Genomic DNA, 60,948 nt, shown 5'->3' with positions numbered 1-60,948 from the left:
CCATCACCTTGGGTGTAATTGATCAGCCTAATGTTCTTACCGAGCGACCAAATATCAGAGAGATCCGCCCAACGGCAGCGACGCCCCCGCCTCTCACCTTCGGTAGTGACCGTACCCACTTTCCTTACCGCAAAGGCCAGAAGATTTTTGAAGCACCATGTGCCTCTACCACAGATTACTGTCCTGTAGTTCCCGTTCCGAAAGCACACCAAATCAATCACAACCACTGGATCCCATTTATACGGTATTGATTAACCTCTTAACAATAGAAATTACCAATTAATTATTTTTGCCGATTACCAGATCGATTCCCCCGTTGACGGCAGCGAACGGGACGAGAAATAAAGCGAAGCGGAGCAAAGCCCCCCTCGTTATATATTTCTTTTCCCAGATCCGCTTCACCACACCCCCCCCCCTCTCTCTCTCTCTCGTCCACGCGCCTCCTCCTCTCCTCCCTCTCGGAAGGGGTTCCGCCGCCTCAGATCCAAGGGAGTCTGTGTAGATCTCCTTCGGCTCCTCTCGCGCCGCCGGAGCCCCAACCAAGAACCCCAGGGGAGGCCCCGATCCAGTCGCCATGGCCGCGGCCAACGCCCCGATCGCCATGCGGGAGGCCTTGACGGTGAGCCCCATCCCTTCCTCTGCCCTCTTTCTTCATCTCTCTCGCTCTTTAATCATTTCTTGGATTCCAATCCGTTTCGGGGAGTAGAGCTAGGGTTTTGAACTGTTGTGGCACGATCTGGTTTCTTGAGTAGTATTGATCTCGAAATCTTGCTTCTTTCGTGGGGAATTCTTGGATGGATCTCGGATCTGCTCCGATCTGTGGGGGGAGATCGCGATCTGGTTCGATATGATCGCAGCTTTCTGACATTTCGGTTACTGGTTTAGTGTATAGATTTCTTCGTGAGCTGTCGGTGGGATCGAAGTGTCTTTCCTTGTTTTTCTTTGTTTATGATGGTTCGTGGATTGATTCCTTTTTTTTTGATCTCAGCTTCCGAGTCTTGGCATTAATCCGCAATTCATCACGTTTACGCATGTAACGATGGAATCGGAGAAGTATATATGTGTCAGGGAGACGTCTCCGCAGAACAGTGTGGTTATCATCGACATGAACATGCCGATGCAGCCGTTGAGGCGACCTATTACTGCGGACTCGGCTTTGATGAATCCTAACAGCAGGATTCTTGCTCTTAAAGGTTTCAACTGTTCTTCTCTGATTATTTAAAGCTGTCAAATTTACTATGAGGGATTGCATTTAATTACTGTGAATCGTGTAGCGCCGTATAGTATATATTCTATTTTTTTTAAATCTTTTTGCTTTCTGTTGGGACTGTAGAGGTGATAGAATTCATATAGTGTCTTGATCTATCTGTTTTGTGATTTCCTCTCCTGGATACGCATAATGCACAAAATTAATGCTTCTCCTCCTTTACTGTTTCACTTTGTTAAATTTCTTCTCCAATTATATGCTAACGATTCTGACTGAAGAAGAAATGGAACGATTCATATGTTATGTCTTACCTCTTTATCCCGTTGGTTGCTTATGCCACTACCTGTGGATAAACATGATTTACTAGCGCAACTATTTTAGTTGTCAGATAGCATTCTATTCAAGACTAATTTTTGTGATTTTAGATGCTATACTTGCAGTTTTTTGAAGTTGCATCGCATTGTTTTAAAATGTGATGCATAAGGCTGCACATGCGGCCACATATGCATAAAGGATACCCTGATTGCATTGCATATCCAAAATGTGGCTAATACATGTGGTCAAGTTGCATGAGGGCCAAAAATATGGGTTGCTTAGCATTTTGCAGACACATGCAGTAAGGTCAGTGTTGTGCGGCCTTATATGTAGTCTACTTATTAGTGTGTGACTGTATGTGTGGCTTGTTTAGGATTATATGACCATATATGCGGCCACCCTTTTTTTTTTGTATCTTGGCTGCTCACACTGATCTCGCATGAGCACAACCAGCTACATCACTAGCAAACGGCCACCTCTTTCACCAGACAATGTGAATAAGGCATGCTTATGCTAATGGTTATGTTGGATGTGGTTTTTATATGTTAATAATGTTAACATGCTAATTTGGCTATTATTATTGCTAATGAGAATCAAGTACTAAGCACTAATTGCTAGATGTCATTGTTTTTAATATTGCTATTATTTGTGAAAAATACTATCATATTGTTTATCATATATTGTGTTTATTTTTAAACTTTTAAAATACTAACCATTTACATACCTGCATACATAGCATGCATCATGCATATGCGCTATGCGGTCCCTTGATTGCCTGTACGATGTTGTTGTAGAGCTTAGTTGCTAGAATCGAGAGCAGGCTTGGGAATGTTTGCGAGTGCATGCATGGTAAGTGGATATTTTAGAAATATTTGAGGCAAGGAACCATCAAGGAAGCGGGTGCAAGCTCAAGGGTCCAGGAAGATTTAGGAGCAGGCGCATTACCTTAGATGGAAGAACCCAATTGCTAAGTCTTATAGTGGGTTGGATTTGATTGGATCACAAATCATAAGATTTTTACTCATTTCTTTATATAATATAAAAATATAAAATAAATTAGAAAATTGAAATATGATTTAAATATGGAGAGTATATTAATAAAAAATAGAGATCCATACATGGCTGTAATTGAAAAAATGCCATGTAGGAAATCTTGTTTCCACAAATATAAGACCATATATAGCATGTCTAATGAAAGAAAATTTGTTTCTAGTGATCCAAGATATTTATATATTACTTATTAATACAATATTAATTAGTTAATGTTTTAGAGAAGGGGGGTAAGATTTGAATGATTGGTTTTGATAACACAAAATTTGCCTCCTTTTTACCCCATAAACGCCAATAGAAAGGTTACTAATTTTACAATGCAAGTCCTAAAAGTTAAAGAAAATTGCATAACCAAGTTGGATCTTATGATCGAAGTTCGAATATAGTCAAATAAGTTAAAGAAAATGAATTTGCACATGATTTAGAATCTAAATTGCATAACCGAGTTGGATCTTATGACCCAAGAGACTGTAAAATTAATAATACGGGTCTAGGTCCTATTATTCCTAATTGATCCCGAACCAAAGATGAGATCCATATCATATAGGACCATTTTGATCTGGACCGTGAATGGGAAGATTTTAACAGCAATGCACCCGCATACCACAGCTGTCTTTTAAAAAAATGTTGTGTTGCACCGTTCATTATGAAATAGTAATATAATTAATGATTAAGATAGTTTTGAATGTCATTGTATATGGCGGTATGTCATCTAATATGCTATCATACAAATGATAATGGATTGAGAAATTGGTGAATATTGGAGAGTGAGAACTCGGAAATGGAACACCTGAAAGGCAGTTCCTTCTTGTTCTACCTTAATTAGAAGTCTTAAGTTCTCAAAGTGATACTAGAAAATAGATATACCTGAGATATACGAATGGTTGTCCTTTAGTCAAATAAACTTCACTAGATCAAATGTTAACTGGTTGTTTGAAAGATCTTTCTGAATAAGATCCTGATTAGGTGGGGAAATTTTAAACTCAACCACTTACTTTCATAGCTTGCATCTTCGACTCCTACCACTTAAAGATTCTTAGTGCGGCCTGGGCTAAGTTGGTATTATCTGAAACAGCAGGCTTCTGAATTTAATTTTGAAATACTGATGGCCAATATGACCTAACAATAAAGGACCTTTAGTAGTTTCCATGGAAGTTCAAGGTGCATGCAATTGTCCAAATACAAACTCCAGTCAAGCCTTATGCTATGTAAAGAATTAATTTACTTTTTAAAGGTTAGGTATGTTATAATCCTTGCTAACACCAGCACTCTTTATTTTAGTTTTTATGCTGGCACTCATGTTTATTGTGCCATGTGAGAACGTCATGTGTGCTTTTGGCAAAATATAATGTATTAATTTATCTTGATATATTTAGTGTCAAAATTTAGTTTAATGAAAAAAATGTATTTAATTAAATTTTTTTCGCATGTGCAACTCGAATGTAGGAAATCAAGAATGTGTCTATCTAAACAGTTTTTCGGTGATTAGATGTGGTCTGCTTTCTTTTTAAGGTTCCCAAATTTTCATCTAGTTTGACCATGATTTTCTTTGTGAAATTATAGCTCAAATACAAGGAACTACTCAGGATCACCTTCAAGTATTCAATATCGAGATGAAGACTAAAATGAAATCACACCAGATGCCTGAACTGGTAAACAATGCAAATGATTTAGAACAAATGGTTTTCTACTCCGGCTGTCATTGCTTTCATTCTTTACACTCGACTAGCTCAAATCAATATTTTCGATGTGTTTAGGTTGTCTTTTGGAAGTGGATCACCCCAAAGATGCTGGGGCTGGTTACTCAATCCTCGGTTTACCATTGGTCGATAGAAGGTAATTCACCAATTGTCGCACAAGAGGTGTTTATGTTTCTAGATATTGTATTTTTGTGTGTCAATGTTTATTTTATGTCTCTGAATTACACTATGTAAAATTTATGCCAAATGCAGGTGATTCGGAGCCTGTTAAGATGTTTGACAGGGCAGCTAATTTGACAAACAATCAGATCATTAATTACCGGTGTGACCCCTCAGAGAAGTGGCTAGTTCTGATTGGAATTGCACCTGGTGCCCCTGAGGTATGCTGTTTTAAGATGCACTTCTGTCGAATGTGATTCCACTTTGTCAGTAACACCATTATATTATGAATGATGGTTTATGGAGTTCATAAATTTGTAATTGATTTACTGAAATTGAATGATACTTACATATAGTATGTTCTTAGGTAAGTTCCATCCATCATAAATAAGCCATTACAATATCAGTTTAGTGATGATTTTTAGTATAAGTATATAAAGACACATGTGTGCATGTATGTATGCATACATGGATGTGTTTTCTGCAATGCTGTGAATGCCTTTTCATCAGATTGTATGGTGTTAGAAGAAAAGAATGGAATATATGAAAATATGGTTATTCATAAATTTTGTAAAATCTGAGAAGAATATATGGCCAGAAGAAGAGAACAACCACTGTTAAGGTATTAATCAGCAATTGCATATTTGTGTCATATCATATGGATTGAAGTATGCATGCTTAAATGCAATGAATGGTGCGGTGGCAGTCATAAAGCCAAAACACAAAAGATAGAGCAAATCTAATTATCGCCTACTGTGTAGTGATTGGATTAGAAATAGCAACTAAAATGGGTAAACCACATTATATGCGTTAAGAGCAGTGATGACATACTTTGGAAGATGATGAGAGTAATTGAAGATGCAATATATATTCAAAAGAGGAGTCCATGTAGAATTGAGATTTAAAACCTAGAAATTTCAGATTTAGGCCCCTGTTTGGAATGGATTTTGGAGTTCCAGAAGCTTTTTTTAGATGATTTTGAGGTGTTTGGTAGAAAATTTGAAATAGCTTTCTAGCTCCTCCAAAACCTAGAAAAGGTCTACTAGAAAAAGTTCCTATTTGGAGCTTTTGGGCAAAAGCCCTATTTGAGATGTGTTGGGAAGTTGTTTTTCGGACAAAAGCTCATTTGAGAGGCTTGGATTTGCGTCACGGCAACGGATTTTTTAAAAAATTAATCTAAAAATACTTTTTATTGCCATAATCATTTAAGTTGGTGTCTTTTTTTATTGTCATAACCTTATGGTGATGAGGATGATCTATTCCCTCCTAATTGTGGATATATGAACAATTTTCTTACCATTTTGTATTTGGGTGAACAAAGTCAAACATCGATGTTGCTATTAGATTCAACAACTACCTAGTTTGCTATTATTGATATTCTTTTTTACTTGATAATCACCCTAAAAATAATTACATTAATTTTATATTATTTAGATTAAAATATAGAAATAATTTATAAATTAAAGATACTTTATAGTAATGATTTTTGATAGTACAATATATTAATAATATAATGTAATAATTATAATATATTATATATTAATGTAATAATTATAATATATTATATATTAATTACAATATAATAATATTGTTACTATAATAATATTATATTATGATAAGAAGATCATATTTTTATATTATAATATTATATTATTAGTAATATATTATTATAATATAAAAGCTAAAGTTATGGGTAGACAGTTGTGATGTGTGCTCTAGATTAGCATTATGAAAATTCCCTTTTTCAAAAAAAAATTCTGGTTGTTTGAATGATAATGGTAGAGAAGGTGATACATTATAAAGAGAAAACATAGCGATGAGAAGGCCACAGATAGATGATTGTGTTGGGATATAACACATTAGTTTGATGTTATGAGGAATATCTAATTGGTTTGTTTACTATATGCTCCTTGTTGCGTCGGAACATGTAAACATGCCAAATGTTTGGATGTGTTCTAATTATCAGAAATTGCTCTTGTATAACTCATCTTTACACTAGTCACAGATGAATTTACTACTGATGTCTATAAGATGTATTGTTTTGTATTTTCTCTACACTTGTAACTGATGAGAATGTCTTGGTAAAATGCTAAAGTAGTATTATGGAGGTAAATTTTAAAGGACAATAGTCATGATCTCTATAAGGTGAATAAATATGTGTGCAGTGCATTTTTAATGGAAATATATATTGATAATGAAGCATCAATTGAACAAGATGAAGAACGAAGAGACGGATGGAGATACATATGAGAGAGATGAACATAGGTGGATAAAGCGGAAAGGTGCTCTGATGCTTCCCATGGTGACTTGACAGAAATTTTATTTTATGATGACAGGGCTTGCTATATTGTCAGGTTCGAAAGTGTCACACAATAATGACGATCAAAGCAATTAAGATGTGGTTGGCACATATGAGAATGTTGACATGGATGTTTTGTAGAACTAAAAATTAGAAAAGAGAATTGTTATACTAGAGTACATGTAGGACACTAGGAGTTTTACTATTTGAGTATTAATTAATAAAGAACTGATTGAGATGTTATGTGAGCCTGCAAAACAACAATTTGGTAAGGAAAAGTGCTCAAAAGTTAAAAATCTATGTCAAAGGATCTATAAGGAGGAGGGCAAGCTAGCGTGGAAGTTGCAAGATAGGTATGGAAAAGCTTGCAGTAACAATTTTTGGCAGCCACCAAGTGGAAACTAGCAAACAAGGATTCACAAAGTGGAGCCCTAATAGGTTGGTTAAGTTTATTTATAAAGATGCTATGTATCTTCGAAGACAAGTTTGCCTTCATACTTACGTTAGCGTTATCTAATGTATTTAAAAATTATTCAATGGGCTCTGTTGAAGCAATCAGGCAATGTCGAAACACAACCTTATTAATTTAAAAGAATTGCAGAAGTGATAGGCTAGAATCGATATTACTTGTGATTATGTGGTCTAGTTTGTAATTATGTCTTTCAGATGAAATTGGTTCATTTGCATCTAGTACTGGCCAATGCATGTAAGGCCCACTTTAGCATCCAATTTTTCTTGTGGCAAAAAATCCAAAATTGTTATTCTTTAGGTAAAATGTTTTGAACGAAGTTTGAAACCGTGTTCTAAGTGGTCAAATTCTTCTCAATATTTGGCGAATGAGGTAATGACTAGCCATTGTATGGGCAAACTTTAAAACAACTCATGAGATCCCTGGCCGACCCTGAATTGTTGGTTTATGCACCTTGCTGATTTCTTACGTTTGGAAAGGGCTCCCAGTCGTACTGACAAGTGGTTGTTCATGCCTATATTCAACGAGTAGAAATTGGAGCAGTTATAAGATGTTGGAAATGGGAGGTGGCAATCTTTGGAAAATGATGTGGAGTGTGCATCTAAGATGGTCGAGAATTCAAGATAAAGTTTCAATGTTAGAGGGTCTTGCGGTGAAGCCCGAGATCATCTTGCAAAAGGGAGAGTCCACTGGCCAAGTTCTGTCAGCTACCTTTTCTAGCTTTAGCAGTACTATATTTAATGAGATGTGCCTACCTGAAGTTTGATGCTCCTCTTTTGCTTTGATGCCCTTTTCACCTTCATGTTCTGCCTTTTGTTCTTTTTTGTGTTCTGTTCTTTGCATCACTTTTTTCTACTTTCTCTGGTTATTAAGCTCTTTAATGTATTAAAATTTGTCAGCTAGTCACATTGGCTTGGTGAAGTTATCTAAAAGAAACTTATGAATTTACATCTCACTTCATGCAATGTTGGTTGCAGAGACCACAACTGGTCAAAGGAAATATGCAGCTTTTTTCTGTGGATCAGCAACGCAGTCAGGCCCTTGAAGCACATGCTGCATCCTTTGCATCATTTAAGGTAAGACTATTATATCTTTTGCTGTTTGTTTGTGACTCATATGCTTGCATTTTTGGCATTTTTCTTGTGCTGTCATTATTGACTTTTACTTGCTGCTTACCTAGGTTGCTGGCAACGAAAACCCTTCCATTCTTATTTGTTTTGCTACAAAGACTACTAATGCTGGACAGATTACATCAAAGCTGCATGTTATTGAACTTGGTGCCCAGCCAGGTTTGCCTGCATATCCTTGCATTTTTATTATGGGTTTAGGCTTTTCATTTATTAAACAGTTAGAATCAAGCTTATCAGATAAGTATTTTGCAATCAGTTTTTGAATCTCTCTCTCTCTCTCTTGTTTTTTGTTGTTGTTGGAATCTAAATGGGAACTTTTGGGACCTTCATGGATTTTTCTTCTTTCTATGATATGACTTCAGTCGTGAAAAGTCAACAACTTCATACAACCATACCTTTTGATTTCTGCCGAAGAATATATTCTATTAAATTTGTACTCTTTTCAACCTTTGTTTGTTTTCTTTATTCTCAGGGAAGCCTGGGTTTACAAAGAAACAAGCAGATCTGTTCTTCCCACCTGATTTTGGTGATGACTTCCCTGTGGCAATGCAGGTAGAATATTTAGGTTATTTAGTTAGAATTTCAAGATATATCCAATCTTTCATCAAAATGGTGATCAAATGAATTTTTTGTCTGGCAGATCTCACAGAAGTACAGTTTGATATATGTGATCACAAAGCTTGGTCTTCTATTTGTGTATGATTTGGAGACAGCGACAGCAGTCTATAGAAATCGAATTAGCCCAGATCCTATATTTCTGACAACAGAGGCTTCATCTTTTGGTGGGTTTTATGCTGTTAATAGGCGGGGACAGGTTCTGCTTGCTACTGTTAATGAGGCAACTATCGTGCCCTTCGTCAGTGGTCAAGTATGTTTACATTGTTGAATTTCTTTGCTGAATTATTATGTAAGCATAAACATCAGATTGACAACTGTTATTCGGTAACTTTACAGCTGAACAATTTGGAGCTAGCTGTTAATCTCGCCAAACGAGGAAACCTTCCAGGGGCAGAGAATCTGGTACTTGATGAATTGATGTTTTTCTATCATGTTATTATTTTATAGCTTTGGAGAGGTAGCAAAGCATTAATTGTGGATGTAACCTTGCTGCATTTTTCTGCAACTCACTAATTTCTGCAACTCTTGTTCTCAATCATTTTAATCATGCACGTTAAGATGAAGAATAATCTCACATATTGCTAAATAAGTTATGTTTACTAATCTCTGGGTGCTGTTCGAAGCACTTTTTCCCTGTTTTATATTTTCCGAATGTTGCTTCTCCTGTCATATCCAGAATTCTTTTGCTTAGTTTTATTGATCTGAACATCTTTAATCTATCACCTTTTTGATTCTTTGGATTGATTTTCTTGACCAAATTTTGGTAAAGAACAAAAGCATTGGTATGCGTGTGCCTTCTAGTGTATGGGAAATGTTTAGAGAATAGAAAGAAGGATTTTTTTAAATTTATGCAATTTTGAAGGAAATATTTATCTTAGAGAGAGCATGATTTTTTACCCTTATTTCGTTTTTCCTTCATACAAATGACTGAATCAAAAGAGAAATGTCAAATGTATGGGAATAAAGTTTTTCATGGCATTTCTTCTCTTGTTCTGCGCCCATTCTTTTTTTTTTTTTAATTGATACAGGGAAGACTTATTTTAATTTTTTTTCCTTACTCCGTCCATTTCCTGCATTGTACTTTCTTGTATTGCATTTACATTCACATAATCTTACTCCTCCATCCCTCCTTTTTTTTTTTTGTGTGTGTGTGTGTTTGTGTGCGACCAGGTTGTGCAGAGGTTCCAGGAACTATTCTCTCAGACAAAATACAAGGAAGCTGCTGAACTTGCTGCAGAATCTCCACAAGGCATTCTGAGAACTCCTGAGACTGTTGCAAAATTTCAGGTATCGAGCTCCTTGTCTTCCAATTGTTCCACTTTTAACATAATTACAGCTCGTGTAGCATAACTATTTTTTTTCTGGAAATTATGATTTTTCTGAGAATAAAAAAGAAGTTTTATTTTCTCTTTTCAATTTTTTGTAATGCCCTTCAATTTTGAGGACTCATAAATTTTTACTTCCAAACTTGTGCATTTATACAGAGTGTTCCTGTACAAGCTGGGCAAACACCACCACTATTGCAGTATTTTGGAACATTGCTAACTAGAGGAAAACTCAATGCCTTTGAGTCTTTGGAATTGTCTCGCCTAGTTGTGAATCAGAACAAAAAGAATCTATTAGAAAATTGGTTGGCTGAGGACAAGCTTGAGTGTAGTGAAGAACTTGGGGATCTTGTGAAGGTAAGATTGTCACTTCACTTGTTACTTTTTTGGGCATCTTCTGTATACTAATGGTATTAAAATTTGGGAATCATTGTTATTTATCAATGTCATTGTGCCTAGACTAGTTATCTTTTTGTTGTCGAGAGTCTAATTCCTGTTTTTACTGTAGACTGTGGACAATGATCTTGCACTGAAAATATATATAAAAGCAAGGGCTACTCCAAAAGTTGTTGCTGCTTTTGCAGAACGAAGGGAGTTTGACAAGATTCTCATATACTCCAAGCAGGTAATTGTTGCAGCATATTTGATATGAAAGTATTTTTTTCTGACCATTGGTGATCATAGTTTTGGCAGGATTGTGTCATACATATTAACACAAAACTAGAATATACCTGGAATTCTGGGCTTTTAAGATGATAGTTATTGTTCTTGGATACAGGTTGGATACACACCAGATTATCTTTTCCTTCTGCAGACAATTCTACGGTCAGATCCTCAGGTGGGTTTTAGTTTATTGACGTTATGTAATGGTTTAAATAGATTGCATATGCATGATGTGAATTTTTTGATATTTTGATTGCTATGTATCTACCATGTCACTCTAGAGCTTACACAGATTTTAGGTGAGCCTCTGGATTGTGAGTTTTATTTTGTCATTGCTTTTGGTAAAGTAGTGTAATTTCTTGGGTCTTCTTTTAGAATTATTTGTTTAACATAAAGTTTTCATGACAGGGAGCTGTTAATTTTGCTCTTATGATGTCACAAATGGAGGGTGGCTGTCCAGTGGACTATAATACGATCACAGATCTATTCCTTCAGGTTCAGTCACTCTTTCTATTCTATCATTATGTGTGCATATATAAAGGTAGATATTTGAAACAAGCCCCTGTTTTAGTTGTCAAGAAAATGCAACGGCAAGTATTCAATATTTTATGTTCTCTTTTCCCCTCTTTCAGAGTTTTCTATTTGTTCTAGATGAAATTGTGGTTTTCTCTTGCTTATGATATTATTTATTGCAGAGGAACATGATCCGAGAGGCAACAGCTTTTCTGTTAGATGTTTTAAAGCCAAATCTACCGGAGCATGCTTTCCTTCAAACCAAGGTAGTATTTTCTCTTTGAATAAGCTTGCTGTATATTTTTCAGCCCTATTATAGATAATTCTCTAACCTTTTATGACTTATGCAGGTCTTGGAGATCAATCTGGTGACATATCCGAATGTTGCAGATGCTATATTAGCTAATGGAATGTTCAGTCATTACGATCGCCCTCGGATAGCTCAACTATGTGAGAAGGCTGGGTTGTATATGAGAGCCCTTCAGGTTTAATGCTTTTCATAAATTATGTGCAAATAATTTTTTTGGTTTTTGTGGCAACTTATTTACTCAAATACATTTTTACTTTGCAGCACTATACGGAATTACCTGATATTAAGCGTGTTATTGTGAATACTCATGCCATCGAACCACAGGTTTGTTATCTTGGGCTATGATGTTTGTTCTGATTAACTGTTTTGGTACTAAATTAGGTCACCATCCTTTCCAGGCACTAGTGGAATTCTTCGGTACACTTTCGAAAGAGTGGGCATTAGAGTGCATGAAGGATCTTTTGCTGGTCAATCTGAGAGGAAATCTTCAGATAATTGTGCAGGTAATTTTTCTTTCCCCCTGTTCGAATAATTCTGTAAGTTCAGTTGTTGGAGGTATATAACAATCATATATTTGCAGGTTGCTAAGGAATATTCTGAGCAGTTAGGTTTGGAAGCATGCATAAAAATATTTGAGCAATTTAAGTCCTACGAAGGTCTTTACTTCTTTTTGGGTTCATATCTGAGTTCCAGGTAGTTATTTAAATACTAAGCATTCCATGTGGGCACTGGCAAAGATGACACTACTGCTGATGCTTTGCTTTCTTTTCTTTTTTTTATTTCTTTCTTTTTATGTGGAACAGTGAAGATCCAGATATACACTTCAAATATATTGAGGCAGCAGCCAGAACTGGCCAAATTAAGGAAGTTGAACGTGTAACAAGAGAATCTAACTTCTACGATCCTGAGAAAACAAAGAATTTCCTAATGGATGCTAAACTTCCAGATGCACGGCCCCTGATAAATGTTTGTGACCGTTTTGGATTTGTCCCTGATTTGACTCACTACTTGTATACAAACAACATGCTTCGATATATTGAAGGCTATGTTCAGAAAGTAAGATTCTCTTTTGAATATAATACTGCTTTTTCCTGCTGAACATATGACACTGAATTTTTTTATATTAAATGTGCGGTTAAGGCAGGATGGCTATAGATAATTCATTGATCTTAATGGTGGCTAACTTGGAGTTGTTTGTATTACTGTATGATAGGTGAACCCAGGCAATGCTCCTTTGGTGGTCGGACAACTTCTAGATGATGAGTGCCCTGAAGATTTCATTAAAGGCCTAATTCTTTCTGTTCGATCCCTGCTTCCGGTTGAGCCTCTTGTCGCTGAATGTGAGAAGAGGTATGTTTCCCCTTTCTATATCTCCAAAACAACCTCGTCCCCTCTTTCCTGACATGTTTCTTGTTTGCTGCCTCGTGTAAAATAGGAATCGTTTGCGGTTGCTCACACAATTTTTGGAACATCTTGTGAGCGAGGGAAGCCAAGACGTGCATGTTCACAATGCTCTGGGAAAGATCATCATAGACAGCAATAATAATCCCGAGCATTTTCTCACTACTAATCCGTATTATGATTCACGTGTTGTGGGTAAATACTGTGAAAAACGGGATCCCACCCTTGCTGTTGTTGCATATAGACGAGGACAATGTGATGATGAGCTTATAAATGTTACAAATAAAAACTCTCTTTTCAAATTGCAGGCCAGGTATGTGTTTTTTTTAATTAAATCTTCTGCTAATCGTCTGAAAAGTGGTTCTCTTGTTTGTCTTTCAACTTTCTTAGTGCATTGAGTTGATGATATTATACTGTTGACAACAGATATGTCGTGGAAAGGATGGATGCTGATCTATGGGAGAAAGTTCTTCAACCTGAGAATGAATATAGAAGACAACTTATTGACCAAGTTGTTTCTACGGCATTGCCTGAAAGCAAGAGTCCAGAACAAGTTTCTGCAGCTGTTAAAGCTTTCATGACTGCTGATCTTCCACATGAACTGATTGAACTGCTTGAAAAGATTGTGCTTCAAAATTCTGCATTCAGTGGGAACTTCAATTTGCAAAACCTGCTTATCTTAACAGCCATTAAAGCAGATGCATCCAGGGTAATGGATTATATTAATAGGTTGGACAACTTTGATGGACCTGCGGTTGGAGAAGTAGCAGTTGAAGCACAACTATATGAGGAAGCCTTTGCCATCTTTAAGAAATTCAATTTAAATGTACAAGCAGTTAATGTTCTCTTGGATAACATCCAAAGCATAGAGCGGGCTGTAGAATTTGCATACCGTGTTGAGGAAGATGCTGTTTGGAGCCAGGTTGCTAAGGCTCAGTTAAGGGAAGGGTTAGTAAGTGATGCTATTGAATCATTCATCCGTGCAGATGATGCAACCCAATTCCTAGATGTTATTAGTGCTGCTGAACAGGCTAATGTCTATCATGACTTGGTGAAGTACTTACTGATGGTGAGGCAAAAGGCCAAAGAGCCAAAGGTGGATGGTGAACTTATTTATGCATACGCGAAGATAGATAGGCTAGGTGAAATAGAAGAATTCATTCTTATGCCAAATGTTGCTAATCTCCAAAATGTTGGTGATCGTTTGTTTGATGCTGCGCTTTATGAAGCTGCTAAGATAATATTTGCCTTCATTTCCAACTGGGCTAAACTGGCAAGTACACTAGTCAAGCTGAAGCAGTTCCAAGGTGCGGTTGATGCTGCTCGCAAAGCAAACAGCTCAAAGACATGGAAGGAGGTTTGTTTTGCTTGTGTGGATGCTGAGGAGTTCCGCCTGGCACAAATTTGTGGTCTGAATATCATTATACAGGTAATTATCCTTCTTAAGGAAACATAATCTCCTCCTTGTATTTTAGAATGTCACTGGTCAATCATTTTAGAAGCTTTATATTCTAGGTGAAGTTCATCGTGATCTATTGATTTTGATGGTACAGGTGGATGACTTGGAAGAAGTCAGTGAATATTACCAAAACAGAGGATGCTTCAATGAGCTTATTTCACTCATGGAGAGTGGCCTTGGATTGGAACGTGCACATATGGGTATTTTTACAGAGTTGGGAGTGCTGTATGCTAGATATAGGCCAGAAAAACTTATGGAGCACATTAAACTTTTCTCTACCCGTCTCAACATTCCCAAGCTTATCCGTGTATGTGATGAGCAACAGCACTGGAAAGAACTCACCTATCTGTATATACAGTATGATGAATTTGACAATGCTGCAACCACTATAATGAACCACTCTCCAGATGCTTGGGATCACATGCAGTTCAAGGATGTTGCGGTCAAAGTTGCGAATGTTGAGCTTTATTACAAGGCAGTGCACTTCTACCTGCAGGAACATCCTGACCTCATTAATGATCTCCTCAATGTACTTGCCCTTCGGGTGGATCACACCCGTGTAGTGGACATAATGCGGAAGGTATGTATAGCAACTTCACCATCTCTTTCCCTTTCTGGTTTGTTCTGTGACATGTAGAAAAGTTTGAAAGGTCTTGTTGGTGCGAGATGGCAGCTACTTTGAATGATAAGTCATTCTCATTTTTGACTTCTTTTACCTTGTTTCAGGCTGGCCATTTGCATCTTGTGAAGCCATACATGGTTGCAGTTCAAAGTAACAATGTAGCTGCTGTTAATGAAGCATTAAATGAAATCTATATTGAAGAGGAGGATTATGACAGATTACGGGAATCAGTTGATATGCACGACAACTTTGATCAGATTGGCCTTGCACAGAAGGTAAAATTGCTTCATTTTTTAGATTTGAAGCATGTGTTTATGGAGTATTCTCCTGATGCATGTCGTGTCATTCACTAGATTGAGAAGCATGAGCTTCTGGAGATGAGACGGGTTGCTGCATACATCTATAAGAAAGCAGGGAGGTGGAAGCAGTCGATTGCTCTGTCCAAGAAGGACAACCTGTACAAAGATGCCATGGAGACATGCTCACAATCTGGTGATCGTGACCTTGCAGAGGAGTTGGTTGTTTATTTCATTGAGCAGGTGATGGGCTTGTTAACTCAAAAGCTTACCTATCTACTGTTTGATATGTTGCACCATTGTTTATTTCAGTTTGTTCCACTATCAATATGGCAGCTGTGCTTTTCACCAGTTAAAAGAAATGCTCAAAACTCACTCATCAGATTATCATTCATTATTTATTATATGAATTTCTTGGTAGGATTTTCATTGTTTGGCTGATATTCTGTTATTTTCCTTGCTTGAGAACATCCTGTGTAATGATGGTGTCACACTTGTTTTTTAAACTTGGAAGGTGGTATATTCAACTGTTTTAGGTTAACTTGCCTTCAGGAATTTGAATTTTTACTGTACACTGCCCTGGCAAATGTAGTTTACCATTTTAGACATGCTGCCGAATATCTCCTAACTGCTGATGAAAGTAATGGTCCTGTTCCTTTTGTTTTGATGCCAATTCCATGATTTTTTCTATGCATTTTCTTGTCAGAAGCATGGGAAGATATTCCTGTTCAGATATGGAAGGATAATCCGAGATAGCATTTCAGGAAAAAGTACAAAAAAGGGCAATCTTGTACACAAGGCTCCTGCTATTGCAGGGTCTGGTCTGAGATCGGTCAGATGTATGCAGCCTTACCTTCTTATGCGGAAAGGCTGTTTCCGTGTTTCGAACCTGTAACCTTTGAGCCATAAGAAGTACAATTTTTTATGGTAAATTAAAACTTATGGAGATGGTAAATAACAATGTTGACATACTGTAGCATTAATACGAGAATCGATCTTTGAGATAATTTGCACATGTAATTAACACAAGCTATGGAAATTTTTGAATATTCAGAAAAGGTTTTTGCTTGTAATAGTTGATAGATCCTTTTCCAATAAAGTTATTATTAAATATATTATTAGTAACATTTATTGCACACAGATTCTTATGATACTATATATATGCATATCTTGAATGCAATACATGGATTTGTTAATCAATAATCATACTATGTAACAAAATTTTAGATGCTGTAATCATGTAAAGCAACTTATGACTTGTTATTAAATTTATTGGTATCTTCATTTTATGATTGTACAATTCCTTTAAGTACTTAATACACTGCTGCATTGTATATATAGTTTTAGTGAAGGAAAATTTGTTACCTTTTGTAGCCATATGGCTGTTCTCGATCCTTGGTGTAATATGCGATTGTTAATAAGCTGTACCATTTATTCTGTGTATTGAAGAGGCGTATAGTGTTTGGAGTGAGATGAGCAATAGCTAGATTTTTTATGTTTGAAGATTTTAGAATCTCCTCATTTAAATAAGAATCTTTTGATCATCAGTTATTAAAAACACACGTGATAATATTTATGCTTAATTGTTTAACAAGTGATATGTTGACTATCCCTTGTTCGTTGGCTTGTTATATGATCGCAATCTAGAAAATATCTGATGTGTTGTTTCGTGTTGCAGGGAAAGAAGGAATGCTTTGCTTCATGTCTCTTCATATGTTATGATTTGATTCGGCCTGACATTGCCGTTGAGCTTGCCTGGATGAACAACATGATTGACTTTGCTTTCCCATACCTCTTGCAGGTGATCTTTTACCGCCAGTGGTTGTACTAGTGAAGTTAACCATTATATTGTTCTTATATCTTTTCATAATCTTAATCCATCATTATGACAAGCATCTGGTATCTGTGCAGTTTATTCGTGAGTACACTGGCAAAGTAGATGAACTCATAAAAGATAAAATTGAAGCACAAATTGAAGTCAAAGCTAAAGAGAAGGAAGAAAAGGATATGGTCTCCCAGCAGGTGCTTGCGATGCCTTCATAATTGCAGTTGGTTATGTTTCTTGGCATTCTTGTTTTGCCCATTAATTGTGAAAATTGGCATGTTATTTGCAGAATATGTATGCACAGTTGCTGCCACTTGCATTGCCAGCTCCACCGATGCCAGGCATGGGGGGAGGACCCGGCGTGGGCGGACCATTTTCAGCCCCACCACCAATGGGTGGGATGGGTATGCCTCCAATGCCCCCATTTGGCATGCCCCCTATGGGAAGCTATTGATAGTCAGGTTGATGCAATTATTGAAGGTCCGAGATATTTTATTTTATTTTTTTCTCGTGGTGCGGTGGGTTGTAGCAGCAGTAGCCACTTTGGCATCATTAATGTAGCTCAGACCAGTTGTGCGCTTGTTATTCTTTGGTAGCAGGCCGGTTTTTTGCGGTTGTTGAGGCTAAGCTGAGGATTCTGTATGGTGATTAAATTTTACATAATTAGAAAATGGTGTGGTTAGGTTTGGGATGAACAATTACTGCGTGCCATGTGTATAGGTTCGCTTGATATATTCAATAGACCATTAGGTTTTCTTTCCTTTCTTCCCCTCTCTGAGGCACCCTCAGTTGTATCCTTTTGCAGTATTGCTGCTTTTCATTTCCCAGTGTGTATTTGCTAGATTGATTTTGTATCTTATTTTACAAATTATTCTTGTTCCCACTTAAGTTGGATGTGTGCCATGCATTAAATTTTTAAATTTACTGGCTGTTTTCCTGTGAGTAATTTGTAGTGCGGTGAAGGTAAGCCTTCATAGTTCATCTTTGAAGTAATGGGCTCGGTTTTTTCCTTTTTTCATAGACGGGGATATAGAAATTTCGCTGTTGGTGATGATTTATGGGTGCAACATTTAGAGTGTGATTAGGATACCGGAGAAGAAAAAATATGAGTATCAATTTTTGTAACCAATACCCATCATTTATTTGTGAAAAAGGTGTGGCCTGTGTTCTGGGGAGAGTGCTTCATTACGTCAGACGCCTGGTATCTTTCCATTATTTAAGTATTGGATCAACGGATTGGACCAGTGGACTGGCTGATTTTGACCAGAGGATTATTTGGAAAGCATAACTGGCACCAGATTGAATAGATGTGCTTGGGTTGGTGATTTTACTGGGAAGCATCTCTAGTTCAAGTTCACCCAAGTTTGGCGGAACTGGTATTGGGCATCGGATTGGTTTTTTGGCGGCACGAGCTGGTACGGATCGTGTTGAGCTTGTACCAACAGAGGAGAGGGCATGGTACTGTGGGAGAGGAAAAGAGAGAGAAGGGAAGAGAGGGAGGGAGGAGGAACACCGACGAAGGCAAAATTAAAAATTTCGGTTTATCGACTTCACTTAAAAATTATAGAATATTTTAAGTTGCGGCTGGACTTCTGACAAGAGAACCGACTAAGGCCTCGCCTTCCACGGTCTCTACTGGTGTTCTGTCCTCTTTTTCTCTTCTGCTCGCTCTTTTTTTCTTCTCTGGCTCCCGCAACAAGCTTCGTTTCCATTGCCGAAATCATACCGGTAAGGCTCGGAATGGTCGGAATCGTCCGAATCGGGACGGATCTACCAACTCTGAGCATGCTGGTTTTGAAAATGTATCGTGCGTTGGTACGATATCGAATCGAAACCGTACCGACTCCTCTGCCACTAGCACGAGTTCCGGTACCGGTTCAGTGGACCTTGCTTTTTAGTGAAAGCGACCATTTTCTATCAAGAATTGCAATGTGTATCATTGGGCTTACGATATTGAATTTATATTTTATGTATTTTGCTTCCTGGATTCTGATTTTTTATGTCCTCAGAGAAAGTAATATTTCTTCATATTTTCTGACTAGAGGTTGTAAATGCCTGATCATTTAATGGATATCCTCAAGTCACAATTGTCTGCATGTTACAACATTGTCTTTTTTCTTTAATGCTTAGACCATTCACCTCCAACAACATTTACAACCACGCTGAAGGTGATGACAGTCGAAATTGAACTCTGCCTGGATGTTGCGGCCAAAGAAACTCATCTAGAGTTATTCAAGAGGAAGAAGAGGTTTTATCTCGTCAATTTCATACTTAAGATAGTCGAAGGCCATGGTTTGCTTATCATTTTGATTGAATGTGCTTGAACCTGACATTTTGTTTTCTTAGCCTCTATTCTAATTATTAAATGGTAGCTCTCCATATTTTGTTACTACTGCAGCTTTATCTTCTGGAAGCAATTTGTGTAATGCAGTAAAGCATGAGGTTTTTGTTCTGTAGTTTGTGGACTTGCACGTGGATGATCGTCATTTGCCATGTAATAGTCATCCTGTTTAACTTCAAACTTTAGATTCCTACTGTACCCATGCAACATCCTGTTTTCTCCATTTGCCTTTCCTGTTGCCAATGTTCAACTATTCAACATGATTCCTTTCTTCAGGACTTAAAGATTTACTAACTTCAATTGAATATGGAAACAAAGATCCAAGTATATTTCTTGCTGAAAGTTGATTATTTGAGATGATGTTTTTTTTAAGAATACTCAGATGCTACTCAGATGCACAAAGTTCAATGTAGAAAACATGCCCCTGTGGATCTTTTGTTCCATCAAGGATTTAAGCACCGGGTTTTACCAAGGAGGTACTAGTACTGGTATGCTTCCCATACTGGCACCATATTGATATGGTATTTGTACTCTGCTGGCACCTTGAGATGTATCTTAGTGTTGGTATGTATCTTACCATGCTGTTAAGGCATCGGTATGGGTATTGGTACTGATATTCAATCCTTGAGTTCCATAATATCTTTTTCTAGCTATTATGCATGTTGGTAAATGAGGTTTAATAATGACCGATTCATTGCAATCCTTGTATGTAAGTTGAGTAACCTTTGAGGCCTCATGCTATAGAAGACCATTGTCTCCTTATGGTTCTGCATTTTCGCCTTGCAGTTTGGCATTTGCCAGTGTGTCCCCATTTCCATTGAAATGAACTGCAACTGAAACCACAATATGCTGGCTGACATTTACTAACTTTGCTTTCTTGTTCATCTTCAAAATTTCATATCGTGTCATGGATTTGATGCTCATACATAAACATTGTTGCACTGAACTCACAAAGCTAAAGCTGATTCTGAAAAATTAGGCAACTTTATCAAGATGGACCATTTTCTTTCCTCTTTTTGGAGTCGCCTACATCATCATTGACTACGTGTATATTTGGAACAGAATTTGCTTTTCCTTTTGACTTCTGAAATTTCAAACATCATTCCATAGCCAACATTTAATACCCTACCCTGATAGATACTTTATATATTTGTCATTGATTTTTATGATCAATAGATCACGTCCCATTTCTAAATCTATATAGACCCTATCAGTTCTTTGTATTTTTCAACCTTGATTTTTGCTGAATGAAATTCTGCCACGCTGCAACTGGAACAATTGTACAGATTGATATTAGTGAAAAAAGGGTGGCCTAATGCATAAGGCTCTCGCCATTGCAAGGTCTAAGGAGGATCATATATGCATAGCTTTACTCCCACATATGGAGAGGCTGTTTTGAATTCGTGACCTTAGGTCAAAATGGAGCAACCTTATGTTGCACCAAAGCTCACCCTCTAAAGATTGCTAATAGTAATTTGCACACATAGGTGCGTTGGCAACTGATTCAAGTTTTTTTTTTTTCCTTTTTCGTGAGAATGCCTTGAAAATTGATGTCCACTCTTTCTGGTCTCTTGTAGAAGATTTACCCCCTGCATTTTTTCCATGTCATTTTAAGGATTTAGTACCGCATGTCAAGTTGGGCACTTGAAATTGAATAGTAATATAATTGACATCATGATTTATGAATTTTATCTTAAATAAAGTTGTTCCAATGTAGTTCATCCAACTTTCCGTGAATCTGAGTAATTATCTTAAATAGATCTTTAGTGCTTTGTTTCCACTGCTTGTGAATCCTCTTGTTCTCATGCAATTCTTTGACTAGTCTACTCATTTCAATTGCTTCCATGATTATTTTTGTGGCAGAATAAGGATGTCACAGAAGCTATTCAGAGGGCAACGGCTGCCTATGATTGCAAAATTGTTGAAGGGGTTCTTAGTCATCAGCTCAAACAGTTTGTGATTGATGGAAACAAAGTCATATTTAGTGTAAGCAACGCTGAGACCAGAGTTGATGAAGCAGAATTCGAGGAAAATGAAGTATATGCAGCTGATATAGTCACCAGGACAGGTGAAGGCAAGATAAGGAGACTTATTTGAAAGTTCTTCCAATTCCAGATCTCTAACTGGATTCCATAATAATGCTCCCTTGTGTTGTATGTTTTTTATCCGAGTCATAGATGCAGCCGAGAAATCCCTTCACTTGCAGCCTAAACTCTTGGATGAGAAGCAAACTACTACTACAAGAGAGCTGTGGACAAAAACTATCACCTCAAAATGAAGTCATCAAGATTCATTTTTAGTTAAATAAACCAGAAACTTCCAATCGTGCCATTTACTGCAAGGTACCCCATTCTTCATTCATTTTGTTAAACTTATCTAGTCTTGGGTTCTATATATCATGATTCTTTTTTCTTTTTTCTTCAGGGTGTGTGTATCTGTGCATGTATTTTCAGGGCTTTGGAAGAGAAAAGAGCTCGGCTTGGTCTTAGTAGAATGTGTAAATCGTGAGCTTTTGCAACCGTACCCTGTTTTGCATTAGAAGCCCGGCAAGTAACTATCTGCTCAAGAAAAATATTGCAGCTCGGTGTTTTTTTTTTTCATTCTTTTCCAACTTTTGATGAAGTAATACCTCATTACGTGTTGGATTTGCTCAATAATTAAACAAACTCTTTAAGTTATCTAGTCTGCATGTCTGTAAACTTCTTTGCTCACTTCAAGTTCACTTTGTAGCTATAATGCCAAATGGGTCAGACAATATTACATCCCATCCGTTGCAGCACTTGTAGCCTACAAAAACCATTGATAATGATTTTGAAACTAAGGCATGGCGAGCTTTGGGAACAAAGACAAAAAAGAAGAGTGGAGGAAAGAAGAAGAAAGGTATACCAAGTGCATAATGTCCTTTTGATCATGCATGATTCTCGCTAGTTTCTATCTGTATTGCTATGCGAACAGTTAACCTAGATTCCATGAATAATTTAGCAGTTATAGTATATTACTGCTCTGTGTGATCTCATCAGAAGTTGTGCTCCAAATAGATGGAGTTATGGATTTTCTATAGGGATTATATGATAAACTACGAAGATTCAACACCTGGGGAAAATTCTGTGCCTAACCTGGCCTCAATGTTTTTACTGGCTGGAACTACAATTTAGTGAAGAACCATGGAGAAGCATGATGGTGCCAACTCCCAACATCAAACGATGAGAAGTTGAAGTCTTGGTGTTGTCTTCTGCATTTGCTGCTAGTGGTTCAGATTTCATGCAATTCATGTCTGGCAAAGCAAAAGTGCACAGAATTCTTATAAGGAAAATCTTTATAGTTTTCAAATTGGGTAAAGCTTTTGCAAGATGATATGAAGGCAAGCAAATAAGTTCTTCAAGTTGCTAAAACTTGGAGCATTTGAATATGTTGGGGATGGGGGGACACCTTTAGTGCCATATTGCTTGTGTGACGAAGAGTGCTGTGCCTTAAATGGGGGCTTCCCTCTTTCTCTTCAGAGGCGCCTTTTATGGGACAAAACTGTGAGGGGTGGAGGACCTACGCTCGAGCTCGCATGGCCTGCCCCAGAGGGGGTGGAGGACCTCTGGAGAGAAATGCAGTTACTTTTAGTCCACAACAGAATGTGTTGGGATGGAAGAGCTTATTTAAATGCAAATCAAATTTTATCCATGCTTGAAGGAATTGGTATGTATTTGTTGATTTTTTTTTTTTTGGGCCACATTATCTTCCCAAATTTTATATTCGAATCTATATCCCCTTTTCCAGGTCAAATGGGCTTGTTCTATGTAACATATTGCAATCGACAAACAAGTTTTATAAAATGAAAGTATGGGGATAAATACTTTGTACAATAAATTTAGTTGGAAAAGGTGAACCGAGTTATTAAACAATGAAAAGTTTAGTAATGTGAAGATCATCATTTTAATTTTTATGGCACTGATTTATTGTACAATTATTAAAATTCATATTTGGGATTGCAAAACAGATTGAAAAATCTCAATATGTATATCTATTGATACTGTATTGACTAAAACACCGAAATTCATTAATTTATATAAGCCGAAGTGATTAATAATTTTTTAACTTTTTGAGATAATTGGAGTTTTTTTTAGGAGGGATTGGAATGGTTAACAAATTTATAGTCTTTATCTACTATTTCCTAGCAGCCAATTTGTAAAGATAAACTGATTGTAAATATTAAAGTCAAATTAAATATTATATTTTCATGTATTTTTGGGTTTAATCCAGAAAAAGTCAACCAGAAAAGTCAATCATTCATTTTTTTTTTTTTTGATTTTCTGTGTTGAATTTTGGGAAATAATATTACAAGTAATTAATGGATAGGAAACCGACCATGTGTTTTCTTTTAAGTTTCCCTTTTTCCCCGTATAGTGAGTGTCCAAAGGTTCGGCCTTAATTAGCTCGACAGCTGTCGCTAGCCTAGTAAAAGCTTGTATCACGTGCCCAACACGTGACGGTCTCATGCTTGGGCCGGACTCCTCGCTCCTGCTAAGCTGGATGTCAGGCCCGGCCCCACCGTCTCATTTCCCCCGGCAACCCAACTTTGCTTACATGCCCCGTAAAATCTATATGCGCACGCCATATCATCCGTCAGTATTATCTACGTAAACGCATCTCATCCGTTCATAGTAGCGTAGCATCCAAGCATCAACTCTTATCCGCATAGAACCTTTATGCTTGCGTTTGGGACATAGTGTTGTCCTTTCCCTTCCGCCGCTACTCTCCCACTATTATATTAAAATAAAAGGTTAAACCCTATCACCGTTTCCCCTCCCCCACCCTATAAATCCCACGGTCCGACTATAACCTCCTCCTCCTCCTTCCTCTCTCTCTCTCTCTCTCTCTCTCTCTCTCTCACACACACGCACGCACGCACACGCACATTTGATCTCTCGATCGTTTCGTGATCCCGGCAATGGCGAGTGCCGATCCCGAGCGCCGGGACGAGGTGGAGGCTGGCGAGGTCGCCGGCGGCGAGGAGGAGGACACCGGAGCCCAGATCGCCCCCATCATTCGCCTCGAGGAGGTTGCCGTAACCACCGGCGAGGAGGAGGAGGACGTCCTTCTCGACCTGTAAGCCCTCCTGATCTCCCATCTGACCTATGGTTTTTGATCAAGATCCCGGTGTTTTATGTTCCCGGTGGGTTTTTTTTTCTTGATTCTTTCTTTGTTCTTTGTTTTGGTGCTGTTAGAAAGGCGAAGCTCTACCGGTTCGACAAGGAGGGAAAACAGTGGAAGGAGAGGGGGACTGGGAACGTGAAGCTCCTCAAGCACAAGGAGTCCGGCAAGGTCCGGCTGGTCATGCGGCAAGCCAAGACCCTCAAGATCTGCGCCAACCATCTAGGTTGGGCTATCTCGATTTCTCCTTCTTGTTTTTTTGTTTACCATTGGTTTTGATTTTAAAGTATATGGAAGGGAATAGCGGGGTAACTTTTTCTCCTTTTCTTGTTGCTGTTTAGTTCTTCCGTCGATCAAGATGCAGGAACACGTGGGGAATGATAAGTCGTGTGTTTGGCATGCGGTGGATTTTTCTGAAGGGGAATTGAAAGAGGAGATGTTCTGCATTCGGTTGGGCTCTGTTGAGAGTGAGTGTCTTTCTTGTTCTTTCTTTTTAGTGCTTTCTTTGAAGTTTCTCTTCTTGATTTCTTTCTTGTTTTCTGGTTTATTGATCGTTCTTGGCGATCTCAAGCTCTTATTTTGCGTGATGATCTTTTATGTTGAAAAGTTTTTTTCCTCTCAACAATATGCTGGTAGGAATGCAGTGCTGCCATTGTTTGCGAACAGAAAGATTTATACTTCATTAACGATTTACCCTGTTGGGAAGGAGCGGTTGATATGTTTATGAATGTGAATGGTGTGAGCAAATCTTTTGCAGATCATAGTAACCGCATTATATGGTATACTTGCTTTATTTTTTGTGTGACTCGTTCCATGTATTCAAATACTATCTGTTACTGGGGAATGCTATTATCTCAGCCTTGGTACTAGGCTACTAGCACAGTACATGTCATACTGAATGTGGTGTTGCATCCTTGAATCTTGTTTGCAAATTGATGAGAACTTAATGTTGTAGTGGTTGGTGGTAGGTAGGGTATGCCCAAAAAGTGTTTTTGCATATTGAATTTCTCTTACACAGTCATAAACAATTAGAGGGTTGTATCACACACAGGTCTTTGAGCTAAACAAGGGTCCACAATTGTCACTAATGGGCAGAATGACCAAGTGGATGGTTGTTATTCCACTTGGAATATTTGATCATTCTGGACACGTTGTTCATAGCTGCTGGTGAGGTTGGATATCACACTCATATAGATGCCACTGTGTATAGTGTCTAATAGCAAATTGGAATGACTATTTTGTTATAGTTATCGAAGTAGTTAGCTTTGCACTGATATCGTGGATATGTTCATAATGAATTGTCAATGATACGAGCCCATCTTTTAGAAATCATTGTTGAAGTTGGTGATGTTGATTTTGTATATACAACATGCAAGTGATCTCCTGATACGAGGAAATGACTACCTATTGTTATTTTTGTTGAATAAATTTGGAGTTAAATCCATGTACCAAAATGATAGCTTGGATTTTATCCTTGAGAGGAAGTTAACCAGTTTATTGTTCCTTATAAGGAGGAGGGGTAAGGTTCATCCTATCATGGAATCTATCTATGATGTTTTATATAAGTGTTTTAATTGAGTCAATTCCATATTTTAATTATTACTTATTTTGAATAAACAAATTGTTATTCCAAATTCTGCACGAGCATCAGTTTTCTATTGTGCCTGTCACGTGATCTAGGGTTTTGATGTGACATGGAATCAATTGTCTAAGGGTTTGGCAATGTTAATATTTTTTCCAACAGTCAATCGAGGACAAAGGAGTTGGAACTGAAATGTAGGAATAGTTATTGCGCATGAATGGAGACCTGTTTATCCATTCTATCTACTAGGGGTTAGCGTGATTATACATTTTTATGAATAGGAAGGTTGGTCTACCTTGCTTTATTATGATTATGATACATTCGTGGATTAAGAGAGGATGTGGTATATTAGAAAACCAAATTGGCCTTGGAGTCCCCATATCTGTCTGCTACCCTTTACCTTTTGTATTCATCTTTTCTGAATTCTTACCAAACTTAGGCTCATTCTAATTGAGCAGGTGAATCAAATCCTTGGTACAGGAATTGGTCTATGTGGACTGGCATAGTCATTGGGCTGGTGTTATGGATTGGACTGCACTCAACCCTGGATTAGGGTTTCCATGTTGCTAGCTCTTAGGCTAAGGTAGGTGGTTGACGACATAGTGAGACCATAGGAAAGGTAGCCACATGCCTTGTGTTTTCTAGGTGGCCGCCACATGACAGGGTTCAGACCTAGTGGGCCTCCAACACTTAGTGTCTCCTAGGCTTATGCCACAAAAGCCTAAGGCTTCCACCCTAGTGCTAAGTTTGCTCTTATAAATAGGAAGGAAAGACACAAGGTTTGAGTTGGAGGGATAGTTTTTTCATATCAAAGACCTCTCTAGTGCCTCCCACAAAGAGAGAGGTAGAGAGAGGAGGAAAGAAAGAAAGAGATGAGGAGGAGGAGGCTATTGACTAATTCTTGGAGGATCTGCCGAGTGCGAGTACTCTATGTGGTATCTAGAGGAGTCTTAATCCATCTTTTTCCATCTTCTTGTATTCTCTATTCATATTTGTAGGTATTAATCGATCTTGTTATGCATATAATCTATACTTTATTGCTAATTCATCAAAAAGAAGCTATTAGATTTCTATTCATTTGATTCATCATGATATGTGCATTGGTGTGCATCAACACACACACACACACATACATATCAATTGTTGGTAGTGAACTCTCATCTATGGTTTTGTGATATATAACTAGCTTCTTATATGGAAGTCTAATATGATTCCACCGATATTTGCACTGAACCCAATCATGTGTAGATTTTGTTGCTCCTTTCATCTGATTATTACCCAATTTGTATAGTAATATTACTTTGTATTGGCCATCATTTACGAGATCAATGGAAGGCTACATACCTATGTCTGAATTCAATTGACTAGCCTTTCTCATCATAAAATGTTGAAAAGGATGATTTTACAAAGATAAAGACATGATGTAAAGCCTGGAAGACTCCCTACTGATGATGCATGGCCCCTAAATTACTTCTGGAAGGTGGAATTGGTGAATTCTTTGAACTGATTGAAATTTTATTTCAACATGTAAAAATAATATGTGGCTGATAGGCATGGGAAACAGGAGTTTACATTATAAGTTTTTATTACTATTTTCTTTTGCTAACGAGGATAGATGGAAGACTGGCTGAAGTAAGTTTTCATTGCTCCTTTTCTTTTTCCTCTTTTTGATAATGAGGATAGATGGAAGACTGTCTGGAAATCAGGGTGAGACTATAGGTGATAGATACAAGGACAAACATTAAACATACATACATACATATATACAAAGAGTGAAAGAGAGAGATAGCTTCAGGCCACCCTTTTTTGTGGCCATAGCATCCTCCAGCACAACCTTTTGTTGACAGTCTCAATTATGCCTGCCACCTTGTACAAGGAGGGATCTGAAATAGAAAATCGTGATTTTAGTTCTAACTTAAGAAAAAAAGGACAATGAGCATAACCTAACTTCAGAAGAGAGAGATGCGTTAGGAAAGGGTAAGGATGAAGTAAAGGATTGGTTTGTCCTGGCAGGGCATGGTTGGGGGGATGACTTATGATGGGATGGGCAATTGGTTAAGGGTGGAAGGCTGGGGTTGTTGGTGATTTGATGTGAAGGAGGGAAGGCGGCAGGGTGAAGGAGGGCAGGTCATATGAAGCAGCAAGAATTGCCATATTGTGTGGCAAAAATATTTGTTCAATATTATTCTAGATAATTGGTGCTATGGTTTATATTATTACCCGACTAGGGTTGTACCTGAATGTCTGTTTAGTAGTTGGGTTATCCTAGGTTATCCAATATCTGGTTTATATTTACCAGAGATGTCTAATTGGATTCTATCTTGGTTAGGGTCGTTTGACATCTGGCAACATACTCAGTGCAACCTAGTACAGTCCTAGAATGTTTTTATTAGCCTAGTTACCATCGGCCAAGTTCAAGTCAATCAAATCTACAATTTTCAGTAGGCATGATTTGATGGCTGGTCTGAAAACAGTAGAAAAGTAGGCCCATAAATAAGCCTGTAGATAACCCTGGGTATGGAGACAACATATTGTAACAATGTCTACTTGTGTTACATGAAATTATTGTTATTATTATTATAAATATGTTGCTTGTCATCTGAAGATTTTGTAATATAAAACAATTTATTTTGAGTTAGGTGGTTGGGTTTTTTTCTTAAAAAACAACTGTACATGTATTGAAGGATGGAAAGTATGATATCTTGTGTGTTATATTGATATATGTCAGATATAATAAATGTGAACCTAAAGGTGTATTTAAATGAATAATTATATATTTCAATACTAGATATACTACCCAACCAGCATATTTTTCACTTTGTGGTACTATTTTCTATGTGTACTGCTTTTTGAAGATTGTTATGATACGTGTGGCTTTTTAGTTGCTATTGTTTGTTGTATGTTGTGATTGGTATATTGTGAAAGTGATTTTATAGGAATTGGTAATTGGATAGTCATGTGTTGTAGTGATATATGGTACATGGAAATGTGTTACTGGCTTAGAATTAGGCTTGGGAATTAACAAATAGGCTAATAAGATGCTCTTTTTCATAGGAAGCTTCTACACATAAATGTTTTTCCCCCCTTTCCTACAGAGGTGGGGACGTGCCACAAGGATTGGGTATGGGGTGGAGAATTGTAATTTAAGCAAAGCTTGAACCTCAGTGATCTATATGTGATGATATCTAAGTGTGATGGTTCACCATGTATTTATATAAAGATTTCTAGCTGGCTGAATATTTATTGTTAGTTCTTTTCTGAGGATGCTGCAATTTAAGCAAAGGTGAGCTTAGTTTGTTTCTTTTGTGTCTGTTTGATAGTAGATACCTTTGAGAGAGAAGGATTGTACTTAATGACACAGGCATTTTAACTGTCAACTTATTGTGCTAACTAATACCTGTGTATGAGTCCTGCTACTAACATTGTGGGCAATCTTGAGGTATTTGAAAACTGCTGTTGTTTTATATTTCTGTAACTATGTCATGACCTAATGCTATGTAATCAAGTATGGCTATCACTTCATCATGTTCATATCGTTTCGGAAATTAGGTAACAATTGGATTCCATTTCGATCTGGATCAAAGAAATATGCATGTGTGTAGGTTTATACTTCATGATATGACATGGGATGGATGTTCACTTTAAACCTTGATGTAGATAAGACTTGTTCAGTAACTGTCATATGAAAGAATGAGTGATGGGAGGTATGTGTTTCTGTGCCTTTCATGAGGGCAGGAAGAAGTTTTGAGGATTACTTGATGATCTAGTTATTCAAGAATAGATTATAATTAACAAAAGCTGACGAATTCTTGCTAAGCCACTGACACAAGCGAACATGCAAACTTTCATCAATTGCTTGTCCTTTCATTATTGTACCTAATGTTTTTGCAAGCTACTTACTATTTATGCCAAGGTCAGAAAAACCGGTATCAGGCACCGTACCGATTTTCCGACGGGATGACTTGGTATGGATTGTGCTGGGCCTGTACCGAGAGAGGGCACGACATTGTGGGAGGGCCGGAGGAGGGTGGCGGACACTGGCGGAGGCCGCAGCCTCGCATGCTGTCTCTCTTTCCCCTCCTCCGCTCGCTCTCTCTTTCCTTCTTCTTCTCCTTCTTGAGCTTTGGCAATAAATCTCGTTTTCGTTGCCGGAACCATACCGGTGAGCCACCAGTACGGCTCAGATCAGCCAGAACCGCCCGGTTCAGGATGGTTCCGCCGACCTTAATTTATGCTCATGAGAATCAGTGTTCTTAAAGTTTCACAGAGATGACTTTTAAGAAATCTTTGATAGTTCTAAATGATGTAATCAAGGTTTCATTCCGTTGCAAAAGAGGTTCTTGGATATTACTATTTGGAGGCTAGCAAAGGGAGGTCAATGTTGTCTTCTTTTTTTAAAAAAAGTTTACTCCATGACCGAACAACTTTTGGTGTAGTAGCAGAGAACTGAGTTCTTCACTTTTTCATACGGGAACAATGTAGAGCTACCTTCAAGAGTTGTCGAGTTCATAAATGATTTATTTAGTATTTGTTAGTGTACGCAAAGCAGTTAAATTGGAAATGTCATACTTGTATGGTGGTATATAAATTCAGAAGAAAATAAATATACAGTTGTGACTTTTGCACATAAAATATGTTTGGTTCACATACTATATGGCTTTATTTATTTTTATAATATTTTATGCAGCATCCGTTATTGATTGTGCTTCCAGTATATTTATCATGATATAATGTCCCATCATTTTGTTCACTAATCATCTGAGAACCAGCCTATAGTTGTTTAACGGGTGTAAGCACAGTAGGTGACACCCTATATATTTCAGTATATATATTCAGACCTGTTAGAGATCCATTATGAGATGTTCGTTTATCTAAAGCCTTGAGTTTCCCTTTGTCTTTGTTCCAAGACTGCAAGAAGTTCAAGGAGAAGGTTGAAGGTGTTGCCGAATCTCTTGGAAAGAATGAAGAGAGAGAGAGCAAGGATGTCTCAGCTACTGCTGGACTCGTGGAGAAATTGAGTGTTGGTGAAAGCACAAGCGAGGTCACAAACAGTGCATCTGCTCCTGCTGAGACAGCAGAACCTGCTTCTACTGCAGATGTGAAGAAAGATGAAACAGAAGCTTAAGGAACGTACAGATTCACAAGCCTCATGGAAATGTCTCCCATAGTTAATATGAAATCTGCATTTCCCACTTTCTTCGTATGAGGTCAGTGATGTTGTTCAAAAAATTTCTTGGATATAGTTGTGATGGGAAATGGTAAAGATTTGTCAAGGAGAGTGACTCATTTGTTGGGGTGAAATTGTTTTGATAAGCATATATTGTTGTTTCCCAGTCTTTCAGTGCGGGCAGCAGTATTTATATGATGGACATATCCAGGTTTAATGATTGGATTGGTTTTGTTTAATACTGTCGTCATGACAGTCTGTCTAGTTATAATGCATCTTGAGTTGCTTGGCATTATTCTTGTCATTTTAGTGTTTACAGTGAGAGCTTTCGAGTGCATTAAAGTTATCCGAGACTATACAAACGATACAAATGGTTCAACAAAGTTCAGAATGTATTTGTTATTACTATGTTCAATCAGCAACTCCCAGATCCGATATGTACTGTGTGCTGGTCGATCATACATTGTCAAGTACCATTTTTGCAATTTATTCATAGCACATTAGTTTTTTAAGTGTAGGTCCCCTGATGAAGAAAGTTCAGAAGCCTAACTGATCCAACAATTGGTACACGGAAAGGCATGTGGTGCAGCAGCTTACCCGTGCTCTCACCCACTTATTGTTTGCGAATCGCTTCTTTGCTTTTGATGCAAATCATAATAGCGGGATCTGTATGACATGCAGTTGAGCAACAATTTCCATGTGGTTGAGTCACAAAATTTTATCAATCTGATGCAGGGCTATAGCCTAGAACGCTGATGGACGGATCAAGATTAGAAAATGTCGCTGGGATTCCTGAGGATCTGTTCACAAATATTTAGCAAGTATTCTTAGTGTTACCATTTCTTTTCCCTGGCTTACATCTGAATATTTACAGTCATTTCAGATGTGGAATTATGCGCATATTGTGCATGATAAATGTTTCATATTATTATGAGATGCGAGGAATATGAAAAAGTTGATTATGGACATGAAATCATCAGTTCAATATTTGAGAAGGTTCGTGCTTTGTAACTATGTTTGGTGTTTGAGAGGCATGGTTTGTTATGGAAGCAAAACCTGGTTGTTGAAATGGCTGAATTTTGCAAACCGGGTGTGAGGCCCCACCATACGTCCGTACCTATGATAGGTGCCGGGAAGTATGGTAGTCCGGGTGTGGCAGCTGGCTGGAAGCAATAAAGGTTTCATGCAGTCTTCGACCCGGTTGCACTTGCAATTACTAGGAATAGGACACTTCTTCGCGTAAAGGAGTTCCGCTCAGGCTTAGACCATCAAAAGATCTAGAATTACTATAAATATCTCGGCCTCCCACTCAACTCTGAGATTCCCCATCTTTAAATTTTCTCAAAGTAAACTTTGACGTTAGTGTGCATGATGATGGAGAACAAAGAGGTGCTGGCTTTGTGATCAGATATGCTGATTTTAGACTTATTGCCGCAAGGGGCAATCAGCTTTATTACATTTCTATTCCTAGAGCCAAGCTCAGAGCTGTTTGAAAAGGGATCACCCACATATAGGTCAACTTAGGGGTCGAGCGTATCCACTAGAAGGTGACTCGGCGATTATGATTGGATGGATCTAGGGTTACGTTAGGGTAGACGATGAGCATCCACTGTTGCAGGTCATTCGCAATTTTTGAGAGACTGTGTGGCTTCTCAAATTACTCATGTTTATCGAGAGATGAATAAGAAAACTGATTGGGTCGCTTCGTATGTTGCGCAGCACTAGTCGCTAGCTTTGTGATAGCTACGACTCCGCTCCCCCCTCTCTTTGTTATTTTTCTTCTGATTTTTTTTTGGATATAGTCATGCTATAACGGTATAATATATCCAGCTTACCAAAAAAAAAAAAAAAAAAAAAAAAAAGAGCCGAATTTTGCCATTTATTACTATACCGGTCTTTTGAGGTCATTTTTCCTTTGAATGGAAAAGAACATTTACGTGGAACTCCCCCAGCAGTGTTGCATTACTTTACCGTACGAGGCGGATGTATCTGGGCCTATCCTGAGGGAAACAGAACTCGAGGCTCAAATCTTTGATCTCTCAAGGGATGCGAGGTCATTATTATCATTATGCAAGCCATTTGTCAACTAAATGCTATAAAGCTCTCTGAAAAAAATTAATGGATGTCATTTCTACCGAGCAAATAGACTCTCAAACTGATGTCAGTCCTTGAGGAACATTTCTATTTTCCAAATCCTTCCAGTCGGCCGTCATGAAATCTGAATGACTAGCTTGTGAGGTGAGATAATTCTAATGGTGGTGTTGTGGGATGGGGTTCCCAGTTTAGTCCCACATCGGCTAATCAGCAGAAAGGTCTGTGCCTTAAATGGGGGGCTCAATAACTTTTCCTTACCGAGGGCCCTTTTGTAGGACAAAACCGTGAGGGTAGGGGTAGTACCTCTGCGGACCCCCGCGCCGTTAGGGCTCGAGACTGTCATTGGGCAAAGACCCTGGGCGACCTCCCGGAGACCCGAAGCGGCAATCCCAGAGCGGACAATACCTCGGGAGGGACGCAGATGCTTTCCCTGCTCGGCTGGTGTGTGGGCTGCTGCCGGGGTGAAACCCCGCAACAGTTGGCGCTAGAGGAAGGGACCCGGCCACGCACAGACCTTCCCACTGGGGGGGCTGTGTTGTGGGATGGGGTTTCCAGTTTAGTCCCACATCGGCTAATCAGCGGAAAGGTCTGTGCCTTAAATGGGGGGCTCAATAACCTCTCCTTACCGAGAGCCCTTTTGTAGGACAAAACCGTGAGGGTAGGGGTAGTACCTCCGCGGACCCCCGCGCCGTTAGGGCTCGGGACTGTCATTGGGCAAAGACCCTGGGCGACCTCTCGGAGACCCGAAGCGGCAATCCCAGGGCGGACAATACCTCGGGAGGGACGCAGATGCTTTCCCTGCTCGGCTGGTGTGTGGGCTGCTGCCGGGGTGAAACCCCGCAACAGGTGGTGATGTAGATTTATTTAATTAGAAGTACTCATTTGAAGTTACACATTTGGACACAAAATGAAAGATAGAGGACAACATGTGCTCAAAAGAGAATTGTATATTTGCAGTGCAGATATAACTCCAATAGAAGAATGTAATCGGGATAAACGAAAACAGAACCATAAAATTGATTAACAGAAAAAAGTATTTCATTCTGTGTACTACCATAGTAGAGATGTTAAGGGCATCAATCAAAAGCTTGGAGGTGCCCAATTGCCCAAAGAGGGAAGCAAAAAGCATGCACACTCAAATCTATTCACAGAGAGACAGTGAGTGCGTGCGTGCGCGCGCGCACTCAAGGTAGAAGGTATGTTGAACTATTGTTCTAGATACCGGCTCATAGCAAAAGCGAAAATAACTTAGATGACACCATAATGTACTGTAATGAAAATAAAGAAAGAAAGAAACAAATGGCCACTCTAAAAATAAATTTAAAACCAACAAACTGTATGAACGGAAGGAGGAGGTGGAGGAGGAGGAGGAGGAGAACTATTGGTTTATTAATAAATTATTTAATTCAAAATTTTGAAGTTTTAGAATTTCATGTTGGATATTTATTAAAATATAAATCTAGTTAAATATAAAAATTTATCTTAGACTTCCAAATAAGATTTAATTTTCTATCTTCATCTCTCTTTTTTCTTAAAATTCTATACAGACACATCTCTAATTTTTTTATAGTAGCAAAGTACCTCAAAAAAATCCATAGAGACACCTTCTCTTCTCATAAGTCATTCCGAAGAGATGCTTCGTAAACGGACTCTTTGGAGACTTCCGTAGATGAAATGATGCATTCCCACAAAAAGATACATATGATCCGATAGTGATTCCAAGGGATACAACCTTGATGAATGGATGGATTATATGAAGAGATACATTCAACAAAAGGATATTTAAGTATCTAATTATATTCACCCTTTCATGTCTATAAATAAAAAATAAATCATACTTTCCATCCATCAGGACATCTCCTTTTCATATGAACAACTCTAAATTAGAAAAGAGAATTGAAAGCACTAAACGAGTAAACTCGAGCACACCCAATAAGTATTTGAGAAGAGGATTGTGTCCACATATAAGAGGATTGAGAGGGATTGTTTCAATCAAATTTTCTGATTTTTAACGGATTTGGCCAGTTCGGATTCGACCCTGATTCTCCTTTATTAGAATACACTTCAAAGAGAATACGAAGCAGTTTGTTGTATCTTGGGAGTATACCGCCATTATGTCTAGGTGAATTCTTCTGCAAAGAAAGCTGCTTTCATAGCGTGCTTCAAACCGAGTAATATCAAAATTTAATTTATTTATTTAGTATGTGCAGAAAGCTATTAATAAAAAAATATTGTAGATAAAACAATAAAATTATATAAAAAAATTTATAAAATTTTGGTGGATGGATTATTTCCAACAAGAACAACCACCATATCTACAGCCATCTAAATGAATAGAATCAGCTACTGCTGGTGACACAGCTACATGGAAAGCGTGGCAAGCTTGCCCCTCAGACCATCATCATAATCCTGAACTCGTCGAAACTAAGCACACCATCCCCATTGAGGTCGAACCTACAAATCATGGCCCTGCATTCGTCCAAGCCCCTCGACGCCCCCAGCCGGCTCAGCATCCGCTTCAGGCTCTTTGCCGTAATGCACCCCTCCCCTTCCATCTCGTACATCTCGAACGCCGCTCTCAAATCCTTGCTCCTCTCCTCCTCCCCCTCCACCTCAACCAACCTCATGAAATCCTCCAACTCCAACAACCCATCGCCGTTGGAGTCAGCTGACTCCACCAAGTTCTCGGCACCCTCGGCGGACAACTCCTCGCCGATCGTCCCCATGCAGAGCCTCAGCTCGGAGGCCGAGATCTTCCCATCGCCGTCTTTATCGAACCAACGGAACACTTGCTCGAATTCCATCAACTTCGAACTAGGTTCTGCCATTGGCATCGAAGCAGAGGACTTTAAAACTAATCGACTCTTTTGTTGCCTAACCGCTATGTATGCCCTGGAAGCTTGAGGGTGGCGTAGTTTCGAGGCTTTGGCTTCCGCGAGCATTTATAGGCGAGAGGAAAACGTGTACGGAAGGGGGAACGAAGTTTCGAGACAAATCTGGAACGTCTTACGAGAAGATACGTGTCGAGGAAGCTGGTAGAGGCGTAGAGCAAAAGCTTCGTTATTTCTTGCAAGTCGTCGGACTGACCTGGAAAATAGCGTGTCGGGTGAGTTCGAGAGAGACCGAGAATAATCCCCGAACAAGAGGGAAAGCCCCTCAAATCCCACGTTTTACGCGCGCGGCACAAAAAATGACGAGTGTTTACATTTACGTTGACTGCGTCATGAAAAAGTAGAATAAGCAGAGCGATGCTTCGAATCTTAGTAATTAGGAAGCTTCCTGCTCTGGAATTCTCTCTTCTTACCCTTCTGAAAAAGTTCTTGGTTTCTAATGTCTATTAAAGGCCCTTTCAAGGAGCACATCAGTACTCGATTATGGTTATTAGTTGGATCCGAAAGATCTAAGAGATAATAGCTGCGTTCACTCTTTACTCCGAAATATCTGGCCAACGGTAAGGGATGAAGGAATCTTTCAGACCAATCATATTTTTCGTGAAGCTAATGAACTAGCAGGTTGGGTGGCTGCTTATATAACCAGTCACTCCGATAGTAACTTGTGAGCTAAAGATGGCATCTGTACTCGTCAGGTATGACCCATCCCGCCTTAAAAAAAAAAAAGAAATAGGTATGATGATGGTCCAATAAAAATTAATTAAAATGGGTTGTTTAGGAAAAAAAATCTTATTTATGAGTTATGTAAAAAAATAAAAAGGTGAACTTTTAAGCAAAATGCTTTGACGTGCTATTAGTGCAGGAGAAAAATCGGCTTACCTTTTTTTATGACTATATAATTGATCATTTAAGTACTCCTTAGGTACCGTACCAATTGCTGCAAGTTAGAAAAATCTCCTTCTACTATGGAGTAAAGAAAACGTTTTCGGTGCAATGTTCATTAATTTTTTATGCTTCTTCTTATTAAAATAGTTATCAAGGTTAAACATAGAGAAGAAGTTTGGGTTTATAAAGATATTGGTTGCAGGAATTTTTAGTGGCATTATTGTGATCAATTTACAAGAAATCAATGGGATTGGAATAATTCGATTGTGAACAAATAAAAATAGTGTTAAGCAGATGGGAGTAATGGCTCATTTGATTAGCAATTTCACGCTCCAAAACTTGAAACTTGGAAAAACGCTTGCTCTTTGTGTTTGGCAACTAGAAGCTTAGCTACTTCTGCGGCCAAGAAATTAAAGGACTGCAAAAATATTTGGTAAATAATGTTTTCATAGCTTTTTAACTTTTACTAGGAGCTTTTTGATATAAATTTATTAAAAAATAGAAAAGAAAGGACAATGAATTAATACTTGGTTCAAAAATTAAACCAGAATAAGACTCGGATTAAGTTTCTTTTTTTTTTTTGGCCTATCAATCAAATAATTTTTGAAAAGCAAACTCAACTAAACTATGATTATGCTCATGAACTTGCTTATACCAAGCATAATTATTTTTGAAAAAAAATAATACAAGTTATTTTTATACAATACCATGATTTTTATCTGCCTTTTCTTTTAATGGACAAAAACACCCTCAATCAAGAGTTATTCTAGAAATCATTACCAAACAAAAATAAGAATTAGTTGTGCTATGCAACCTAAAGAAAAAGGTTGGATCTATCAAGAATGTACTTGTAGTTAACTTAAAAAGAAAAAGGATAAAGAATATATTATGAACATCTATTATAGTAAAGTTGTCTCCAATTTGTAAATCTAAATTATGAAATGTTAATCTAATGTTTAGTGATATAGATTCATAAGCAAGAAAGAAGAAGAATGAAAAATATGGTGAAAACACAATTTGAGAAATATGCAAGCATATGAAGAAAATCTAAAATATGTCTTCAAGCAAAATTTTGTGACAAGAGGAGCACAGAGTATCCACAAATGACATATCATTTTCTATGCTCATAGCATTGCTTTGCCCAAAATATTTTCCCACCTACAATAACAAAATTTATTCGTATTTGCACTTCTTTTGTCCCATTAATATAGAAAAAAACAAGACAAAAAAATAAATAAATAAAGTAGAACATGAATCCAATTTAGTGGTGGTTATTATTCAAATATGGATCTTCTACGGTGATTAATGGATGGCCGTTATTAAAAGATGGACAATCATCAAATATGATACCCCACAAGCATATGTCTCAATACGATGTATTTTTTTACCACCCAAGTACCCAACCCCAACTTCTTTCTATAAATAAATAAAAAAAAAAAACCTTAGTGGCTGGATGCTGACTCGGACTGCATGGAGAAAGAGACGGCACCATCACCGTCCGATCGCAATCCATCAACATAACACCTCACCTCCTCGGCGATCATCTGCCGCATCACCGCCACCACGCTCGCCTCCACGTCGCTGCGCCGCTCGTGGCCCCCCTCCCCCGGCGGCCTCAGCGACAGCGCCGTCGCAGGCCCCGCCGCCGCCACCTCCACCAAACCACCGTTATCCTCCCTCCGACACTGCCGCTTCTGCACCGACTCCGAGTCAGATTCGTCAACCACCGACGAGCCTACGCCGCCGCCGCCGCCGCCGCCCGAGGCGTCGGCCGCTTCGGCGTCGGCAGGGGAGAACGGCTTCTCGCCGCGGAGGCGGCGGCGGCGGAGGGTGGAATTCCAGTGGTTCTTGACGGCGTTGTCCGTGCGGCCGGGAAGGAGGCGAGCGATGGCGGCCCATCGGTTGCCGTAGCGGGCGTGGGCGGCTACGATGATGGCGTCCTCGGCCGCGGTGAAGGGCCGGTGGTGGATGTCGGGGCTGAGCTGGTTGCACCACCGCAGCCTGCACGACTTGCCCGTACGTCCCTGTATCCCGTTGCTTATCAAGCTCCAATTCCGGGGTCCATGTCTCTCCACCAGCTCCCTCAGCTTCGCATCCTCCTCTGGCCTCCACGACCCTTTCACTCTCCTATAATCTTCTCCAACTCCTACTCCTTCCATTTGAAAACCTGTCTCCCTTTCTTCTCCTCTAGTTCTTCAGGGTTAGCTTTGTTTTCTTTGGTTCTTGTGCATCTAAGCGGTTGTTGCCGGTGTCCTCTATATATACACAAGAGAGAGAAGAGGAGTTTGGAGGAGTTGGAGGGGGTAATTGGTTCGTCCGTTTGTTTTTGGTTTAGGTGATGGTGTAGTTGAAGGGGGTTAGGGGGAAGAGGAGGGGGGTTGCTGATAGAAACACTCTACAATGAAAACAAAACGGTTTCTAGTGTGATGGTTGGCTGGTGTCACTGCCAGCGAGCGGCCACGAACCGTATACGGCCCTCCGATTAAGCCTCTCCCTTGGACCGGACCGGTTACGAGAATTGGAAGCTTGATTCTTGTGGGCTAAATTGGTCCCAATGGATCAGGTTGAGCCAAGTTCGTTTCGATAAATAGTATACATTTAACAAACAATCTAATTAAAAGTTTATTCTTTAACCTCGCAATTTATTTGTTAGATATGTTACATGGTTGTATTTGTACAACTTGTTCACTAAATAGATTGAGCTGGATCGACTTTGAAATTGCACGATTTTTCTGCTCATGTGACTTGATACGCTCAAGTTCAATCTCACATGGGTAACCTTGCATTGAATTTATTGCTGTTAATCCACTTGATTTTTACATTTGCATATTACCGATTTAGCATTTACGAAAAAATGGACATATTATTACACCTGTTTATAGTAAATCGAGTTTGGATTGGGAAATTTTTAGGCTTGAGTGACAACTGTGTCAATTTAATCCAGCTACTTTTTTTTTGGTACAATAATCCAATTATTTGATTAGCCAATATGCATTACAAACTCTTCTGCCTACGTTGTATGGCATATTTCTTACGTGTCTATTTCTCTCACCAGATACTTTTGTTCCCCTAATTGGGTCTTCCACCTTGCGTTTTTTTCTTTTCTTTTTTTATAGTACTTACGATCCCACAAAAGAAAGTCTTTTGTCTTGGCATGCATTTTTCAGTCTTGCAGAGAGCTGTCTTTTCAGTAAGCACAAACAACATTCGAACACAAACTGGATTGATGAAGAAGATACAACAACTTCAAACTCCGTTACCGTCAAGAAACCCGAAGAATAGATGTGGTTCTATTGAATTTGGATTTACCTTAGTGATGAATGCATTAGTCATTTAGATAACCCAAATATGATCATTCTTAATCCAAGTCTAAAATTTTTTTATGGCTTCATTTTAGCTGGGAGTAACTACTCATACTTCAAAGAATAGCCACCCTTCATGACACACGACCCGTAGGTACCTGACAAGCATCTCAGCGCTTCAATTGGCCATTCTTTACATGGTCAGGCTACAATATATGTGAATTTATGTGAATCATGAAATAATACAAATGAGTTCTGTGGACCCAACCGGAATAAAAATATATTGGGATTTATTGGTTCGGAGGAGAAAATAGCCTCACTCGGAGACCAGGCCAGCAGCCAATAAAATTAAATGCACCGAGTTAACGGCATGGCCTGGCGTTTTAATTTTTTGTAACTCCTTGACCCTTCGGTTTGAATTTCTGTTACCGTTTTCCACCCTCGTTACAAGCGAAGATTTAAAACCAGTCGGTTACAACGCAAAAGCCCGTTTAGAAGCAGTTGCTATATTGCTAGGTTAGCTAACGGCTTAAAAATTATTGATGGAAAGAAGCTTTAGGGCACTCATTATGGTGCATGAGAAGTTCCTCAAACTGATGTAATGCTGGCTTTGCAATTCAATAGCCAAGCACCGTTGTGTCATAGTATGTAATTACTCCAATTCTTTATATCAAGTGGCAGAAGTAACTTCTTGTATTTGTTACTCATAATTCAACACATAAATACAGAAACTATTGTGGAAAAACTATGATCATTCACCATGCTAGTTTTGCTTGCTCATTCGGCATGTTAAGATTTGGTCATGACCTCTATGAATAGCATCATTTCATGCAAATGTCATCATCTCAAGCCACATCACCTAAGGAACCACAAGGTGAGCTAGGGGGAGCTCGTATGGATTATTAAGTGGCCCCATGCTTGCTGTCGACCATTAGCAAGTATGGTATTATTTATAGATGTGGATGCATTGTGATCGACATATGGCGTATGGTAGTTGCATTTAACGCACGGAATGGACTGTTTCATGTCCATACGTATGCTCTCCCCTTGGAAACAAACACCATTTGCTGCAAGTCCCAACATGCAGGACTCTGCCTTCTTTTTGTTCTTTTTTCAGGAAAGGAATCGAGCTTTGGAAAAGATATGAAGTTTAGTGTGAGCAAAACATCTCCTGATCAAGACGTATGGAGCGAATAGAATTCATCAATCGTGTTTATTCAAGTATGGTTTTCTTGAGAAATTAGAATATAATTTGTATTCTATTAAACCTTTTTTATCTTTCATGGCCCATCCTCTATGCCTTGAAGTGGTAAAATTTATTCGATGCTCATCGAACAAACTCGGAATCATGCATCCTAATAAGCTGTACAAATTACTATGTTTATTGAGACAAACATCATATACCAACCTCTACCCATCCCTCGACGACTACCCAGTTCACCGGACCAAAGTCAATGCGGTTGTCCTTCAAGACTGCTCTTCTTTTGAGAAATATGACAATAATTCCACCACCGGGGTTTCAAGTCAGGAACTTTTCTAAGAGCAAGCCTTTTAAACAAGAGGTGCCAACATGCTTCGAAATAACATAATGTAATAATAATTCAAGATCTCATCCAAACTAGCTAGCTAGAAAGTATTTTGTGGATTTTTTGATTCTATAAATACTCAAGATCTATTCAGCAAATAACCGATGTGAAACTAAACACACGCCCGCACATGTCCTCATACATAAATGCAACTTTATGCTAGGCTTTCACTTGAACTTGGCTTAGCTTGTTGGTTTGGCCTCACGAACCAAGGTCTGCTGCGAAACCCTGTTCACTGAGGAGAAGATGCTTGCTATATTGTCAAGTTCGATCAAGTCCTTGTTTCTGTGTTACATCAAAAATAAAACGAAAATGCCCTGATCACTAATCTCCATGCATGAAAATTTTAACTCCATAAGGTTCCACATCGGATGTGAATTCATTACTTGGCAGCTTCATGACACTAATTGGTCAAGTTGCGTTCTTTCTTTATTCTTGTTCTTTTCTTTGCTTAATGGGGTTGCTGTTTTTCCAGTGTTGGAGAATGTATATTTATTTAATCATGTATAAGAAAAACGTTTTCCACATTGTGTGATTGTTTGGTGGTTAGAATTCCACGTTGTGGCGGTGCCGACTTAGGCTTGAATCCGAGCAGCCACAATTTTCTTTTTCCATCAATCGAATAAATTCATAAATATGACAGTTGGTCTTTTAGATAACCTACAGTTCTCGTTTTGTCTCTCTTTTTTTTTATCCTTCAAAAGTCAAATCTTAGCGGTAACAGCTTTAAATTAAGGTTTTTTAACATGTATACTCTTTAAATATACAAAAATATATAAATATTTTCATAAAATGGATATTTACATGTATACCCTTATAAATACTTATTTTGCATATATACTTTTTTTAAAAAAATATTTTAAATACATAGATACGACGGTTGGTCTTTTAGATAACCAACAGTTCTCACTCTTTTTTTTTTAACCTTCAAAAGTCAAATCTTAGTAGCTACAATTTTCCTTCACAGCTTTAAATTAAAGTTTTTTTTTGCATGCATATCCTCCAAAATATACAAAATTATATGAATATTCTCGTAAAATTGCTATTTGCATGTATACCCTCGTCAAATACTTATTTTGTATATATATTCTTTTTTTAATATGTACCCATACCATCTACACCATTAAAAAAAAGATTTTTTTGCGTACAGATCCTCTTAAATATTAAATTACATAAATACCCTTTTCAAATTAATATTTACATGTATACCCTTATAAAATACTCGTTTTGCGTGTATATTCTTTATTTTTTTCTTGCATATATGCTCGTACCATCTAACATTGTCAAAAAATTTGTAATTTAAAATTAAAAATAACTAAAATACTCTTAATAGGTAGCTATACAAATAGAAACATTTATAAGGGCATATATGCAAATAACACTTTGTGAGAGTATTCATACAGTTTTATGGACTCCCTCATTGACCTTACCCATTCAGTTTATATCAAGGGAAGAACTATTACCAATAACATTCTTAAATATAAAACAAACAATAGGCATGTGTATTTTGCAAGTTGCAGTTTTGTATATTAATAGGGTTGGGGCATGCACAATAAAACACTAGGAGTTTAGATATTTCTATAAAATTAGACTAAAAATTCGATAGGAATGGAACCTATTGATCTATCTAGCTTTTATTCTAAAAACTGATCGAAACCCAACCTAGATTTTAGTCTTGGCTGCATAAGTTTTTTTTTTTTTTTTCTGTTCTTACAGAATTTGAGCTGAGTAAAATTTCGTTAATATAGGGTCATGCTGAAATGGATGGCTTAATTCATGAATTTTACAAAAATTTTAGTTTAATTCTATAGAAATAGTCAAATAGGCCCTAAAAGAGGAGGCCTCAGCATAAGATCTCGTGAAAAACAGTACTTTAAGAAAAAGATTAAAGAACAGCGCACAATGACTTCTCTCTCAAATTTTGAACGTTTCCATCTCCTGGATGACTTAGGAGAAGCCCCGGCAGAACATTAAGGTTGACCTCCTATGCCTCGGAGAGTAAAAAAGACTCCAATATCTCAGGCTTCTGACGTTTAGGATCTACAGAAGCTTTTTTGACCTAGAGTTCCAATATTAAACAAACAACCTAGTTTTGAAGGAGAGCAGGTTACATTTCATGGTCCCGGACATGGTCCCGGAACTAAGGAAATCATAGGGAAAACAACTCAAAACATCGAATCTGGGAAATGCTATCATGAATAAGCCAATTTTAACATGACGACCCAAGTGACAGAAAGGTCATACTCTTTTACTACCAAACAGATGGGTGATTTACTTGAAATTTGTATATCTAACTACTATAGGTTAACATAACATTTATGCCCTGGCTAACTGGAAGAGGATCTACAGCACGAAAATCTAAAACAAACAGCAGACGTGTATATGGGGGTCACAGAGCAGCAACTCCTTCAAAGCTTGCCAAAAAAAACAAGGGAACAGGACAGGTACAACAAAACACCAGAAGGCCTCAACACGAATCTGATGAAAGGGGAGAGACTTTGTGAGAAAAGGATTAAAGAACACACTTTAGTTGCAGGGCCTTCTCTTTCACAATTCTGCTAGTTGACTTTTTACAGACTGCATCCTCAAAACAAGTCTGCAACATATTTGCCGGTTTCCAACTCCCAAAAGACAAAAGAGCAAAGGCCTTGAAAAACTCCATCTTGATATCTCACTCATCAGTGCTGTGAGAAATCAAGTGGAAGCATCATCGCCCTTTCCATCTCCATTTGCATCAAGGGAGGAGGATTCAGCAACCTTACCTGGTGCAGCAAGTAGGAAAAACATCAGTCAATGTCTTCTTCCAATGCAGCGACTAATCCAATTCAAGGTTGTCCGGTCCAAGATTGAACCAAGCATATTGCTACCTACATTTAATCGAAAGCTTAAGAGAACCTGGAAAGCTACCATTGAGTATCCAATGGGAGCACTCCATAATCACAAAAGCAGTTTTCTGTCAGGTTAATTCTCCACCAAATGGAGTCACTTTCAACCAACTAGATTTGTTATTTTTCACACAAAGTGCAAGTTTGAAGTCGCATTGTCTTAAGGTTCTTCGGTACAAAACTGGTAAGAACTAGGTATTCAGACATGATGATAAAGAAACAAAGTTACATATCGTGGCTGCCAACTCATATAACAAAAGACTTCAAAAACAGGATGCAAATATTCCGAAGAAGCACTAATTCAGAGCTGCAGACACTTGGGATCACTGGGGGTTTGGTGGCCTACTATTCGCCGCGGAAACCCTCGAGCCCCACTCCAGTAACTCTTTGCTGGTATCATCCTTGTGCACAATAACCTCTATGAAGCACAAGCAGTCTTTCTTTGGACCCAGGGCTGTCTGGATCGCCTCCTTAAGCTCCTCCTCGCATCGAACCTATATCAAGATATGATAAAATTTTGGTTACTACTTCATGAATATAGATATCTAACCAGAAGTCTTTTTACATGACCATGCGCTCGGTTTCTTTGATTCCAACAAACCTTCATCGTCCAGCATTTGCCCTCATCATTGTGGATAGCATCCACCAGGGCAGTGTAGTCCCAGTTCTTGATGACATTATAAGGGCCATCGTGGATCTCCACCTCAATGGTGTAACCCCCATTGTTAATGAGGAAAATGATGCTCTTCTGCTCGTACCTCATCATGGTTGAAATATCTTGGGCAGTCACCTGATTGGCACAAGGAAGAGGATCACATCATAAGAATCGTGCCACCTCTGCAGCACTTCACATCATTTTTTAGTAAGGAGTTTCATGTATGATCCAATTCGAATGACACTTGATACCTGAAAGCTTCCATCCCCAATGAAGGCAAGCACACGCTTATCCTTTGCTGCCTGCGCATACCCCAGAGTCGCTCCAACAGACCATCCAATAGAACCGTATTGCATTTGGAACTCGTATCTGAACATGCCAACTTGTTGTCAAGCATCGAACAGCACAAAAGGAGTGAAGAACTGCCATAAATGCGAAGCATACGAGTCCAGGAACGAGTCCTTACCCACAACCCGGGGGCAGTTTAAGCTTCTGGCAGTTGAACCAAGAATCACCAGTCTCCGATATCACAGCGGTGTCGCTTGTAATCATGTTCTGGATGTGCTTGAAAAGCACATTCACCCTCAGAGGCTCCTTGGGCTTGCACTCAGGCGGGACTCCGTCGGGCACGAAGATCCGGTGGTAGTTGTCATAGGCATTAGTGTTGCGCTTGAGCCGCTTGGCGAGCTCCCGGAGGAAGTCTTTCATCAGGATACACCCAAAAGCAGGCCCATTGGCGACCACCACGCGGTCGGGCTGCACGATAATGGACTTCTCCTTCTTGAGGAGCAGGGAGTAGCCGACCGAGCTGTAGTCATTGAAGATGGGCCCTGCAAACAGGTACGCATCGGCCGACTCCACGATCTCGGCACAGAAAGCAGTGCTGATGGCGCCCCAGTAGGTTCCGATGAAGTGTGGGTGGTGCTCCGGCACGAGTCCCTTGGCCGACGGCATCACAGCTACGGGGTAACCGCAAGCATCTGCCAGCTCCACAAAGGCCTTTCCAGCCTTGGCCACCCTGATCTTGGGGCCTCCGACCAAGACCGGCTTCACCGCCTTGTTCAGGAACTCGGCGGTGGCTTCAACAGCCGCCTCTAGGCCCATCTTGTTGCTCAATCTGATGATAATAACAATCTCCGATCACTAAAAACTACATACAGTTCATTGATCGACTCAATATTCTAGAAAAATATAAGAGAACGATTCTCAAGTGATAATGAGATCTCAGAACGTAAACAGAAGGAAAACCATCTAGTGTTATCTCTAATGATTCCAGCAATCTCAAACTACTTATATAAGCAATATGACTGAAGATCATAGTAGAATACCATGACACAAAATGATTTAACTAAAGAAACGATTTTTGAATCACTCCAGAGATCAAAAGAAACAGAGGAGGTCGTTTCAATCCGTACCTGGGAGAGATGAAGAAAGGGACGGGCTCCAGGCTGAAGGTGGGATGAGGAATAGCTGGCAGATTGCAACTGACGCTAATATAGACGGGCTTGCTCTCCTTGAGAGCGGTGGAGATCGCAGTATCGATCAGCTCATGGGCATCCTCCAGGTTATTCACAACCGCCTGTTAACACACACACGAGGCCCCAAGATTCAAACTTTAAGCGATAAAAGGACCCAAGATTCAAACTTTAAGCGATAAAAGGACCCAAGATTCAAACTTTAAGCGATAAAAGGACCCAAGTTTCAAACTTTAAGCAAGAAAAGGACTTAGAGAGAGAGACAGAGAGATGCCAGCGGAGTATTAGTTCTATACCTGGAAGCAGGTGACGGTCTGGAAGCAGCGGAGCTCCTGGGAGAAGTCAGGGAGGCCGATGGTGTGGTGAAGGATGCGGTTGGTGCCGTAGTCGTTGGAGTTGGGGCCGCCGACGATACAAATAACAGGGAGATTCTCGCTATAGGCGCCGGCGATGGCGTTGAGGACGCTGAGGCCGCCGACGGAGAAGGTGACGACACAGGCGCCGACGCCGCGGGATCTGGCGTAGCCGTCGGCGGCGTATCCGGCGTTGAGCTCGTTGCAGCACCCGACGAGGGTGAGGCCGGGCTCGGCGATGAGGTGGTCGAGGAGGGTGAGGTTGAAGTCGCCGGGGACGGAGAAGACGTCGCTGGCGCCGACCTGGACGAGGCGGCGGGCGAGGTGGCGGCCTAGGGTGGCCCCGGATTCGCAGATGGAAGCAACGGCGGGGCTGATGGGGTGGCAGGCGATGGCGGGAAGGGAGCCCACGTCATTGCAGACGGGCTTCACCACCCCGTCCACGCTGCCGATCGAGGTGTCCATCGATCCCAAGAGAAGAGAGAGAGCTGGTGATGGAGTAGTAAAGGTGAGAGCTTTGGGAGTGTTTTTTTTTGTTTACAGAGAGATCAGGGGAGATGGGAGATTTGTTTTTTGAAGGTCTTTTGGCTTTGACGAGTGTTGGTGAATGGTGGTGGAATGAAGGCGAAGATACTTATAGCGGAGAGAGGTATTGGGGTTTTGGGGTTGAAAGGGGTTTCACTTGGATCGTGGTTTCGGGTGGATCGTGGTTTCGTCCTGTGTGCTTGAGAGAAACATTGGGCAGCCCCGGGATCCTCTTTTGGCAGTGGTTTTGCTTTGTTTCGGGAAAAGCATGGGTTCTGCCGGGGGCCCGGGGGCTGGTGTCATTCCCCGCGTTCACGGGAAGCTGCAGGTGGAACAGTTTGCTACGTGGAAGCATACAAGGTGATCAATTCCGCCGAATGGAACCGCCTCTGGAAAATCGAAAGAAATCGCTCTGCTCTTCCAACCAAGCGTCCCAACCGGTGCACGCTTTGCACCGCAAAGGATGCTATACTCCCCGTTGGCTAACATGCCATTTGACCACGTAATTGAATGATTATCAAAGAAGTTCTGTATTTTGTATGTAAAATGTGTTGTATATGGTGCGTAGCATTCATTCTGTTTCATGGTTGGATGAGTCGTGGTTGATGAAAATCATTCCTTGATTTGATGAACATCATATCTTCTCACCGCACCAAATTAGCCAGATAAGAACAGCTATACAATCTCATATGATGGACATCATTCTTTGATTTCTTTGGCCAATTATGCAACCGATTTTTTGCACATATAACCAGCTATATAATCTCTTATATATGATGGAAATTATTTGTTGATTTTGCTAACTATATACATATTTATAGAATTTTTTTTATATGGATCATGTCATTTCTTTGATGTAAAGATATTAATATCTTTGACATAGAAATATTGATCCTATATAAAATATATATAAACATGTCATCATAGGTAATGAAGATCAAACTTTTTGGCTATAAATTTCTTTCTTAAGAGTTGTCGCTCTCTGGCGCAGAGGATTCGAACTCTTTTTCCTCCTTTTTTTGGTAGTTTTGCGAGTAACGGTTCCCTTGCCATGGTTGGCTCTAGCATTATTATATTGGCTCTAGCTGGATGAGAGATACCAGCTTGGGAGAGATAAAATAGTGGAAATTCTAACTACATGGATGCTCTTATCTTAAGCTTAAGTCCTATAGTGGGAAAGATGTCCCACATTGAATCGCGCTATTGCATGGAATCGATCACACGAGCCCATTCGATCATTGGAGCAAAGTGTCTTATTCTATATTTTTTTTGATCTAGGTGAAGTATGCTAAGTTAGAGTTCAACTTGTTGATCGTTTGTAGAATAGCGATTGTGTGAAAGGTACTACGGTAGGATCCGGCGAGTATGATATTTTCTTCTTTAATTTCTCCTGCATGACGGCGCCAAGGCATATATTCGAGCGCATCTAACTTTTCTGAGAGACGTAGGGTGCGTGTGAAACTCGTATTTTTGCTGAGAAAGTTGGGGTTTCAGGTTGTGGGACCAGACGTGTGATGCCAGTCTCAAGGCTTTCCCGTTGAGAATAAAAATATACATTTGTATTAAAATTGTGATGGTCCCAATAAGACGACCCAGTCTGCAACTCTGTTCACCTCACGATATACATGACCAATATGGACAACTAACATTTTCTGAACTAGTTTGCGAGTATCACGAATCAAAGGATGGTCATCACTATATCTATCCACTCCCCGTATCCAGTCAATCATCGTGGCAGAGTCTTCCTCAATGCACAATCTATCGACCCCCAACATACATCTCGCATATCGGATGTCCTCCCAGGTAGCTCGTAGCTCTGCCCCAACAACCGTCAATCCTGATGTGCCGACCTCCAGCTGCAATCAATTTACCATGCTGGTCCCTAATAACGAAGCCCATTCCTCCAGAAGCTCTATCCATAGCCATACCACCATCAAAATTCATCTTAAAATAACCAGAGGATGGGGGTACCCAAGAGAGAGAAGCATACCTAGTCGCTGCAACAGCAGAAGAGGTACCTTAGATATCCCTAGCCAACAAAGATGAAGTCGATGGAGTAACTGAAAAGACCTCTGCCGCCTGTGCCATGGCTCTGTCCATCACAAACCTCGGGGCTGACCCTCTCCCCTCAAACAGGCGTCCATTCCTATCCAACCATATATGATATGCCAGATAGGCAGCCACAATCCCCTGCCCTGCTGTACTAGGCCTTCCGGAAGAATCCCGCAAGAACTGTAATAAGTCCTCCACTGACTCCCACCTCGAAGGTAAAAGCACAGATAAGCTACTCCAAATCCGTATAGCCTTAGGGCATAGAAGTAAGGCATGATGTATGGTCTCCTCGAAATCCAGGCATACCTCGCAGAACTGTGTCATCCTCAACCCCCGCCTAACCAGCACACTCTGAAAGGCAGCCCCAAGCTACCTTCTAAAGGAAGAGCGCTACGCGAGGATGCAACCTCAACCTCCATATCCAACCCGCGTCAATATGCCTATCAGGCATCCTACTAATCCAAGCATGAAGATCCCTGGCACGGACTCCTGATCTGCTCATCGGCTCCCAAATCAATCTATCCGGCTCCTTCCATCATGGTACAGGTAACGCCATGACTCTCGCTGCTAACTGCTCTCCAAACACCTTCCGTATCAATCCCTCGTGCCATCGTCCCTCTTCGGGAATAATCAGATCAGAGACCCTGAACCCCTACAGCCTCTCTGTGTCCACCATCATCGGCAAATGACTGATAGGGAACTCCGTCACCCAGCTGTCCTCGAGTACATCAATGGATCGACCATCACCCACCGCCCATTTGATCGCCGGCAACACCAATGGGGCTCTGGCACAGATCTCCCTCCAGATGGGTGACATATGACGCCCTGCAAGGGTACCAATAAGTAGGCTCCCATACTTGGCCCTCATCAAGGAGGACCACATACTATCAGGCTCCAAGAGGACTCTGGCGGCATGTCGCATCGCCAATGCTTCCTGTCTCACAATCAATGAAGTCACACCAAAACCACCCTGCCTGATCGGCTGGCACACCACCTCCCACGCCATCAAATGAATACCACCTCTGTCACCCCGCCTACCCCATATGAAGTCTCTGATAAGCCTCTCAAATGATCTCAACAACGCCACTAGGAGTATGGAACTAGACATGAGGTATATCGGAATGGAGCTCAAAACTGTCCGTGCCAGGGTGACCCTGCCCATCATAGATAAGAGTATGTGTCTACCATCCCTCTAACCTGTGTCTGAAGCTAGTCTCTAGTGAAAGACAATCCCCTTTGCGTAATTGTCGTCCCGTGATGGAACTCCCAGGTATCTCAGGCTGTTGTCCTGCTGCCTAACCCCCAAGATCTCCATAATAGCTGCCTCCACTTATGGTGTAATCCTCGGCTAAAATGTATCGTTGTTTTTGCTAAATTGACTCGTTGTCCAGAGGCAGCACAATAGTCAAAAACAATCGATCTAATCACCTGAGCAGCCTGCCTGGTCGCCAGGGCCAGGAGCAAACTATCATCTGCAAATAATAGATGGGATATCGGCCTGGCCCCCCGTACCGGCCTATAGGCCTCCAGCCGCTGGGAGTCCGAAGCACCCTGCAAGGCCCTGGAAAGAGAGTCGGCACACATAATAAAAAGCAAAGGAGATAAAGGACATCCCTAGTGGAGACCTACTGAGAACTCAAAGAAATAGGAGGGAGTCCCATTTACCAATATAGCAAAGGATGGGCCCCTCACACATCCCATAACCCATCTGATCCATGTCTCATGGAAGCCAAAGCTCTGAAGGGAAAATTGAACAAAGTCCCAACTCAACCTATCATATGCCCTCTCCATGTCAAGCTTAATCCCCATTAAACTTCTCCTTCTAGGGGCCCTACCAAGATCATACATAAACTCTTGGGCAATGAGCACATTGTCAGTAATGCTCCACCTAGCAACAAAGGCACCCTGCTCTGGACTGATAAACCTAGGTAATATATCTCTCAATCTCACTGCTAAGATCTTTGTCATTGCCCTGTACAATGTGGTGCACAAACTAATGGGGCGGTAGTGGCCCGGCTCAGTAGGATCCTGTCGCTTGGGGATCAAAGCAACAAAGGTTCTCTGCCAATCAGATGACATCGCCGCCGTACTAAAGAACTGCTGGATAGCCTCTATCACATCCTGCCCAACTAGCATCCAGTATCTACGGAAGAATGCTGGAGGAAAGCCATCCGGACCGGGTGCTTTATCCCCTGCAAGGGACCATACTGCCTCTTGAATCTCCCTCCCCGAAACCGGCCTAGTCAGCACTGAAGTCTCCTCTGTCTTGTCCCATTTGGAATGCTTATTATCGAGGAAAAACAACTATGATAAAATTAAATCGTGCTGCAATATTTTAGCAAAATTTATATGCATGGATCCAACATATCCAACCATAATTAAGGTCTGGAATTTTTTTTTTACTTCTTACTATTTTCAAATTAGACATTGGATTGGATCGCATTATACTTCTCCAAATTATTTCTTTTCTTTTAAGAAAGATAAAATTTCTACATTAATTTAATTATCATTCAAATTGTATCACAAGATTGGCTATAGTGATATGTTCTGGGCATGAGAATCGAAATCATTTAGACAGATGAAAGACCATCCCAGCTTAGAGATTCCCGTATTACATTTCAACTTAATTCAATACGATTTTAAGATCATAACAAATTCCAGCATTCCACTTCAAATACGACAGAAGTTAAATTAAGGTCGTGATTAAGTCTGTTGCATCTTAATGTGCACGCTTGTGGGCACTCCTCTGTATCCAACTTAACATGCCAGGTATATATTATAGCGGTAACAAAGACTCCGAAACGAAGCTCCATAATCTTTGTGTGCAAGCCTTCTCAGCCAGAACACACGCCACTAAACTTGCCTTCTATTACGTGGGAAATTCTGTTGCTCGAACTCTCAATTAGCGCAGCTATTAGACAGCCAAATCCAGCTCCCAGATCAAAGACAACCATTGAAGACTATAGACCTCTCTAACAACGACCTAACAGTACGTAAATTAAGACCTAACAAAGTTTACTCTATGAACGTGTAAAACGGCATGAAGGACGCTACCTACGGGTTGTTGGGCGGAACGAAAAGGCATGCTTCGTTCCTCCTCCGTACGTTCCGCCCCCCTTAGTTCACGAGCAAAGACCTGGAGCCACAAAACCACGTCGCCCTCTGTAATGCTCCCCTACGTGCTCCTGGTTCCCCTCCCCCACTGGTTTTGAATGCCAGCCTTCCCTATTGCAGCCACCTCCAGACTCCAGACGGGCAGGTCTTTGATTTATTAATAAATCATCACGAGCCATCATTAAGATAGTAGAACAACGAGACCTTGACGAAGACTAGGGGCAAAAAACAAACTAAAAAGTCGAGTTACTAGTATATACCGGTGATCCAAGAAGGAATCTAGAGACAAGTGGTGAGAAGAAACGTTATAGTGTAGCTGGACCCGTCATACACGCATCCCATAAAGCTGAAGTATGTCACAGACGTGTCAAGGCCAAAATGAGTGCCTCCTAGCGCCAGGTCCGCCGAGGTTGACCGGTTCCCATCGGTCGCTCTCTCTGGAAAACGCGAGTTGCTTGCGGTGGCGCGACGGGGTCACGTGGGCGCAAAACGTCATTCTACTGGCGTCGGCATCATGTGGCCTGCGATGGATGGCTCCCGAGCGGAAGGTGCGGGGCTCGGACAATCGGACGGTGGCGACGGTCCCCACGACCGCGGCGTTCTGGGAAACCTGGGCGCATTCCTTTTGACCGCCGCGGGTACGAGCAATCCATGGGAGAGATCCCACCGGATTCTACCCGCAGAATGGGAATTGCGTCGCCTTTCGATTTCCGTTCTTGCTTGCTTTCTTTCATTCGTTCTTTATTTCTTTCTTTCCGCAGTGGAATTCGAATGGAGTTTGGTCGACAACGAAATGGATTTCGACGCCGAGTGGATTCCCGTCGTTATCTTTCTGTCAATAGTATGTCGGTTTTTCAAACGTCAATTTTTTCATTAAGTTTCTTTCTATGAGCGATTATACGGTTTATTTTTTTTATTATTGTCAATTATTTTTCTAAAATTTAAACTGTAATGTTTTGAATCCGCGGCTTCGATGGGAGCCTGGTATAACGATATAAGGTGTTATTTAAAAATTGTCTTATATAAAATTTTGATACCACAGTTGGGCTACATGTGCCTTCGTGCAGATATAGATTACCAGTTCTGCTATATATATATATATATATATATATAAACAGCTACTTTTAGGCTAATAACTTTATAAAATTGGACAGAAGGTGTTTGACATAGAATTAAATTTTTTTTATTATGTAATAATTTTTTTTTTCATGAACGTCTTCTTAAATATCGAATTTTGCATGTATATCCTTACAAATTGATATTTGCATATATACCCTCATAAAATACTATTTTGATATTTTATTTCTTTTTCTTTTTGCATATGCACCCACATCATCTAATGCTGTTAAAAAATTAACAGTTTAAAATTTAAATGACTAAAATATCCTTAATGAGTAGATGCACAAAAAGAAACATTTATAAGACAATCGCAGGACAAAAAATAATTTCAAAATTTAATTTATTTTTATTAAAATAAATGTGATTTTTATTAATAGAGTTAGAAGAACCATTATATTTAGGAGCATTTGTGTAAAAATAGTGTTTTATGAGGATACAGAAATAAATATAAATTTTAAAAAAATATTTACGTAAATTTAAATTTTTAGAAGTGTATTCATGCAAATAAAAATCTTATAATAAATATTGTGTATGCAAGTTGACAAGCTATGCCATACCATCCATTTTTTAGGGGGGTTGCACCTTTCTGCCCGCAATATTGTCCTTTAGTTGTACATACATATATAAGTCATGCAGGCCTAATAATATTTAGTCGGATCAGATTCACTGTTGAGCTGATGGAACAGTCTAATTATATATTAACAAACACAAATGCATAAGTATTATGTGGGTTTGCTTTTTGTTTGTGTTTTCTGTATGTTACTTTACGGTTGGACAGGTCCATCAAGAGAACGGTTGATTTGGTCCAACCAATAATCACTTCATACGGTCGGTACCTAACTATTACTCATGCTCTTATGGGGGCATCTCATTTGATGAAACCTCAAATGATTTGGTTAGAGCTCATTTAAATGACAAGTTTCCCGTTCATGTAAACGTCCACATCGGGCAACGTAAATCCGGTAGCAGGCATGCATTTGCGTCAGAGAAATTTTCTTCTTTTTCTTTTTTCACTTTTCTTGAGCCTGGCAGCTCACATGTACCTTCTAAAAAGCTGACCAGAATTAGTTAAGAGATTTCGTTGTGTAGTCTAGATTAGCTAGATCTCTTCTTTTAGTCAATTGGGTCTGTCATTTATTGCCATCATTTTATTTATAACTGTTCACAAATCGATCCAATTATATGCCCAAACTTAAGTTTTGGAAAATCCCATAACCCGTTGATCATAGTCATTCATCAAGTTCCTATTTATAAATCTCTAATCCACATTGCAACCATTGGCTCATTCCTCTTTTTCCCTAGCTGTTAGGTGTGAGCGAAATTTTTTTCATGCGTGTGATACTTCATGAGCTTCAATGCATGTTGAACTCCACCTGCGTTCGCCTAGTCAGCCCCATTCGCTAAATGCTATTCAGGACAAAGATGGGAAGGGTCGAGGCATGACCATTAACCCCCAAAATGATTTGGGTGAGCCTCATTGATCTTTATTAATAGAGGTTCACTCAGCCATGGACATCCCTACGAGTCACACGATGGCTTGTACATGGATCGGAAATTTTACCTATGATAAACCAAAACCCCATCAGAATAGGGTTGCAAACGGGCTGATTTGCACTTGAAACAGTCCTCCTAATCTTGACTGATTTTTTTTTTCCTTGATTATATAAGCTTGACTTGATTTAGAAGCTAAGGTTAAGCCTGAGGTTGACCGTAAGCCCAAGGAATAAGGCCTTAGCCCGAATCTGGGCATATTAGGGCCAAGTGGCTCTGCTAAAGACTAAAATAATAGCTGCAAGGGTTCTTATGGAGGAGATGTGATGGAAAGATGGGAGAAAGGTACGTCTAGGGCCGAAACAAACGGGACTATTGGTTTCGGGCCTGCAACACTTATTCTACCTGGCATGATGGCATACTAAAAGAAGGCCATCCATGGCCCAAACGTAAACCGGCACAAGCCCAATACTAACCCTATTTGAAGCAGATTGAGGGAGGTCCGGACATTCCACACAATGCCGGGGACGGGTTTATATTTGTATTCACAGCTGACTTTGCGGGGTTGTACAGGAGGCTCGAACAGCTTTCTTGTGTACAGGAGGCTCGAACAGCTTTCTTGATTCAGGGAAGTGAACAGCTTTCTTGTGTACCGGAGGCTCGAACAGCTTTTCTGATTCAGACCACAGTTGAATGATAAGTTGGTTGACCCAGTTTGAGTCAGATTTATCTTTCCTGATCTCTATTTCTTAATGATTTGAGTTTGCTCGAAAAAAAGATGGAGAAATGCGTTTTTTTATTGGTATCCATTTTTGATATGATATTTTATCTATATATATAATACCAAGTACTATCAGAAAAGTTTTGACATGATATCTTTTATATTCTTTTAGGACTTGGCTCCTAATTCAATGAATCAGGTAACTGTGATTTAGAACAAAGATCTCCTAAACTAAGGGATACAAAATTTCACAATGATGATAGCTTTCATGAAATCTGTGTTTCGTAGGACCTTACTAATGGTAGATCATGTGTTCTACAACAAAACTATAGCATGGCATCAGCTCTTGTTCTATAATATATGTCATTTTTACAAAATTAAAAGATTTGTTTCATTCTTTCAAAGCTTAAATGATTTTTTTTCTTTCTTTTATAAAGAATGTTTTAGTATCTTTCCCTTGTAATTTAATCTTATGTCATGTAAAGGTGAACTTCGAGTCTTGTACCCACTGAGTTGAGGAAAGTGTCTTGGACAGAGGCTCCAACACTGAATGTTTGACTTCAAACAAAAAAGAAGAAATACACTAAGCAAAATGTGTTTCAACGGAGAAAATCTCAATCAGACAGCGGAGGTCTAAGAGTAGCAAAGCAATAGCGTGTAAGTAGTGAGCCTAAAGAATATATTTGGAGATCCCCTAGGTGTTTTTGTATAAGCGAGGGTGGATGCATGTTTGCTGAGTAAGATAGACATGCCATTGCTTGGTAACAGCTCGCTTGTTATGGCTGTGCGGTTGAACTATGCACAATTATAGGCTTAATTGTTAGCGGATACCAGTTGGATACAATCCAAATACCTTTACTGTTCATATGGCTGACTCCCATTGGTCTTTCTTCGACATCGATCAGGGTTCGCTCCAAAGCATACTAAGTCTCATCCTACGTAGATAATACATCAACAATAACACATAATTTTTAAATATAAATATTGTTAGTAATTTTTATATTTTATTTTCAAAAATATTTTGGTCAAACTGGTTGACATGGTCAACGAACCACTGACCGGATGACCAGATTCTTGGTCGGGTTGGTCTACTCTGGAAGAAGCACGTAATAAAGGCAAAAAGAGCTAGCAGTGCTCATTAAGGAGGTCCTTATGATATGGGCCCATTAATTTGTATTTATCATCAAGAATCCAGTCCGAGCTTTCGAGATATCACCCGCGGAGAGAGAAAAGGACAATGGGAAGTAATTTCCAATCGGTCATCTGACAGTAGATCGAACTGTAATCCTCTTTTTGTTAAATAACAAATCCTAAAGACAGATCCTACCAAACATCCATCTCTCCCGATCTAATGAAGACATAAGAGAATCAGATCAACCCCAAGCGACACAACGCTCAGAAAAAAGAAAAGATGAATGTATCGAGGTCCAAAAAGCCAAAAGCAACAGTAGAGACAAAATGTCGATACTGTCCGTGCCTCGGGCCCCCTCCATGGCAGACACCCAAAAGCCACCATCTCTCCATGGATTCCACCGCCAGCCTCTTCCTGTTCCACGCCCATAGCTCCCAAAAAAAGAAAAAAAAAGAAAAGAAATAGAGAAGAAAATATAAAAAGACATGCACTCTCTTATCCACAGACTCAAACCCCATTCTCAGCCTATCTTCTTCTCAAACGACGGCCACCGGCTCTGCCGTCGATCACCCAAGAGAAGCCCTACATAGCGGGCAGTTCGAATGAGCCTTCAGCCATTCATCGATGCACTCCGGATGGAATGGATGGCTACAGCTTGGCAGCACCTTAACCTTCTCTCCCTCTATCAAGAAGCTGAGGCATATGGAGCACTGGGCCTCGTCGCCCGATGACGATCGCTGGTGTAAGTGCACCGGGAAGCTACCCAGGGGTCTCCGCATCAAGGCCTGGTGGCCGTGGCAAGGCCAGCCTCAGAGGATAACTCCCCCGTCCCCGTTGCCGTTGTCCACCGGTGGTAGCCGCAGGCCCACCTGATGTACAAGCAGAGGAGGGTAAGGAAAACCAGGACGGAGAAAATTACGAGGAGGAGGAGGCGGCTCAGGCCGTGGATTTGAAAGTTCTTGTCATCGAGATCATCATACCGCCAGTGGAAAGTGTCGCTGGCCGCCTGGGCTGCCATGTTGGTGCTGCTGGGAGTGGTGGTGCAGGGGGTGTCAATTTTAGTTTGGTAGGGGTGGACTGTAGATGGGGCCGATGAGGGCTGAGAGTGTCATGGTCTTGGCCTATATCCTCTCCGGCGCTTAGCCTCGACAGCTACAGCAAGTGAAAGCATAGAAGGTCCCTCAAGCCCACAAAGGGACAGGAGCCAGAGCCAGAGCCAGAGCCAAAAAGTTTGTGGCTTTGAAGGAATTGGTGGAGTTTGGGGGATTGGCTGAAAGAGGGAAGATGCTGCGTGCCACCCAACAGAGGAGTGGATCTGGGCTTGGCCGGGTTATCAAGGTAGAAATATCAAGGGGACCACAACTTGGTTGGTGACAACTGCACTCTTACATTTCCCAGACCTATCATCTTCTTTTTCTTCTCCGTTCATGAAATTTAAGAGTGAAGTTGTCACCAACCCCTGTTTCCGGTCTTAACGATCGTCATCACGGGCTGGGGTGAGAACATGCATATCTACCAAAAAGGCAGAAGTCGGTGGATAAAGTGTATGAAGATGTTGGCTTTTATGATCAAAGATCATCTTGACAAGATGAATAGTAGCTGATGACGCCGCATATCTGGACTTACTGCAGTTGGGACGGAACTGCAGGCAGCTTGTAAGAGGATTTCCTATGCGAAGCGGATATTTGGTGCTGAGCGTTATACCTTGAAGGGGACTCTTCTGTGGCGATCGACTGAGTCGAGAAGTGAACAAATACGGTGCAATGATCATTTTTTTATATGTGGTATCCGTAGATTGGCTTAGGAGCTGACCGACTTTCAGGCACTGCATGTATTTTGAGAGGCGAAACAGTGCAGCAGATCGGGATCGCCTCATTTATTGTCCGGCACTCCGAAGAGATTATATGGATATTTATAGGAGACATATCTTTTATTTTGCACTCTTTATTTATTTTTTTTTTTTGATGTGGCTGGATGTGCTTCCGTTAGGCCATATGAAATATCGTTTAAAAAAAATGCCAGAAGAAAAAAAAATCTTGCATGAGGTGGTGTCCCGTGACAAAACAACCAGCTTGGGCGTTTCTCTGGCCTTTGATTGGTCGGCCATCTCTTCCCATGCGAGGGCTACTCCCAATGTGGTTGACAGGAATTGGGAACAAGAAGTCCTTTCAAGTGAAGGATTCGCAGTATTTGATAGGTTTGTGTGACTGGTGAGCTGCTAAGTCCCACTAACGGCCGAGGGCAAAAAACTTATAGACTTTAAATAGATGATGCATTTAATAAAAGATTGCACCAGTTCTTGTCAAGATAATCGTGATAAGAAGTATAATGCGGGGACGAATTCAATAGAATGAAGCCGATCTAGTGGGGTAAAAGGAAAGATCATTCGATGTAGTCCAAACTTTATAGACTTTTCAATTTAAATAGTAGACGAGGAAAATAAATGGTCAAGGATGGTGGGGGTATACAGCCATTTAAAGTTCCATACACTTCCTTTCATTAGGCCTTGGTAATTATATATACAGTACATTTACTTGAAACAGGCCAACCCGGTAGAGATTGCTGCTACGTGCATGAATCCGCTTGCTGGTGGACCGATTTTAATCACGATTGTTGCATCAATCATAGACGGTCATGATGAATAATCGATCCTCTCTGTTCGAACGTAATGGCTTCTGTCGTGGCTGGTGCACGCCGGTTACAAAGCATTTTGATGCATGCCACGTCCCGACCCTATGCAATGCATGGTATCACGAACTGCAGAAACGTGTAAATCCAGTAATGCGGCAGCCAAGGCCACATTAGACAACCGCCTTGAAGGTTAGACATAAGAATATAAATTTTTTAGAAGAAAGAATAAAATTAAACTCGTACTCAAATAATTTGCTGATTATCTAATCTAAAAAGAAATAACCATTAAGCTTTCAAACAGAAAGTTATTACTCCTACTAAGAGTACTTTGGACCATTATTTTACTTTTTTAGATATAAAGAACTTACTATAGAGATTGGCCAGTAAATATGGTATCAAAAATAAAATCATCATGTCGAAATTAGCCAGAATAAATTCCTATGC

The 60,948-nt window shown here is 39.8% G+C and overlaps 5 protein-coding genes, 1 long non-coding RNA gene and 1 pseudogene across 7 annotated transcripts; 3 read left to right on the top strand and 4 right to left on the bottom strand.

Moving 5' to 3' along the window:
* The first annotated feature begins 392 nt into the window (after positions 1-392).
* On the top strand, positions 393-18,249 carry LOC103718217 (clathrin heavy chain 1). The gene is made up of 30 exons (XM_008806929.4): positions 393-619; positions 989-1,193; positions 4,136-4,224; positions 4,330-4,408; positions 4,525-4,652; positions 8,177-8,275; positions 8,380-8,488; positions 8,802-8,881; positions 8,970-9,197; positions 9,284-9,349; positions 10,118-10,234; positions 10,432-10,629; positions 10,781-10,897; positions 11,051-11,110; positions 11,344-11,430; positions 11,631-11,714; positions 11,799-11,933; positions 12,020-12,082; positions 12,157-12,261; positions 12,339-12,451; positions 12,562-12,814; positions 12,972-13,108; positions 13,194-13,472; positions 13,586-14,588; positions 14,713-15,198; positions 15,345-15,515; positions 15,594-15,779; positions 17,215-17,337; positions 17,448-17,558; positions 17,651-18,249. The coding sequence occupies exons 1-30, from the start codon at positions 575-577 to the stop codon at positions 17,813-17,815; spliced, it is 5,121 nt and encodes a 1,706-aa protein (XP_008805151.2). The 5' UTR covers positions 393-574; the 3' UTR covers positions 17,816-18,249.
* Positions 18,250-19,532: 1,283 nt separating this feature from the next.
* LOC103718870 lies at positions 19,533-22,713 on the top strand (annotated as a pseudogene).
* A 1,800-nt stretch (positions 22,714-24,513) lies between these two features.
* LOC103718204 (ran-binding protein 1 homolog a-like) lies at positions 24,514-31,888 on the top strand. Of its 2 annotated transcripts, none has more exons than XM_008806918.4 (4): positions 24,514-24,799; positions 24,919-25,070; positions 25,186-25,311; positions 31,311-31,888. In XM_008806918.4, the coding sequence occupies exons 1-4, from the start codon at positions 24,642-24,644 to the stop codon at positions 31,442-31,444; spliced, it is 570 nt and encodes a 189-aa protein (XP_008805140.2). In that variant the 5' UTR covers positions 24,514-24,641; the 3' UTR covers positions 31,445-31,888. The 2 variants fall into 2 exon arrangements, with proteins under 2 accessions (XP_008805140.2, XP_008805130.2); XM_008806908.2 differs by having other exon boundaries at positions 24,522-24,799; positions 31,334-31,888.
* Positions 31,889-35,923: 4,035 nt separating this feature from the next.
* On the bottom strand, positions 35,924-38,374 carry LOC103718194 (putative calcium-binding protein CML19). Its single transcript, XM_039124960.1, has one exon. The coding sequence runs from the start codon at positions 36,627-36,629 to the stop codon at positions 36,078-36,080; it is 552 nt and encodes a 183-aa protein (XP_038980888.1). The 5' UTR covers positions 36,630-38,374; the 3' UTR covers positions 35,924-36,077.
* A 340-nt stretch (positions 38,375-38,714) lies between these two features.
* Positions 38,715-39,843, bottom strand: LOC103718184 (transcription factor MYB73-like). The gene has a single exon (XM_008806890.3). It carries the CDS (start codon positions 39,620-39,622, stop codon positions 38,906-38,908), a length of 717 nt encoding a protein of 238 aa, XP_008805112.1. The 5' UTR covers positions 39,623-39,843; the 3' UTR covers positions 38,715-38,905.
* Positions 39,844-45,307: 5,464 nt separating this feature from the next.
* LOC103718173 (pyruvate decarboxylase 1-like) lies at positions 45,308-48,419 on the bottom strand. Its single transcript, XM_008806879.4, has 6 exons — positions 47,663-48,419; positions 47,307-47,470; positions 46,358-47,008; positions 46,143-46,260; positions 45,838-46,026; positions 45,308-45,730 (listed from the first exon to the last, which is right to left on the bottom strand). The coding sequence occupies exons 1-6, from the start codon at positions 48,182-48,184 to the stop codon at positions 45,560-45,562; spliced, it is 1,815 nt and encodes a 604-aa protein (XP_008805101.2). The 5' UTR covers positions 48,185-48,419; the 3' UTR covers positions 45,308-45,559.
* Positions 48,420-58,139: 9,720 nt separating this feature from the next.
* Positions 58,140-59,363, bottom strand: LOC120110097. The gene is made up of 2 exons (XR_005510848.1): positions 58,854-59,363; positions 58,140-58,742 (listed from the first exon to the last, which is right to left on the bottom strand). It is a non-coding gene; the product is annotated as an uncharacterized LOC120110097 (long non-coding RNA).
* Positions 59,364-60,948: the final 1,585 nt, after the last annotated feature.

The sequence above is a fragment of the Phoenix dactylifera genome, chromosome 3 (genome assembly GCF_009389715.1).
Source record: "Phoenix dactylifera cultivar Barhee BC4 chromosome 3, palm_55x_up_171113_PBpolish2nd_filt_p, whole genome shotgun sequence".
Classification (NCBI taxonomy): Eukaryota; Viridiplantae; Streptophyta; class Magnoliopsida; order Arecales; family Arecaceae; genus Phoenix; species Phoenix dactylifera.
Note: the sequence above shows the minus strand (reverse complement) of the source record. Positions and strands in the feature narration are given on the sequence as shown.

What these genes read in the sequence shown, in the direction of transcription:
- LOC103718217 (XM_008806929.4), top strand. Translation starts at nt 575, where the DNA reads ATGGCCGCGGCCAACGCCCCGATCGCCATGCGGGAGGCCTTGACG. An exon ending in ACTTCCCTGTGGCAATGCAG is followed by an intron (nt 8,882 to 8,969) that starts GTAGAATATTTA and finishes TTTGTCTGGCAG; the next exon opens with ATCTCACAGAAGTACAGTTT. An exon ending in TTCTCATATACTCCAAGCAG is followed by an intron (nt 10,898 to 11,050) that starts GTAATTGTTGCA and finishes TCTTGGATACAG; the next exon opens with GTTGGATACACACCAGATTA.
- LOC103718204 (XM_008806908.2), top strand. Translation starts at nt 24,642, where the DNA reads ATGGCGAGTGCCGATCCCGAGCGCCGGGACGAGGTGGAGGCTGGCGAG. An exon ending in GATCTGCGCCAACCATCTAG is followed by an intron (nt 25,071 to 25,185) that starts GTTGGGCTATCT and finishes GTTGCTGTTTAG; the next exon opens with TTCTTCCGTCGATCAAGATG. An exon ending in TCGGTTGGGCTCTGTTGAGA is followed by an intron (nt 25,312 to 31,333) that starts GTGAGTGTCTTT and finishes CTTTGTTCCAAG; the next exon opens with ACTGCAAGAAGTTCAAGGAG.
- LOC103718194 (XM_039124960.1), bottom strand. Translation starts at nt 36,629, where the DNA reads ATGCTCGCGGAAGCCAAAGCCTCGAAACTACGCCACCCTCAAGCTTCC.
- LOC103718184 (XM_008806890.3), bottom strand. Translation starts at nt 39,622, where the DNA reads ATGGAAGGAGTAGGAGTTGGAGAAGATTATAGGAGAGTGAAAGGGTCG.
- LOC103718173 (XM_008806879.4), bottom strand. Translation starts at nt 48,184, where the DNA reads ATGGACACCTCGATCGGCAGCGTGGACGGGGTGGTGAAGCCCGTCTGC. An exon ending in TTGGGGATGGAAGCTTTCAG is followed by an intron (nt 46,027 to 46,142) that starts GTATCAAGTGTC and finishes TGTGCCAATCAG; the next exon opens with GTGACTGCCCAAGATATTTC. An exon ending in GCAAATGCTGGACGATGAAG is followed by an intron (nt 45,731 to 45,837) that starts GTTTGTTGGAAT and finishes ATCTTGATATAG; the next exon opens with GTTCGATGCGAGGAGGAGCT.